Below are 72,089 nucleotides of genomic sequence, written 5' to 3'. Positions count from 1 at the left end.
TCCACTGAAGAAGGGTGTGGCCCTAGGACGGAGGTGGTTAGTAGATTGGTCGTTTCCTACTAATCTAGCTGAAAAGGTCTCACAGGAATCCTAAACAGGGTAATACTCATTAGATTCAGAGGTCTTTCGAACCACAGCTAGTCTGAGCTTTAACCCAAAATAAAGAAGAATGTAGGAGGGGGTTTCAGTTCTAAGCCAGAAGAAATGCTGGCAATACTTTTGGCAGTGCAATGGATAGAGGAAATCGGACCACTTGAAAAAGTTATTTGTTCAGATTGTAGTTCATCATTACAAAGTGTGCATATCAGTAATTCAGAGGGTAGACCACATATTCTTATGGAGATAGATTAAACATTATATAGAAAGAATGGGGCTGGTAGTGGTGTTTTTATGGATTCCAGCACATACTGGTATACACATGGAATGAAATGGCTGACAAAAAGGCAAAGGAAGCTACAAACCATGGCAAAATTGATATATAAATATATTTTAGTAGATTACAAATTAAAAGTATCATCAAACAGAAATTGAAGGAAGTTTGGCAGAAACAATGGGAAGAAGAACCAAATGGGCGATGGTTTCCCATAAACTCTCAAGTTCTCCAGCATTCCCATGCCCTGTCGAGTTTTCCAGTGTTCCCTAGTGTCCTGCGTTTCCTAGTGTCCTTCGTTCCCATACGCTGTCTAGTTCTCCAGCATTCCCAATTATCCTAGCCTCCCCTAGTTTCTGTGTTGTCCTAGTGCTCCTTAGTTTCTGTGTTGTCCAAGTTCCTCTGTTTCCCTGGCGTTTTAGATGTTCCCTGTTTCCCCTGCGTTGCTATACGTCCCGACGCTCATTAGGTCCCGGTGCTCATAAGGTTCCTACACTCCCTAGTTTTGAGCTGTTTCACGGTCTTTAGTTTTATCTGGTTCACGTGTTCCTTATTTTTGTCTGGTTTAGACCTTCAGAGTTTCTGTCTTGTTCTGGCTTCCCCTAAGTGCCCCTGTTCTAGTTCTCCTGAGTCCTCCTAGTTCCTCAATTTCCCTGGCGTTTTAGATTTACTGTTTCCCGGCGTGTTAGGACACCCTCTGTTCCCTGGTGTTTTAGATGTTCCCGTTTCCTTATGCCCCGTCGTTTCCCTCCCACCCCGCCGTTTCCCTTTGGCGTTCCCGTATAGCTGTTTCCCCCCTGGTGTTTCGGTACGCTAGTTGTGCGCCAGCGTTTCCGTACGTCTGTTGAGCCCTAGCGTTTCCGTACCCCTGTCCTTCCCCCTGGCGTTGTCGTATGCCTGTCCTTCCCCCTGGCGTTGTCGTACTCCTGTCCTTCCCCCTGGCGTTGTTGTACGCCTTTTGGTCCCGAGCGTTCCCATACGCTTTCCTAGCCCCCAGCGTTCTCTAGGTTCTTTGGTTTACCAGTACTATTTTCTAGGTTCCTTGGTTCACCTTGTTTTCTAGGTCCTGTCGTTCCCCTGAGTTTGCTAGGTTCTTTGGTTCCCCTTGTGTGTTCTGTTTCCGGGTTAACCTGATTTGGACTGGACCAGCTCAGTGTTGTGTGCTCTGTCCGGGTTCATGAAGACAAATCATGACAGATGCAAATTACAGAATGTTACAAGTCGGTTTGGGTTGTCAAAACCTCAAGTTAGATGACTTCAAAGTTTACTGTGACCAATGGTTAGCATAAACACCTGAGGGTTCTTAACTATTTAGTGCATAACATAAAGTAACTGTTCAGATTTATTTTTATGTAACGTTATGAAATATTTTTGTAAACTCTCAGTGCATCAATTGGGTTTTCACCAAGGGGAAAACATCTCTCTGTTACGTACATTATGTACATTTCTTGACTTCAGGTTCTCTATACCTCAGGTTGTATTTTCTTCATCATAACATAATTTATTAAATTTTTTAACCCATAAGAACCCACAGTGACACCACAAGCACATTGAATGATCCAGACTCTTCCGTCTGATAAATGTTATGGAAATGTAAATAAAAAGGCATTTTTTGTGTAAAAACTGTCATGTTTCCTTAATTTTGAATAAGCAAATGTTTACCAATAACACCTTTATGGGGCAACATAAGTTTAATTGTAGTTTTATGTATAAAATCCATCCATCCATTTTCTGACCCGCTTAATCCCTCATGGGGTCACGGGGGTTGATGTTGCCTATCTCCAGAGTTCACCGGGCGAGAGGCGGTGTACACCCTGGATAGGGTGTACCCTGTCCAGATTTGGCGTGATGACCTGTTAGCATTTCATACAACAGAGTAAAAAACTGGCACCATTAAAAGCCTGTTGAAATGATGTGTGGAGTGTGACTGCATGAATGATCTGTCCTGAATTGGAACCAGTGACACATGTCCACGAAAAGAGCCATATTGACAATTTTAATGACTATTATCTTTATTGAAACTGTCTTTTAGAAAACCTTCCCAGTCACTAAATCCTGGCAACTGGACAGAGAAAACTGGATTACAAATTCAGGTAAGAGTATAAAGTATGTGTAATGCATGTATTTATATCAATAGCTGAATACTTTAATACCTTAAAAGAATTACATAACGGATTTTTCATATATGTAGGATTTCCACCACAACCATACGGGATTGACTGTTGTTGGCTGTGAGGAGGCGGCTCCCACTCCATCATGCGGGTCTCAGGTCATAGGAAGCTCAGTAGTGGGGGCTGCAGCATGTGGATCTCTGCACAGCAGAAGTGTGGCTCGCTCCCCGGTCAGCTTTTGTTCTACTCATCTTAGAAAGATGGCCTGTTACTGCAATTTACTGTGATTTTTTTCAAGCTGTATGCAAACGAAATTTCATTCTGTACGCACTTTGTGCATACAAAATGAAAAAGTTGTCTACGTCTAAGTTATATGGTCTGTTATATGGCAGTGACGTGCAGTCAGGGGAGGCATCATGGGAAAAAATAAAATATATAATGATAATATAAATTGTGATTCACTCAGTCATTCGTAATAAGTTATTTTTTTATCTAATATCCTCATTTTGATCATATTGTTTTTAAAATCACAGACTTTTTGCTATTTTCCATGTAAATCCTTGGTGGCGCTTGATAGCGAAGCCGGTGAGGCCGCAGCGAGCTTGGCCTCCCCTGGGATTGCGCAATCTCATGTTAACTGCGCTGGCTTCCATTCTGTGATGCATCTTTCTGTCTCTAGATCATACATTCAATTGTTCAAACAGTTATGAACTGATATTCCACAATTTAATGTATGTGGATTATCAATTGTGTTTTGGTCATCAAACTGTGTGCAGGTAACATGTTTTCGTGCTGTTGGGCGATCATAAACAGCAAAGAACTGGTTGTAGGTGAGGCCGGCAGTTCCTTGGCCTCTAGGCAGGGGCACCGCTCCTGATCCCATAACTTCACAGCAAGTTATGGACACTAAGCTATATAATACACTGGAGTGCTGATTTTGCCGAAAAACTGAAGTCACTGGCCGCCATCTTGCTATTCTCTACTCTCACAGAATCCCACAGGATTTGGTTGCAACAACAAGCAGTTTTCTGGCTGTGTGAAAACGTTTCACAGGTAATTCTGCAGTCAGTGGATGTACTAACACTATCAACTGCTAGGAAATTAGGTGCTGAAATATTTTACATGTTATTCATATAAAATATATGTATATATAAGTATGTGTATATGAATATATGTGTATATATATGTATACATATATGTCAATATATGTTTTTGTATATTGTTATTTATATATTTATAAATATTATATATATATATATATATATATATATATATATATATATATATATATATATATATATATATATATATTTAAATAAATAAAATGCAAAATATTTCAGCACATGACTTTCTCATTACTTGATAGTTTTAGAACATAGCATAAAAGTATATGGCAGTTGACATTTTAAAAGTTTTAAGCCCCCCCCCCTGAACATGAGAAAATCCTCGTTATTCAATGCTGTAGCGCACATATTTCCTAGTTACTGGGAGGAAAAAGGGAGTACCAATATGGCGGCTGGTGGCTTCAAAGCGACTCGTTCTAACAGCGGGCGATTGGTACTCCAGTGTATAATATAGCTCAGTGGTTATGGATGTATTATTAGCGAGTTATGCTAAACAAGTAAACCACTAAAAAGACTCTAAACATACAGCTAGAACAGGACTGATCAAGGAAGGATTTGCTCCCTGGCAGTGTGCTCCATTGAGACTGAGAGACTTTTAAAACTGAAGAAGATAAAAAAATATTTTTTTACCGGAAAGTGACCGATATTTTTGTGCACAAAAAGCGCTGCGTTAACTTCATTTTTTAGAAGAGGTAAGACAGTGATAATTATTCATGTTTTGTTGTTGTAATGAAATGGGCGTAATGTGTGTTATAGTTTTTGAATGTGTTACAAAGGCAGAAATCCATCATAACTCATAAATAATACAAATAATTTAGTTTTTTTTTTCATCAAAGAATCAATATTTTTTCCATGTATATTGGTAATTTGATTTGGCTCAATCAGTCTCCTTCAGCATTTTGCAATGAGTCTACTTTGTAAAGTGTATATATTTGTAAATCTGACTCTGATGACGTCAGTGCCTCACCAGCTATGAACCCCACCGCACGTCACTGTTATATGGTAGTCGTCTGTTCAAGTTCCAATGTTGGAAAAGGGCAGGGACGTACTCAGCTTGGCCGACTCTGCATATTTGTAGGTCTTTCCAGTGCGGGTATTCCCTCCAGTGCTGCTATTGAGGAACAGCGTGTGAAAGAGGGCGTATTTCTGTGGGTAGCAAGTCTTTATACAGTCTTTCCCCTGCTGTGAGAGGCTGTCCCCTGGTGGTCTGTAAAAGTCTCACAATTCAGTAGCTTTAACCTTTAGTCTGATTTCGTTCCTCATGGCTTGATCGCCCAACGCCCGCGCTCAAATCTGATAACTGAGATCCACTTCTCTGTTTTCGCATTTACCAAAGGATCAACAGTCGTGATCTGGAACAGTAAAGAGTCACTGGGCATGTTTGGCAGAGAACTGACCTTAACTATAAAGAATGAATTATAGTTTGAAGGTTTCACTGGCAAGATTGAGGCAGGTCTGGCAGATGATTGACCCTAATCATAATTTAAACTGTTAAAATTTTAACTGTTAAAATAACAGTTAAAACTGTCATTTTTACTGTCATCATTTCCTATTTTCCAAAACAATAAGAGAGGGTTAAAACAGAATAAATCGTGTTAGAAATCATTCTTAACCTTATTGTACGCTGGGGCCTGATTTTGAATTAGATCAGTTTGCTGTTTAATTTTGTTAAATGCAATCAACTCTGTGAGGAAATCTTTGCAGATACTTTCAACGTTTTTGTTTGTGATCATTTCTTGGGAATGGCTCTAACTTTTACCATTGTTACCTTTTTGGTTTTGCATTGTGATAAGGTGGACTTTTATCTGGCTGCTTAGGCTTTCTGGCTGTTGTTTCTTAAACCAATAGGCAACAAATAAACCAAGGTTTATATAGCTTTATTTTGTTGTTTTACACATTTGACAGTCTGATAAAACCAGTGAATGCCGTTATTTCCTGTTTAACTTTGAAGCAGAGCTTGTGGAAGTATCAGTGCTCCCTCTAGTGGACGGGGTAGTTGTTGCAGAAAGTAACTTCAGTTTCTTCATGGATCAGATGACAGACAGGCTGTAGAGATGGGTTCTGGCCTCAGTTACCCAGAAATCCAGTACTGGTACTGGAGCCTGCCTTGCCCCGCCCTATAAAAGGAAGTGGAAACCTTCACTTCCTGTTTGACAGTCTGACCTGTGACCTGACCTGGTTTGAATGGAGGAAGCACATGGAGCAACAATTTGGGTAAGTGCACTTTGAGCTCAAGCGGTGACTTTAAACCTGTAACTGTATTAATGTGACTGAATGTGGAGTTCTGAAACTTCTGAAGAAGGTTTAGATGTGAGGAGACCTGAAGCTGCTGCTTTGGTTCTCCAGCTTCTGGATTGGCTCAGTCAGATTGGTTCAGATCTCAGTTTGTTGCATTGAAAACACTAAAAGAGGTCATTCAGATCCAAGGTTCTTCTAGCTCAGCTTTGGTGGTTGGTCTGTTTGCTGAGGAGCTTTCACAACATGTTGGTGCTAGTATGTGGAGCAGAACATGCTAACTGCTTTGACCTGCTTGGAGATGTTTGACTGTGTTCAGAGACTCTGGTTCAGTTGTGATGTTGAGTTTCGGAAGGTTTGTTGAACTTCTTTGAGCAGGTTAGCTAAATTTAGCATGTTGTCATCACATACTCTTAAAAAGTGTCAGATGGTCATTAATGAGTATCAGTTTTTTTGTACAGTTTAAAGTGTCATTTGTAAATGTATTTACACATGAAGTAGGAAGCTACCCTGTTGGATCCGATTGATGATAAAGGGGAATGCAATGAGTAGTCTATGAAAATAAATATTCATCAAATATATATATAGAGAGAGATGTGTGTATCATTTATGTGTGTTTATTATATTAATATCCATCCATCCATCTGACCCGCTTAATCCCTCATGGGGTCGTGGGGTTGCTGGTGCCTATCTCCAGCATTCACTGGGCGAGAAGCAGATTACACCCTGGACTGGTTGCCAGTCTGTCGCAGGGCAACACAGAGACAAACAGGACAAACAACCATTCACGCGCACACTCACACATAAGGACAATTTTGAGAAGCCAATTAACCTAACAGTCATGTTTTTGGACTGTGGGATGAAGCTGGAGTACCCGGAGAGAACCCACGCATGCACAGAGAGAACATGCAAACTCCATGCAGAAAGGCCCAGGGTTTCTGCAAATTATATAACTGTGAGTATTTATATCATCCAGTTTGACTTCAGTTTAAATTGCTTTGGTACTGAATAAATATGTGTAATCTGTCGGAATCGGCACGATCACTGTGAACATTTGATTAAAATTAAATCTGAGCTGCCTCCTATTCATTCTGATAGCAGCTGTCTGATCTGTGGTCTGACCCAAGATGGCCGCCCTGTAGGTACGGCCACAGACATATATATGTAGACGCGGCATAGGGCGCAGGTTCGCACGTCAACGTCACCGCCATATTGTATGTGGCAGAAAAAAGTTGAGTTCTGTTATTGTGAGCGTGAATCAGAAAAGATGCCTCATTCCTGTGCTGCATGGAAATGTATTCTGGCTGATTTCACTACTTGTATCTGCCTTCTATAATCTAAGGCTGCACCATGTTGCATAAAGCTGCAGAGTGGTAACGCAAGCTAAATATATATATATATATATATATATATATATATATATATATATATATATATGTGTGTGTGTATATGTGTGTGTGTGTGTCTGTGTATGTGTTATGAATATAAGGATCAATTTGTTAGATCTCATTACTTCATAAAACCGTGTCACATGTGAACCTTTAGGAACAGACTTTTTGGGGGAGTATTAAAGAGGTAAAATTAATAATAAGAGGGAAAAAAAGTCCTAGGTCAATAAAGTAAAAAAAATAATAAAACACAAAAGTGATAATGTTATGAGAAAAACGTCATATTATGAGAATTAAGAGGGAACATTTCCAGAATAGTCACAGTTTGCAGAATTATTTCACTCCTGGAGTAATAGGGCCAGGTTAGATTATGTTAAATATTTTTATTCTTTAGGAGAATAAATTCAGGAGAATGAAGCTAAAGCGATACGAAAATAAACTTGTAATATTACAAAAACAAAAATTCTACGAATACAAAGTATATTCAGAGATTAAAGTCCCTCTAATACTGTTTAAGTGACTGACTAACTGCAGATTTGCCACAATTAAGATGGCGGACGCTCTGACGCATAGCAGCATAGGCAGAACCCGCCCAATGACGTGTCTATGGGTACGGCAACCTAGCGGACGGCTAGCCGTTTTAACATAAATTCGGTTTCGTCTGACTATCTGTAATTACATTCCAGATATCTTAAATTGCATTTTGACTAGACAAAACTACATTTTGACTATCCGGAATGGTAATTTAAGATATCTTTATTTACATTCTGACTAGGAAGAATAATAATTCAAGATATCTTCAATTACATTTTGACTAGTCAAAATGCCTTTCAAGAAATCTCAAATTACGTCACCGGATTCGTCATTGAAAGCGTCACACATCCGTAATTGTAATTTAAGATATCTCGAACGTAATTATGACTAGTCAAAATTACAATTTAAGATATCTGAAATAAGACATTGCGTGTAAGCCCCTTATTGGCTGTAAACTGCCCAAAGCTGCCTGAACATTCAATGGCGCTGGCTGTTTTTGACATAATTGTAAGAAAATGCCACAATATAGAAAGAGCTTTTTCAGAATGGGATATGCAGAGAGGGCTAAAGTAGTATACTTGAAGAATGCTTAAGAAATTTGCAAAGAATTTCGGATTTACTTGCTGCCGACACACACAATGTACTGAAAAACGGCTAGCTGAAAGTGCTACTATCACTGTACCATGTACAATGCAGACGACTCTCCCTGTGGCTCTACAGTTCTCCAGGAGTGAATGCTGCTTGTCGGGACTTTGATGCAATCAACTGGTTTCCTTATATAGGACATTTTTGACCAATCTGTATAATCTGACCCAATCTGTATAATATGATTGAACTTGACTTTGTAAAGTGCCTTGAGATGACATGTTTCATGATTTGGCGCTATATAAATAAAATTGAATTGAATTGAATACTATCGACTCATGTCCAAGCTGGAAATAAGGAATATTCCTAAGCCCGGGCCAGTTCAGTTAATAACCATATGCAGTTTTTATACTGTGGTAAAGCTATCTGCCTCTTCGGAAATTATGGTAAAGCCAGCTAGCTCTTGATTTTGACATGCTAGACGGCACAAGGCACTACAGCACCCTCCTTTAGCTTCTCTGAAAACAAAAGCGCACGCCTCGGTTCCTGTGTGATGACATATGGCAAGCCGTTTCGTAATTCAAGATATCAGTAACGTCATTTTGACTAGTCAGAATGTCAATTTAAGATATCTTAAATGGAAAAGCTGAATAATTCAAGATATCTCTAATTCATTTAGAGATATCTTAAAAGGAATTTTGACTAGTCAAAATTACAATTCAAGATATCTTAAAAGCAATTTTGACTAGTCAAAATTACAATTCAAGATATCTTAAATATAGTTTTTACTAGTCAAAACTACATTTTGCCTATCCAAAAATACATTTAAGATATCTTGAATTATAATGGCATTTGAGATATCTTTAATTGGAATTATGACTAGTCAAAACTAAATTTAAGATATCTTGAATTGTAATTTTGACTAGTTATAATTTAATTGTAGATATCTGAAATGGGTATTTCAGATAGTCAGTAATTCATTCGAGATATCTTGAATTGACATTTCCATACAACTCAATGGAAAATCTGATGTCATTTCGACTAGTCAGAATGTAATTAGAGATATCTGGAATAGGTATTTTGACTAGTCAAAATACAATTAGAGATATCTTAAATTGCTAAAACGTCTAGTCATAAAACAATTTGAGATATCTCGAATGTAAGGGCGGTAAAACCGAATTTATGTTAAAACGGCTTGTCATAGTACGGCAGCGTCCACGTTATCTATGGTGACGTCGATTCTTCCTGGTTCTATGTTCCTGTTTTGCTGTGAGGCCAGAAGCGGGAGTGTTGGTGAATCTGAAAGAGAGCAGCAGCTGCTGTAGGTGATGAAGTCTGGAAAGAAGTCCAGCAGCTGGAGGCACAGCGGAGAAACTGGAGGGAAGCAGGAGCTCAAAGAGCGGCAGGACGCAGCAGAGGAGACACCAATGATGGGGGATGTTTTCCAGCCCAGAGTTCTGCTGCACCCATCAGGTTTGGAGATTTCCTTCTTCATGCTAACTATGTGGATAGAGCTAAAGTTTAGGAGCCGTTTTCAGCAGCTGATGGATTCCTCCTCTTCATCAGAACTCGTTGCAGGGTTTCCCCCAGAAAACTGGCTAAACCTGCAGCTCTGCTTAGAAGATGCTACGTGCTAAGCTAGCATGTAGCATTGGAGATGCTACATGCTAGCTTAGCACGTAGCATCGTCCAGCATCAAGTTTTCTTGTCTGTCTGCCCCACTGATCTATATTTATTCACCGGATTACTCCTACTCCGTACTCTCACAGAACCCCGTAGAAATTTGGTTGCAACAACAAGCATATATTTTGTCATTTTGCATGTTATATATATATATATAGTAATATACCCCGCATTGATTCATATAGCTGAGACAGAGAATTTACATTGTTTTAACTTCATTCTGAAGCTTTTTGGCCATGCCAGTGTGCCCCCATCAGGTACATTTAGCGCAAACTCTGAACTTGCTATAAATGATAAAGAAGCTTCTAATGTTTTTGAAATAAATAAAATACATGCAGAATTTAGCAATTATTTTTTTAACAAAATATTTGCATTAAATTTCTACATACAGAATGACACTAAAGATGCCAGTGATCATTTTTAGGTTGAAACCATCAGTTCCTGAGGTTCAGTTTTCTCTAACCCACTGATCAAATCTTTTTCTCTAAATGTAATCTTTACCATTGTTGTAACATTGTAAAGATCTAGTTGTTCATAATGCATGTAATGTGTTTCAGTGTTGGCTGCAGATGTTAAAGTAGAGGCTCCTGAAGAACAGAGTCCCAAGGAGGAGCAGCAGGAGTCAGAGCTCCTCCACATAAAGGAGGAACAGGAGGAACCCGGGGTCCATCAGGAAGGAGAGCAGCTCCTAGTGAAGGAGGAGACTGATAGCAGGTTTCCATTAACTGCTGCTCCTATCAACAGTAAGGATTTATTTGGTTTGTTTTTGTGTCTTGTTTTACAACTAAAGGCAAAAACTGACTGGATTCAGTTGCAGCCTGATCAGACAAAATCATCTCCACTTTGTTGGAACATAGTGGAGGGGGTGACTGAGCTTATCCTGAGGACATGAGATGCAGCAATATTTTATATACAGGCCATCAGATCATCCACATAGAAATGGATAGACACTGTGTCTTAAATATCCAAAAGCAATTTTCTGTTTTCAGATAAGCAGCAGAAAAGCAGAAAGACGCTTGAAGATGTACAGAAAGTTAAATGTCTCCTACATTTATAACCAGTGGCGGCTGGTGAAAAAAAAATCTTGGTGGGGCTGGCCAATAGATTTCCCTGCCTGACCCAGTACATGCATTTAAATTAAAAGTCGAATAATTACTACGATTCCACAATAAGCATTTAATTATTAAGAAAGCATTGTTCACAAAGGATTATTTTGGTGTTTTTGTCTTATTAATCCTTTTCACAGACTCATGCCAGAGGGTTTGCATACAATGTACGTATATTATTACGAAACGAACGTTTACGTCTTGACTTAAATATATATCCTAGTTTTTTATTTATATAATGATTTAAGTAGAACAATGACTAGTGCAAAATTAAGTTGTATTTACCGGAGATGAAGTGTAGACTGCAAATTCTGTCGTGGTATGATGGCTGCCACAGTCGATTGGGATTATCTGCCTGCATACTTTTCATTGAAAATATCCATTTCTTTCTTCTTTCTACGTGCTTCGGTAAATGAAAGAAACGTACATCCGACGATTTGGAATGCCTCTGTGTGCAACCGGGAGCACAACAAGTCGTAGACATTGTTTAGATTCCAAAAATAAACTAAAAGCACGCTCTAATTCACCCGTTTTGTCACGGTGGTAGGCGGATGTAGTTCGTGACGTCACGCGTGAAATGGTCTATACACCTATCACTGTGTAGCAAGGGCAAAGACTCCAGGAGCCCCAAAGCCATTCATTTTGGCGATGCTGATTGGCCAAATATTTATAAATTTTCCCTAGCAACAGTATAGGATTGGTTATTTGGCTACACCTGTAGGGCTCCTTGAGTGACAGCCCCAAAAGTGTAGAAGAAGAGAAATGACACGTTCTGTTGGTGGAAATGCACTGTTAAATGAGAGTCAATTGGTAGAGTCAATTAGAAGTGTTTTAATAATTCTTATTACATGTAGCCACATACTATTAAGTAAAAACTGACATTAATAATACTTTTAAAATCTATATATATTTTGACTATTCCCCTCCACATCTAGGGAGGCCAGCGCCCCGAGCGCCCCCTATGGGCCAGCCGCCACTGTTTATAACACATTAGAGATCGACCCATACAGGGTTTTTTAAGGCAGATACAGATTATTTTGACATCAGGCAAACCCATAAATGATAAACGGGGCTGAGTTATAAAGTCAATATTGATTTTTCTTCTTCCATTTACAAGGTAAAGATGACACAATGATAACAAATGTTATACACGTGTCAATGTATAAATGTAATAAAGAAACATTTAATAAAGGAGCATAGCACAAGTTCTACAGTCTTTGCACAAGTTTCCCCCTTGAAACTACACCAGCTCCAGGGCTGGGTTGGGGTGTAAAGCTGGAAGTCTAGACCAGTTTTAACATTCAGTCTGTGGTCCTTCTGATTACTGATTGGTCCTGGCTCAGACTGGGTACCGCCATAGGCAGCAGGTCACAGTTGTGTTGTACTGAACCACCTAGTGACTCTTGAGATGGGAACAAAATCAAAACTGTCCAAAGTCAAAATGGTCAGAGCACAGAGCAGATGCTTCTCATGAGTCCGTCTGACCTGCTTCATCTACTTTGACCATCGTTCAGAATCCTCAAGGAACTTTAAATACACTAACATTGTCCTTGTGAGTGTTTGGACAAAAACCTGCATTATAACGTGACGGCATAGCTGTAACATACAACCGACAAAACTCTGAAAACTTTAGCAACTCTCAGCCATGAAGCTGCTGTTCTTGTGGTCAACAACCCAGGAAGTCTTTTCAAAACACGGTGATTGTTCTCTAATTATTGGGGGTAACCTCAACTTTAGTCTAAATGAGGAAATAGACAGGCTGAATACAACAGGGACTCAGCGCAGTTGGCAGTCATTAAATATAGTCAAACAATTATTTCTTAATCAGCAGCTTGCTGCTGTCGGACGTTTCAGAGTCTGTAATTCATTCTATTGCTATTAGTGATCATGCTCCTGTTACTTTAACCCTAACAAATAGAAAAATAACCCCACAAAACAAGAGCTGGAGATTTAATACATCGCTGCTTAAAGATGAAGAATTTAATAAGTTTTTCAAAGAAGAGTGGGCTTCATACTTAGAACACAATGATCTGCCAGGCACTTCAGCATCTATACTTTGGGAAGCAGGGAAAGCAGTGATGAGAGGTAAAATAATTTCATTCTCATCTCATAAAAAGAAGATAGAAAACAAAAAGATTCAGGAATTAGAAGAAAAACTTAAGTTACTAGAAACTTCCCAGGAAGAGGGAAAGTTGGGTAAAATCCGTAAAATAAAACTAGAATTAAACCATTATATTGAAAAGCAAAATAAATTTCTAATACAAAAACTTTGATTAGAAAATTTTGAACATGGCAATAAGTCAGGAAGCTTCTTAGCTAATCAGCTAAAAATAAATAAAGAGAAAACGGCTATATTTGCAGTTACAGATTCCAATGGGAATACATTACATGATCCGGAATGTATAAATAACACCTTCTGAGATTTCTACAAATCTTTATATACATCACAGATAAATCCATCAGACAATGACATCAAGCAATTTCTGTATAAAATTACACTTCCTAAACTATCAGATAACCAAAGAACGACACTGGACTCACCGCTGACAACAGTTGAAGTTCAGGAAGCTTTAACAAGTAGGATTCCCTACTGAGTTTTATAAAGAGTTCTGGAGTATTCTGGCACCAACGTTTCACAGAATGTTGCAAGAAATTCAGGAAAATGGCTGATTTCCAGCTAATATGAACTCTGCCATCATCAGCCTTCTGGTTAAACCAGGCAAAGATCCTATGTTTCCCACCAGTTATCGTCCCATATCCTTAATCAACGTAGATATTAAAATACTCTGTAAAGCTTTTGCAAAACGATTAGATAAAGTGACTCCTTTCATAATCCACCCAGACCAAACTGGTTTTATCAGAGGAAGGCAGTCATCCACAAACACACGCAGATTTCTTAATTTAATAGATTATTCCTACAGTACAAGTAATAAAACTATTATAATGTCTTTAGATGCAGAAAAAGCATTTGATAGAATGAATTGGAATTTTTTATTCACTACTCTACATAAATTTGGTTTTGGCAATTTTTTTATAAATTGGTTAAAATTTTTATACAGCTCTCCTACAGCCTGTGTCAGGACAAATAATCAAACATCTTCCAGCTTTTGTCTCCAGAGGGGCACTAGGCAAGGATGCCCGTTTTCCCCCTCACTTTTTGCCATTTTTATTGAACCTCTAGCAGCAACAATTAGACAAAGGTTATTAAATGTATAAAATGCATAAATATAGAGCATAAGATTAGTCTTTATGCTGATGATGTATTACTCTATCTTCAGCTCCCAAACTCTTCCCTTTCTCAAGTAATTAGATTACTAGAATCCTTCTCAAAGGTTTCAGATTACTCCATAAAGTGGTCTAAATCTGCGGTACTGGCAAATAATTGCTCTTTCCATAACCCCCTAGATTTACATTTGCAATCAGGAAATATTACATATTTGGGTATTATTGTGTCGTCTAAACTTGCGGATTTAGTAAAATCTAACCACATCCCACTTTTAAAAAAGATAGAAGATCTGGATAAATGGAAATCACTTCCAATTTCACTCATGGGTAGGGTAGCTTCAATTAAAATTATGATATTACCTAGAATTAATTACTTATTTTCAATGATCCCCAATAAACCATCATCTGACTGGTTTAAATCTCTAGACTCTTCAATCTCTAAATTTCTTTGGAAAGATAAACCGCCCCGTATCAGTTTAAAGACGCTACAGAAAACTAAAGACAGAGGTGGACTAGATCTGCCTAACTTCCATAATTACTACTTAGCAAATAGACTACAATATATCACTAAATAGAACATAATCCTTTAGACGAGCCCTGGATAGATATAGAACAGAAAATATGCAATAATATCACAATTTCAGATTTGCCGTTTATTAGCTCAAATATAAAACGGCATACATGCTTTAAAAATATTATCATCAGCTCTACTCTGACAGCATGGTGGGAGTTTCTTAAAATGACAGTCATCACTTATCCCATGCAGTCGTACACCCATCTGGAATAACCCTGACATCCTACAAAATAAAAATATGATACAGGGGCGAATCCAGGATTTTTCAAAGGGGGGTGCGCACCTAAGGGTCATGGGGTCAAGGGTCATGGGGTCGAGACAATGTGTGGCTAAATGACCAAAGAATTCCATCTTTACTCTTTCACACTACCCTAATTATTCATCTAAGGGTTTTTAAATTGATAATAATTTTAATGGATGAACATAAGTGGAATTAGCATTATTACCTTATTGTAATTGAAAATGGGTTTTTAAGTCAAAATCTCCTGGTTTTTACAGCATGCACAAGGTTAAAAAGTAGTTTGAAGAAAAAATTATCCTTATCAACAATTAATCAAACAAAGATTTCATTATTTCCAGGAATGATATTTATACAGAAAATGTTCTTTAGTCCTTGGGACTTTTTATTTCAGTTTGGTATGGTTCAAGTGACAAAATAGTTTTAAAAAATATACATGTATTTTATCAATATATTTTAACCATATAAACTATATTAAGAAAAAAAATACTTAGAAAGACCCAAGGATTTAAGAATAGTTTGGTATAGTTCAAGTGATAAAGGATTTTTGACATATTTTAACAAGATAAACCATGTTGAGAATTTTTTTTTTAAAGTAAGTTAAACCAATGAATATGTACGGTGAAGTTAAGCCATAAGCCTATAATAGAACTGTGAGACTTGACAAAGAATATTGTTCTCTTCTACAACACCTTCAACTTTATGATGACAATGATAATGGGTTTATGAATGTCAACCCTCTGGGATGCTTCTGGGCAAATATGTCTATGATTTTGTTGATATCTAAATGAATGTATTTGTGGACATACATAAGTAGCAAAGCCACAAACCTTTCCTGTCCCATTGTTAACCTCAGCAAAGTTTTCAATGCTTTAAGGCCCGAGTTAGCACATTCCACAGAAGCACTCGTAAAAGGTATAACTGACAGAAGGTGACGAATCATAGAAATGTTTGGGTAGCACTTCATATTTGTTATCCTTAGAATTTCAGGGAGAGAGCTGGGTTTTTCCACTGATGACAACCACTTTGTGTGCCACAACCTCACTTCCTGCCTGAATGTTGATCCTAATTGTAGATCATCTATATATGATGTAAAGATCTCTTTCGCACTCTCATCGTTCATCATATGCAAGTTGCTTGGCAATAGTTTTAAGCCTAGTATGTTTTCATAAAGGAGACCATTCTTAGTTTTAACAATAAAACTCATGTGGCACTAAAAGGTTTAGATCAGACACTACACAATAACTATTGTATGCGTGTCAATGTCCACTATGTTTTTTTACTTTACACTCTTTTTTTCATTACTTTTCAAAAACTGCAACAAAAATTTAACTTTCATAACTTTCCCGTTACTTGAAAAAGTTTGTCTGAAATAGCATTACTTTACAACTTTACACAACTTGTGAGAATGTTTTCTCATTATCAACATTTTCTAACAATCATCATACTTTTTTTCTGTGGGTAGAATATAAGATTAAGGTTGATCCCTACTCCAATCTGGAAGGTGGCGGTAATGCACCTAAAAGTTGTTGGCCAACCACTATTAAAAAAAGAGAAGAAGAAGTAGTCGTAGCGCGCTATTATCTAAGATGGCCACGACCGGTGCGGCAGAGAGTGATGGATTAATTAGCGATATTGATGGAGTTTCATGGATTCAGCATCATCATCTGAGAGCGATTTGGAATATATAGAAGACTTTCTTGACAGCAACCTGATTTTTGACAAAATCCAGCCATACCAGTTTGAGGCAAGGAGACCAAAAAGGAATGATGTGAGTTGAATCTGTCTGCTGTGGCAGTGGTCTCCTTATTTTTGTGATGTTTTTCCACTTTTACCCGATGTATTGCAACATCAAACTGCCATGCACGTGGGCATTGTTGCTTCAACAATAGCTCTAGAAATTTTCAATGATGAAGTCCTCTGGGAATCCGAAATAATTGTTGTTTATCGCAGCTGTGTGAGCGCAGTGCCTCTCTGCTAAGAAACAACACAGGATGTCACGTCAGGCCGTCATTACTGCCCATATTTGGGCACTAAATGCTGCCCCCAGTATCGGTGATTGTGACGACAATTTATGCCGCGCCGGCGTCACAGTGCGTTCTAAATGACAGGTACTGGCTATTAATCTTAATTCTATGAAGGATGTTTAAAATTTCGGGCTCTTTAAAAAATACTTTTGGTCTCCAAAAGGGGGGTGCGCACGCCCCCTGCGCCCCCGCCTGAATCCGCGCCTGTGATAAACTTTACACACTGGAAGAATAAAGGTATTGAATATCTGGAACATTTACTTGACGGAACCGAGTTCATCAATTTTGCCAAACTAAATATGCAATATGGCATTAGTAAAAATAAATTCTTGTAATATGAACAATTTAAATCTATAATTAGAAATAAATTTAAGCATATTAAAGGTGGTTTACAAATCCCAACTAATATATTAGAGTTCCTAGATTTAACCCACCACCCCCCCCCCACCCCCAAACTACTGTCTAAATCATACAGGACACTGACTAATATAGATGATTCAATATCTCTTCCTATTATAAAATGGGAAGAGGTTTTATCAGTTAGCTTTGAACAAAACTTCTGGGCTCAGATATGTCTAAGAACTTTGAAATTGGCTAGAAACACCAACTTACAACTAATACAATACAAAATCCTTCACAGAGTAGACTATACAGGACAAGGAATATTCAAGATGGGTTTGGCACAATCTAATATCTGTCCACACTGCATAGGCAATCATCCTGATAATTATATTAATGCGTTATGGTTATGCACACCAGTCCAGAGGTTCTGGACACAGATATGTAAGGACTTATCAAAGTGCTTGAGTTGTAAAATTTCACCTTCCCCATCAGTTTGCTTGCTCTGTAATTTTGAGGAAAGCCCTCTGGGGGAATAAATAGTTTACATGGTTTTCACTGCAATATGTATCGCAAAGAAAACTATCCTCATGAATTGGAAAAGTTAGGAAAATCTCAGTATCAATCAGTATAGAGATCTTTTGTTGGATCATATTAATCTTGAGACAGCATCTGCATCCACATCTGATCGATCTCTTTGGGCTCCTTTGATCAGCACCATCACTTAGTGGAATGGGGGGCGGTGGGTTGCTTCCTGCAGAGCGCAGTGGCTGGGTGGAGGGGTTCCTGGGGCTCTGGGGGCACTCGGAGTGGGGCGCTTGGTGGGTCTGACTCCAGGGTCTGTTGGCCCCATCTAGGAGGGGCTTTGGAGGCCTACGGGCGGCCTACAGCGCCGCTTGCGGCGCTCTTGGGGAGCTACGCGGTGACGGACGTGGGTTACTGACCTGGTAGCTGTGCTGCCGCTGGGTGGGTCTGGGCGCCTGGGGTCCCTGGGGCGCGCCGCCATCGGGCGGGGGCCCAGCGGGGCCTCTGGGGTTCCGGTTCCGGGGGTTGTGCCGCTTGGGGTCTGGGCTGGTGTGCACCCGGGTGTCTGCCCCTGCACGGTGCCTCTGGTGTGCTGGGGGGCCTCGGGGCCTGTTGAGCTGGTAGGGGGGCATGGACATTAACATCTCAGGGCAGATGCTCTTCCCCTTCATTGGATTGGCACTCTGCTAGTGGGGGGAGGGGGGGGAAGGGGAGTAGGGACTAACCCAGCCTGGATGTCTACTGTCGAATGTATGGTGAGTTGTTTGAATGTTAGTGTTGGGGAGGGGTTAAATCTACGGATGGGGGTGGGTGGGGTTTGGGATGGCTTGTGCAAGCTGGCTGGCCAGGGTCCCCCCTCTTATTTATTTGTTTATTTTTTATTTTTTTTTTTTTGGTTTTTTTTTGGGGGGGGGGGTAAAGCCAGTAGGCTTGGTGGGTAGGCTGTGGGGGGTTGAGGTATTTGTCCTGGTGGGTGGTTGACTGGCGGGCCCTGCGGCCTCTCCCTGGCCCCCGGGCTACGGTGGTGCCGCCGCCGGGGCGCCTTTCTCCGGGTGGGGCTTTCGGGGAGCGGGGGTGCCTATTGGAGTCAATAGGGGAGCTGGCTCCCTGGGATGGCTCCACAGTCCTTTGCTCCCCATCCCCGGTCTCCTCCCTCTGCCTGCTCCATCACGCTGCCACACATGTAGGTCCTTGGGGAGGGGGGCGTTACTGGAGGTTGCCACTTTCTGATGACATCCCTCTCCCCAATTTTATCATGCATTTTAGACATTTTAGATCGGAGGATCGGGGTCTTTTGCACACCCCTGATCTCCGATTGCGGCACGGAGTCTGGGGCCTGGAGGAGGAGCGGGTCACTGGGTCCGGGGTTTTGGCGGGGGGCTGCTGTGGGTAGCCGGCGGCTTGCCGGGTCTGGGGCTGACGCCTCTGCTCTCCCCAGAAAGGGGTGGGGGCAGGGGTGGCTAGGGTAAGGTGGAGGAGGGAGGGGGTTTATTAGGTATTTAGGGGATTAGGGGTGTTTTGGTTGGGTGGCCCCTACGGGTCGTGTTGGCCCCCCTCTTTGGGGGTCCTGGTCCGGGGGGCATCTGTTCCGGAGGCGGGGCCAGAGGGTTGGGCACAGGCAGTCATATAGTTGAATTGTGGTGACCCCCCCTCCCCCACTTGGGATTTTTAGATGTGAGTGTTATGTGAGAATGTGTGTACAGCATCCTTTTTTTTTGTGTAAGTCTGTGTGTGGTGAGTGGGGCACTAGGGAGGGATGGTGTGAATGAGTTGTTTTTTTTTTTTTTTCAGGTACGGGTTCGGTCCGCTCCCTCTCCCAAGAACATATCAAGGACCATCAAGCCCTCTGGCGCATTGACGGTCCTTGGGTTTGGGGCGGGTTCCTGGGTGGGTGCCGGCCCATTCCCGGTGGCGGCTTCGCGGGGCCTGGCCCCCCGGGGGCCGGGCGCCCCTGGGGCCTCTGGCCCTCAGGGCCCATGGCCGGGACCACTTCAACGCGGCTGGCTGCCGGCGCAGCCCACGGGCTCGTCCCCGAGGCTTCTAGGGGCGTCGGCATTGCGGTGGCTGGGGGATTTCCTCGGGGTCTCCTCTTTCCTCGGGGGGGAGGGGGGGGTGCAGATTTCCTGTGTTGGCCCTTCTTGGGCGCCCTGCTTTGGGGGCCCCTTTGGGAGTCCAGGGTTATGGGTCCCCTGACCCCTGCCTCTGTGCTCGGGGAAGGCGGGTCTTTGGTTCTTCACAATCACTATCAAGCTATTTCCTTCTGGATAACTTTCACCTAAACTAGTGCACTCTCACAATCTCCCACAGGTGCAGGGTTCCAGGTATTAAGTGTTCAGTTATATACAGAAAGCTTGTAATTTATTTGTTTTCTTTCACTTTCTTTTTTCAGGTATCACTTTACACATGTCAGATTAAATAATAATATATATAATTTAGCAATGGCATCAAGGTGTTACTCAATTGTATCTGTTGCTTTATGTCTGTTGGTTGTGCTGTTCTTTTTGCATGTCTCTTTCCAGGTGATGGAGCAGATGGAGGACGTTTTATCATTCTCTCCCTTTTATCTCTTCTTTCTTTCACCTCTTCTCTTTCTTTTTTTTTTCTCTTCTTGTTCTTCCTTTACTCTCCTACTTTCCCATTGTAGTGTCTATATAATTTGAAATTCTCCCTGCAGGAATCACAATAAAGCTATTTACATGCATAAATCAAGCGGAGCACTATGGCGAAAGCTGTTTGCTCCACTTGTGAAAGCAAAATCTGTCGAGCTCTATCTGGCATTATGACATCAATTCTTATTGCCACATTGCTAGACAGGAGACTTCTCTAATTTGCATGAATGACCGTGTTTTTTTTTGTTTTTGTTAGGATATTATAAGGGCACACTTATAAATATAAAATATATCATATTGGATAAACTTTTGGTTTACACAACATGGCAGAAATGGTCAATATCGTGTCATCTGCACTTTCAGTTAAAAAAGGCAGCTCTACCAAGAACTGACATTTTGGGGGAAGTTGTAATAGTCATGTATGCTGAGGTTTCTGTTGTATTCTGTGTTTTACTGTTCTGTATGTTCTATGAATGAAATGGTGCAAACTCAGTTATTCAGAAATGTATTTTACTTGAAAGTTTGTCAGGCAACAAAAATGAAAAATGCTAAGGGCCTGATTACTTTTGCAAGGAACTGTAAACAAACAAGGCATAAGAAAAACAATGCTAAATAAACAATAAGTAAAAGTAGTAGTTAAATCAAATAATTAAATCTAACTATATTACCTAAACATGGCTTTATTGAAATTTGTCAGTTCAAGTTCAGATCGAAATACTTTCTAATATGCATAATGTGTTTCAATGTTTTCTGCAGATGTTCAGCAGAAGCTGATTGTTAAAGAAGAAGCTTCTTTAGACCACAGACCTCCTGGCGACCTGCTTGACCCAAAGCTCCCCCACATAAAGGACGAACAGGAGAGAATCTACATCAGTCTGACCAGAGAGCAGCTCAATGGGGAGGAACTGATTAATGGCATCAGGTTTCCAGTGTCTGCTCCTCCCATAAAGAGTCTGGATGATGAACAGTCTCTGCTGCTCTCACAGCTTTATCCAGACCAGGTTAAAGGCAGAGAGCTTCCAGAAGAGAATGATGGAGAAGAATCCACCAGGATGCATCGAGATGCTTCCATTTCTTTAAAGACTGAAGGCGCTGAGAAGAATCAAGAGGACAATGATGTAGAGAACCCTCTTTCTGAGCTGAAACACATGTCAGACTCTGGATATAAGAAATGTTCTACAGAGCAGAAAACAGTGGAGTCACAAAGGAAATTCCAGACAGGAATGAAGCTTAGCTGTGAAGATTGTGGAAAAACATTTAGTAGGAAATACACTTTAAGCACACACATGAGAATCCATACAGGACAGAAGCATTTCTGTTGTGATCTATGTGGACAAGAATTTAGCGATAAAGCAAATTTAAACAGACACATGAGAATCCACACAGGACAGAAGCATTTCTGTTGTGATGTATGCGGAAAGGTATTTAACCGAAAATCTCATTTAAACACACACATGACAATCCACACAGGACAGAAGCCTTTCTGTTGTGATCTGTGTGGACAAGGATTTAGCGATAAAGCAAATTTAAACAGACACATGAGAATCCACACAGGACAGAAGCATTTCTGTTGTGATCTATGTGGAAAAGGATTTAGCCAAAAATCTAATTTAAACAGACACATGACAATCCACACAGGACAGAAGCATTTCTGTTGTGATCTATGTGGAAAAGGATTTAGCCATAAATCTAGTTTAAACAAACACATGAGAATCCATACAGGACAGAAGCCTTTCTGTTGTGATCTATGTGGAAAAGAATTTAGCCAAACATCAATTTTAAACAGACACATGAGTATCCATACAGGACAGAAGCCTTTCTGTTGTGATTTATGTGGACAGAGATTTAGCCTAAAATCTAGTTTAAACACACACATGAGAATCCACACAGGACAGAAGCATTTCTGTTGTGATCTATGTGGAAAAGGGTTTAGCCATAAATCTAATTTAAACACACACATGAGAATCCATACAGGACAGAAGCCTTTCTGTTGTGATCTATGTGGACAAGGATTTAGCGATAAAGCAAATTTAAACAGACACATGAGAATCCACACAGGACAGAAGCCTTTCTGTTGTGATCTATGTGGACAAGGATTTAGCGATAAAGCAAATTTAAACAGACATATGAGAATCCATACAGGAAAGAAGCCTTTCTGGTGTGATTTATGTGGACAGAGATTTAGCCGAAAATCACATGTGAACAGACACATGAGAATCCATACAGAACAGAAGCCTTTCTGTTGTGATCTATGTGGACAAAGCTTTCGCCACAAACCTGCTTTAAACACGCACATGAGAATCCATACAGGACAGAAGCCTTTCTGTTGTGATCTATGTGGAAAAGAATTTAGCCAAACATCAATTTTAAACACACACATGACCATCCATACAGGAGAGAAGCCTTTCTGTTGTGAGCTATGTGGACAAAGATTTCGCCACAAACCTGCTTTAAAAACACATGTGAGAACCCATAAAGGATGAAAAATGCTCTGCTATGAATAGTAACTCAAACTGCTCAGCTGTAGTTAACTATGAGATGATTTATGTGGACAAACTTTTGCTACACATGTTCATTAAACAAACACACAAGAATCCATACTGAAGTTAAAATGGCTCTTCTATGAATATTAACTCAAAGTGAACCATCTTCACTTGAGAGTTTCAGCATTTCTGTACTAGCTTATTTTCAGATTTTTCTTACAACACTTTTCCCACTATTTTTAATTGCTTCAAACTAAGCTTGTTAAAGCATTTTTTTTTTGTTCTATCTAAAATAAAGAAAATGTGCGTATTGCTCCTTTTAATCATACAATTTTCCTGATGTAACCGGGATGACTTTACTATGGAATCTGACCAAAGACTTCTATATATGGTCTCCAAATTTCCTCAGTTGTAAGGAGCCAGTATTGGAAAGTTCAGACCTAATACCAGCGACTGCAGCGTCTTTTGTGAGTCGGCTGTGTGATTTCTTGGGGCTATTTCTGAACGTGAAGTCCTCTTTTGGGTGTCGTTTTTTTAAACAGAACGCCATTTTCTGGTTAACGGGCCGCGCAGCAAGAGAGCGGGGCTCAACCCCCCCATGACAACTGTTTCATCAGCAGTAAAGGTCTTTTTGTATAAATACCAGCTAAAAACGTTCATTTGTGATGATTAGAAGCGGCATGTGGTGGTTTTCTTGCTTGTCTTCGGCTTATTTTCATGGATCAAGTCGATGTTTCTCTTGCAGTGTGTATGTGTGTGAAGGTGTGACAGGATCTGAATGTATGATTACTATGGGGTAAGAAAACATTTAATTATTAACATCTTATACAAATAGACAACACCTACAAACATACAATTAAAAATAGTTGGAATGGAAATTAATTCACTGATTATTTTATGTATTGTTACAGGTGATGAAAAAAATGAAATGAAGCAGCATGTGGACATGACTAGAACTGATCTACATTAGGTCAGGTGTAGTCATGTTCACTTAAACATGCAGCCAGCTGGAGCAGCTTCCTGTCTTCAGCCGCCGGATGGTCGTCCTCCTCTGGGTCAACCTCCTCATGTAGCTGGTTACCTGCCTCTATACAAATATATATGCAGCAGGCTGCTGTACCTGCTTTGTTTTGGAAGAACTTCCAGAAGATGACGCGGAGCTAAAACAGCTCGCGCTGCTGCGGTAGTGAGCGGCTTACGTGATGAAACAAGTTGGTTGCGTTACCAGACTTTGTTTTTACAGGTTCCTTGCAAGTTTTACAAATCACTGGTTTATTTCTTTCAGACTGGCGAACTAGTAAAACCCCGTTTTGGGACAATTTCCTCCGCTGCTCCTTGCTGCGACATATTCCCGTGCTCTGTGTTGTGGTTTGAGAGGGCGGCGCTTTGTGACGGCGTGCCTGGGTCCGCGATTACGATTGGTTGAGAGGAAGCAGTGACTGTAGCATCAACTAGGTTAAAAGGAAGAAAGGAAAACTGTCTGTATAACCAACTTTTATCGATCCTTTTTCCCTTATTGTGCCACACGTCTTTCGACTGATATATATTGTTATTAAATTATCGTCCAGCCCTATTTTATATGCTGCTGTCATCCATTTACAATTTATTCCAGCAATTATTGAGTTAATAAAGCAACACGCGTCAGTCTGATAAACACAAAACAAATAAATCAGACTCTTTTTTTAAATTACGCACCAACTCTGTAAATTGGGAAGCTTAAAAGTATATTATTCTCGCCTCAAACAATCTGAAAACGTACTTTTGAAGAACAACAGCAGCAGAAAATGGAGTGTTCAACTTACCACTGTGATCTCTGCGCTGTCTTCTTCTTCTTCTTCTCTTGTTTTTAATGGCGGTTGGAAAACAACTTATAGGTGCATTGCCGCCACCTTCCAGAATGGAGCATGGATCAGACACTCTGTGCTGTCTGGAATGAAGCTGCAGCCGCGGTGCATTCTGAGACGGTCAGTCTGAAGAACGCATGCGCGGCTCCTATCTTCGCACTCTGTGCTCCATTAACCAGCCTTGGAAACCGTGACGTCAGACCACTGTTGTGAATTTGTATTCTCAAAGAAAAAATACGTATTCTCAAGCAGCCGCTGCTGTTTGTGTTCATAAAGAGTAAAGCACAAATTTAAACTTGAAATTTGTATTTATTAGTTATTGAAGTTGTAACTATTTAAACCGTATGTTGTATCTTTTGAATGTGATTTAAATTATTATGAGTTTACAAATGTTTGTTATGCACAACTTCTGACTGATATGGACACAACTATCCTTTTATGTACAAATCTATTTAGAAAGCTATCTTTCCCCATAGATTACAGCGGGATGATCTACTTTGCAACTTTATAAAATAAGCTGTTTTAAAGTATTTTCTGTAATAAGCCTATAATCATTTAAAACATAAGCCAATAATAATACATGTTCTTAGTATTAGCTGTAATTCTACGTGGATTCAGCGGGTTTCTCTCTCAGTTGATCAGTTATGAGAGAGGACAGCTTATCCAACCTTTCTACTAATACTCCTTTGTTTTGCTCCTTTTGAGCCCTCTACATTTCAATGAGTCAGTGGTTTAATAATTGCGACAGACTGGTGACCTGCATCAATAATTCTTGACTCTTGTCATTGCAATCTGTGGAGCTTTTATTTTTACATTTGTTAACAACAGCTATGATCTCTCACTCGCACACACTATGCACACATCTTCAATGTGCTGCTAATAAAGTATTTTGAATAATTTTTTTTGGATCATTTTGTAAAAATAATATTATATTTCATATGTTTATATGTAAAGTCAGTCTTAGGGAAACATGTTTTATCTGTGCACAAGGAAGTTGAAAGGGCTCTGTGTGATTATTAATGGTAAAATTTTAGTCTAATTATAAAACTGTGGCAAAAAGTTTATAATAATGAAGAATCCAGGATAGAATTTAAAATTCTTCTAACGTATAAAGCCCTTAACGATCAAGCTCCATCATATATCAGAGCTCTGATTACCCCGCATGTTCCTAACAGAGTACTACACTCTCTCAGACTGCAGGTCTGCTGGTGGTTCCTAGAGTCTCTAAAAGTAGAATGGGAGGCAGATCCTTTAGCTATCAGGCTCCTCTCCTGTGGAACCAACTCCCAGTTTTGGTCCGTGAGGCAGACACCCCGTCTACTTTTAGGAATAGGTTTAAAACGTTCCTTTTTGACAAAGCTTATAGTTAGAGTGGCTTCTGTTACCCTGAGCTACCTCTATAGTTATGCTGCTATATGCTTAGGCTACTGGAGGACAACAGGACCTATTTTTCTTACTCTACTGATTTCTACTGTTCTCCAGTTTTGCATTGCTTGTCATTTCAGCTTTTTGTTCTCTCTTTTTTTCTTTTTTTTTCTTCATTGTAGGTACACCTGGTCTGGCGTTCTGTTAACTGTGACATCATCCAGAGAAGACGGCTCACCCGCTATCACCATCTAATGTAGAACAGATTACTGGATCAATATGTGCTTCTGTGCTTTTTTGTCTCTCTTGTTGTGTCTCTGCTCTGTCTTCTCTAACCCCCAGTTGGTCGAGGCAGATGACTGTTCATACTGAGCCTCGTTCTGCTGGAGGTTTTCCTTCCTGTTAATGGGTGGTTTTTCTTTCCACTGTCGCTTCATGCTTGTTTAGCATGAGGGATTGCTGCAAAGCCATGGACAAAGCAGATGACTCTCCCTGTAGCTCTACGGTTCCCCAGGAGTGAATGTTGCTTGTCAAGACTTTGATGCAATCACCTGGTTCCCTTTATATGGACAAAGAAGACAGATGGTTTGAAAGGGGTGTGAAGGAAGCCATCTACGCTAAGAGAAAAAAAACAACCTTAAACAGAGGAGGAGGCATTAGGTTCCAACTCTCAAAAACTTATAATTTATCACCTTAATCCTCACCCTCATATGGGTGATCAAAACATTGTTCCTGTAAACCAGGCCAATAACGACCCCAACGATTCCCCATTACAGAGGAGTGGACCAGTTTTGGTTTAATTTGCTTGTCATAAGCCATTACAAGGCCTTTGTTGGGCAGAGGTATAAAGCCTGATACTCTACATTACTCGAGACATTTTGAATTGAGAAAGGTTCCCGGATAGGAAGTGAAACATCGTCAAACTTCGGAAAAAAGTAGTAATGTTTTTTTTTTACTTTTTTTTTTAACGTTTTTTTTCAAGTATGCAATATAAAAACAGTGTTTTTTTCTCACAGTTGCCTGATTAGTAACTGTAATGGGCAGCAGTACATTTTCTAATATGAACGTGTTGCTTATAGATCTAAAAGCATGGTGTTATTTCACTGCTCCCATAATGCATTGCACAAGACAGAACTAATAAAAAACAAGGTCCAGCTGGACTCCAGGGGTCTCATTTATAAAACATTGAATGGAATCCATACTAAAAGTCTACCTCCGTCCGTCTTCTTCCGCTTATCCGGGGTCGGGTCGCGGGGGTAGCAGCTTCAGTAGGGAGGCCCAGACGTCCCTCTCCCCAGCCACTTGGGCCAGCTCCTCAGGAGGAATCCCAAGGCGTTCCCAGGCCAGCCGGGAGACATAGTCCCTCCAGCGTGTCCTGGGTCTTCCCCTGGGTCTCCTCCCGGTGGGACGTGCCCGGAACACCTCTCCAGGGAGGCGTCCAGGAGGCATCCTGACCAGATGCCCGAGCCACCTCAACTGGCTCCTCTCGACGTGGAGGAGCAGCGGCTCTACTCCGAGTCCTCCCCAGATGACTGAGCTCCTCACCCTATCTCTAAGGGAGAGCCCAGACACACCACGAAGAAAACTCATTTCAGCCGCTTGTATCCGGGATCTCGTTCTTTCGGTCACGACCCAAAGCTCGTGACCATAGATGAGGGTAGGAACGTAGATCGACCGGTAAATCGAGAGCTTCGCCTTTTGGCTCAGCTCTCTCTTCACCACAACGGATCGGTACAGCGCCCGCTTCACAGCAGACGCTGCACCAATCCGCCTGTCGATCTCCCGCTCCATCTACCCCTCATTCGTGAACAAGACCCCAAGATACTTGAACTCCTCCACTAGGGGCAGCACATCCTCCCCAACCCGGAGAAGGCACTCTACCCTTTTCCGGTTCAAGACCATGGTCTCGGATTTGGAGGCACTGATTTTCATCCTGGCCGCTTCGCACTCGGCTGCGAACCACTCCAGTGAGAGCTGTAGATCACGCCCTGATGAAGCCAATAGGACCACGTCATCCGCGAATAGCAGAGACGCAATCCTAAGGCCACCAAAACGGATCCCCTCAACACCTTGGCTGCGCCTAGAAATTCTGTCCATAAAAGTTATGAACAGAATCGGTGACAAAGGGCAACCTTGGCGGAGTCCAACTCTCACCGGAAACGAGTCCGACTTACTGCCGGCAATGCGGACCAGACTCTGACACCGGTCGTACAGAGACCTGACAGCCCTTATTAAAGGGTCCGGTACTCCATACTCCCGGAGTACCCCCCACAGGATCCCCCGGGGGACACGGTCGAATGCCTTCTCCAGATCCACAAAGCACATGTAGACTGGTTGGGCAAACTCCCATGCCCCCTCAAGAATCCTGCTGAGGGTTTTCTTGTTGCAGGTAAAAGTCTACCTGCAACAAGAAAAATAAATTGACATGTGCCAAAAAATATTCAAATGTACAAAACCTTGTGCATGTACACCAGCATATATTTTCACTTTATAAATTACAGCTGTACCTGAATCTTTGCCTACCAGGTTCTGCCTCATATTCAGCCCTCTACATGCTCAGATTCAACCATACATGGTCAACGCAAAGCAACTCATGAATGTTAATGTGTCTTAAAAATAGGTCAAACAAAGGAAACTCCATAAAATGTTCAGAGAGGCAAATGACAAATGAAAAAATGAGAAAATTCAATTCAATTCAATTCAATTTTATTTATATAGCGCCAAATCATGAAACATGTCATCTCAAGGCACTTTACAAAGTCAAGTTCAATCATATTATACAGATTGGGTCAGATTATACAGATTGGTCAAAAATGTCCTATATAAGGAAACCAGTTGATTGCATCAAAGTCCCGACAAGCAGCATTCATTCCTGGGGAACCGTAGAGCCACAGGAAGAGTCATCTGCATTGTACATGGCTTTGCTGCAATCCCTCATACTGAGCAAGCATGAAGCGACAGTGGGAAGAAAAACCACCCATTAACGGGAAAAAAAAACCTCCGGCAGAACCGGGCTCAGTATGAACGGTCATCTGCCTCGACCGACTGGGGTTACAGAAGACAGAACAGAGACACAACAAGAGAAACAAAAAAGCACAGAAGCACACATTGATCTAGTAATCTGTTCTACATTAGATGGTAGTAGCGGGTGAGCCGTCTTCTCTGGATGATGTCACAGTTAACAGAACGCCAGACCAGGTGTACCTACTATGAAGAGAAAAGAGAGAGAACAGAAAGTTAAAGCAGAAATGACAACACATAATGCATAATTGAAGAACAGTAGAACTCAATATAGTGAGAAAATTAGATCCTGATATACTCCAGTAACCTAAGCCTATAGCAGTAAAACTATAAAGGTAGCTGAGAGTAACATGAGTCACTAGTTATAATTTTTGTCAAAAAGAAAAGTTTTAAGCCTAGTCTTAAAAGTAGACAGGGTGTCTGCCTCACGGACCAAAACTGGGAGTTGGTTCCACAAAAGAGGAGCCTGATAGCTAAAGGATCTGCCTCCCATTCTACTTTTAGAGACTCTAGGAACCACCAGCAGACCTGCGGTCTGAGAGCGAAGTGCTCTGTTAGGAACATACGGGGTAATCAGAGCTCTGATATATGATGGAGCTTGATTATTAAGGGCTTTATACGTTAGAAGAAGAATTTTAAATTCTATTCTTGATTTAACAGGAAGCCAATGAAGGGAAGCTAAAATTGGAGAAATATGATCCCTCTTGTTGATTTTCATCAGAACTCTTGCTGCAGCATTTTGGATCAGCTGAAGGCTTTGAACTGCATTTTGTGGACTTCCTGATAGTAAAGAATTACAATAGTCCAGCCTTGAAGTAACAAATGCATGGACCAGTTTTTCAGCATCACTCCTGGACAGAATGTTTCTAATTTTGGCGATATTCCGGAGGTGAAAAAAGGAAACTCTGGAAACCTGTTTAATATGGGATTTAAATGACATGTCTTGGTCAAAAATAACACCAAGATTTTTTACTTTATTACCAGAGGCCAGATTAATGCCACCCAGATTAAGTGATTGGTTAAGAAGTTTATTTTTTGAGGACTCTGGCCCAAAAATTAAAACTTCGGTCTTGTCAGAATTTAGATGCAGGAAATTTAAAGTCATCCAGCTTTTGATGTCATCAAGACATGACTGCAGTCGAAGTAATTGATTGGATTCATCAGGATTTATGGATAAATATAGCTGAGTATCATCAGCATAACAGTGGAAATTAATCCCATGCTGTCTGATAATTTTGCCTATCGGAAGCATATATAGTAAAGAGAATTGGTCCAAGGACTGAACCCTGTGGTACTCCACAGGTGACCCTAGAGTTTGAGGAAGATTTATTATTAACATGAACAAATTGGAATCTGTCTGACAGATAAGATTTAAACCAGCCTAATGCTTTCCCCTTAATCCCTACAGTATGTTCAAGTCTTTGTAGGAGAATATTGTGATCAACTGTATCAAACGCAGCACTGAGATCTAACAGGACAAGTATAGACACAAGTCCATTATCTGAGGCCATGAGAATATCATTAGTGACCTTCACCAGAGCTGTTTCAGTGCTATGATGAGCTCTGAAGCCTGACTGAAACTCCTCAAGTAGGTCATTACTTTGTAAATGTTCACAAAGTTGATTAGCAACTACTTTCTCAAGAATTTTAGATAAGAAAAGAAGATTAGATATAGGTCTGTAATTTACTAACTCATCTTGATCAAGAGAAGGTTTCTTAAGTAAAGGTTTAATAACAGCTACTTTCAAAACCTGTGGTACATATCCATTTACTAAGGATAGATTAATCATGTCTAAAATAGTGCCACTGATCAAAGGGAATATGTCCTTAAACAACTTGGTTGGGATTGGGTCTAACATACAGGTAGAAGGTTTAGATGAAGCTAAAATTTTAGATAGCTCAGAAAGCTCTACTGCTTCTAAACAGTTCAAACACTGCACAGATTCTAAAGATTCCTCCAATGCTGCCTCACTTACTGAGGACGAGGTAATCATGTTTGGGAGGATGCCAATTATTTTATTTTTAATGGCATCAATTTTATTTATGAAGAATCCCATAAAATCATTACTACTAAGAGCTAAGGGAATGGATGGATCAACAGAGCTGTGGCTCTGGGTAAGTTTGGCAACTGTACTAAAGAGAAATCTAGGATTATTTTTATTCTCTTCAATTAATGATGAAAAATATGCTGCTCTAACTCTGCGGAGGGTCTTGTTATACAACAATAGTCTGTCCCTCCAGATTAAGTAGGATTCCTCTTGGTGTGTAGAGCGCCATTTTCTCTCCAATTTCCTAACATTGTGCTTCAAGGAACGCAGCTCTGAATTAAACCAAGGAGCCAGCTTCCTGTGAATAATCACCTTCTTTTTCAAGGGAGCTACATTGTCTAATGCAGAACGCAATGAGGAAGTCACATTGTTAGCAAAGGTATCGATTTGTGAATGGGAAGAAACAGCAATGCTGCCATCTACAGGGCATTTCTGCAATACTGAGGATATTAAAAAGGGGACAGACTCTTTAAGTTTTGATACAGCATTATCCGATAAAAATCTACTATAATGGAACCCTCTTTTGGGGGTGGAGAATTCAGTTAGATTAAACTCAAATGTTATTAAAAAATGATCAGACAGGACAGGGTTGTGAGAGAATACTGTTAATTCTTCACAATCAATGCCATATGTCAGAACAAGGTCTAAAGTATGGAGCCGAGAGTGCGTCGGTTCATGCACATTTTGAGCAAAACCAATTGAATCTAGGATAGTTTTAAAGGCTACACTAAGGTTATCACATTCAGTGTCAACATGGATGTTAAAATCACCCACTATAATAACCTTATCAGTATTTAACACCAAATCAGATAAGAAATCTGACAACTCATCCAAAAACTGAGTGTAAGGGCCTGGTGGACGATACAAAACAACAAACAGAAGAGGTTTTATTGCTTTGCAGTTTGGATGAGGGAAACTGAGGGTTAAATGTTCAAAAGAACTGTAATTATTAGTTGGCCTGGGACTAATTAATAAATCAGACTGAAAGATAGTTGCCACTCCTCCTCCTCTTCCCACAGATCTGGGAATGTGGAAATTTGAATAACTGGAGGGGGTTGACTCATTTATACTAACGTAGTCCTCTTGTAGCCAGGTTTCTGTGAGACAAAACAAATCAATCTGATTATCAGAAATCAATTCATTAACTAACAAAGTCTTTGGAGGGAGAGACCTTATATTTAATAGACCACATTTTATTATTTTATTTTTAGGTTCAAGGTGAACCATATTGATTTTTATTAGGTTTTTATGATTTGTTCCTTTTAGATCAGTTTTTGATCTGTTAAGTTTTGGCCGTGGGAAAGACACCGTCTCAATAGGGTAATGGGTGGGTAACAGTACAGAAGCTGCAGAGAGGTGTATTAAACTACGGCTCTGCTTCCTGGTCTGGACCCTGGGTTGTCAGCATTTAGGAGAACTAATAAATCCGGCCAGATTCCTAGAAAGAAGAGCAGCACCCTCCAAAGTAGGATGGATGCCGTCTCTCCGGATCAGACCAGGTTTTCCCCAGAAAGTTCTCCAGTTATCAATGTAGCCCACGTCGTTTTCTGGACACCACCTAGACAACCAGCGGTTGAATGATGACATGCGGCTAAACATGTCATCACTGGTCAGATCAGGCAGGGGACCAGAGAAAATTACAGAGTCCGACATTGTTTTAGCAAACTCACAAACCGAAGCAACACCAACTTTGGTGACCTCTGATCGGCGTGACCGGGTGTCATTGCCGCCAGCGTGAATAACAATTTTGCGGTATTTACGCTTATCCTTAGCCAGTAGTTTTAGGTAGGATTCTATGTCGCCTGTTCTGGCCCCTGGTAGGCATTTAACTATGGTCCCTGGTTTCTTTAGTGCCACATTTCTCATTATGGAGCTGCCAATAATTAAGGTCGGCTCCTCGGCGAGATTGTCGCTCAGAGGGGAAAATTTATTAGAAACGCAGATGGGTTGGTGGTGATCTGGGGTCTGTAATCTAGAGCTATGCTTCCTACGAACTGTCACCCAGCCAGCCTGGTTACCAGGCTGTTCGGGTGCTACTGCTTTAGGTTCGCTACGTGAAGTTACTCTATGCGGCTCCGCGCTAGCAAAAGAGCGGCTATCAGCTGGTTTTTCAACAGCACGGAGCCGGGTCTCCAATTCTGACACCCTCGCCTCCAAAGCTACAAAAACACTACATTTATTACATGTACCATCATCATTAAAGGAGGCAGAGGAATAACTGAACATCTGACACAGGGAGCAGCAGATAGGAGACTTAGTCAGAGCCGGAGAAGCCATTATGAGGCTAAGGCTTGGCTAGCGCTAGGCTAACGCTAGGCTAAAGCTAGGCTAGCGCCCTATTATCACGCCAAAGAACAAACCGTGTGAAACACGAGGAGTTCCCAAACGTGATGAGCAGCCACAGACAATGTTTTAAAGGTGCTTATGTTTGGAAACAGATGTTTTCCATACAAAATCAAAGGTTAAAGCACAGACATGTCCCACATTAAAAGATGGAGAGGAGATGAGCGGCTGAGATTTCACGAGAGCTGTGCGAAGGTAAAAATGGTGTTATAAACATAAAATCAATCTGATCCACCCAGGTGAGAACAGGATAATACTTTGAAGTTAAAATTTGTAACATTTTAATATTAACAATTGTTTCATATTTTCCAATAAAACCCACCGGACAAGGAGAGCTTGACCAGCTTGGAGAGCTACCTGGATGAGAGTTTTGACAGTATAACTGGGGAGGTGAAAACTTCCACAACCACAAACACAGCATCAAAAAAACGCTCTCGTTTGAGCTCGACAACTAGCTTCCGTCACAGCCTAGAATGAATCGCTGAGGGAAGAAGTCAGGAAGCTCACCAAAGGGATGATTCAGCTGTGGGTGAAAATAGGAAGTTGAAAGAGTCTAAGATGGGGAGGCAGAGAGTCTGTTTACAGGCAGTAAAACCAGTAAACCAGACCAAAAAGGAACATGGAGAACACATGTAGTAAAAGTAGAAACATAATGTAAGAAAATCATAAATCTCATCAGTAGCAGGAAAGGATTGGGGAGCAAGTACACAATCACTGATGCATATCTATAAGGCCCTAATGAGATCAACATAAACTATGAGTGTTATGTAGGCCTATATGGAGCAGCAGCTAAAATAAATGTAATGAAAATAGAAAGAAATAAAGCGCTAGGGATTTGTACTGGTGCAATAAGATAACAACTAAAGCAATGCAGGTAAGAAGTAGGAGAAATGCCTTTAGAGATAAACTTAAGCTCACGTATTGGTGCCGTTTAAGTGATTGAGGGAATTAATACCCAGCAAAGACTGGGATATATAACACTCTGAAAAGGTAATGGTTTTGGATGGACAACAAAAGCTAAATAAAAGGAATAGAAAATATATGGTTTATCTCACCTAGACCTATTAGTAATATCTCTATTTGGTCGTTTTCAAAAACCAAAATGGATTTTAATATAATGGAAATAAAAAAGAGCGCAGGAAAGGTCAATATGCAAATCAATATATAAGAACCAAATATTATACTATTTAGATATATATACAGATGAATCTAAAGATGAAAAAGATAAGGTAGCACATTGGATATTACTCATCTTACATACTCCGATATGGTAGGTGGCGGTATGCAACCAAAAGTCATGGTTGCAACCTGCCGTTGAAGAAAAGGAAGAAGACGAAGAAGACACTTCCCGTTCGAAGAGGCTGTCACTAGCGGTGTCGCTGACGAGATTTAGGGGCGCCATCTTGGAGCGGTCGACAACTCCGCTCAGTGTAATGTGTTAACCAGGTGCAGAATCAATTTTAGTCAACTATACTCACTGATTATTGAATTAATTTTCACTTTGTTTTTTTCTGAAAACTTTAAAGCTATAGCTATTATAATAAATGGTTCAGTGCATTTAAATGTTCTTAGTGTGGTTAAAAGTAGTTGAATATTCTGATAGAATTTATGTATGTTGCAAAACATACATATACCAGATACATAGCCACTCATACATATACACACACACAAACACACACACACACATATATATATATATATATATATATATATATATATATATATATATATATATATATATATATATATATATATATATATATATATATATAATACGGACCAAGGCCTTTCCTCTGAGTCCCTGTCTTTTATAACTGGTCAGTTTCCAAATTGTCAGTTTAATAAATAACAACTAGCGAAATCGTAGGTGTTTCCAATTATCTTGAGTAAGAAATTGAATGGTCTCTAAGAGTTCCCAAATTATCTCCTTTTGAGTTAATAACTGACTAAACTGAGATATTTTCATTGGCTTGTGATGAAAGAGTAAGGATTAAAACTCCAATTGCAATTATCATTTAAGTTATCAACGTTTGCTGGACAAGTCCTACCAGCCAACAACTGGTTAGATAACCATTTTCCAGTATAAATAAGTTAATCACTGCTAATAAATAAATATTTGTTAGTGCTAATCATTACAGGCTCATGTTTTTTTTTAGAATTGTTGTTATAGCTATCCTTTGATATTTAATTATATATTATTAAATTATAATTGCCAATTATAATTAATAATAATCTTCACAATCAAACAGATGTATAACATAGTGTGTTGGAATACTGGAGAACTGAATGTGTGTCTTTTCTTAGGCCATTTTCCTGTTTGGTGGTTTAAAACTTTAACTTTGCCTTGTCTTCTGTCGAATTGCAAATGGGTGTTCCAAACAAACTGAGCAAATCTGCATGTCTCCTGCATGGAATAGTTATTTTCCTTGCAATGTATGGTCACGTCATATCGTACACTTTCATGTAGATTATGGACGAACAAAAACTTAAAGATTTTTTTATTTGACTTGAAGTTTTTACAAGAAATATTTATTTATTTATATTATTTAATCATTTGTTTGAGCCATAGAAAGCGGTTCGCCCTCTGGACAGATGCATCAAAAGCTGAAAAGTGTTTAGGGTGACATTAAGAAAGGCGGATGATTACTGAGATTTTTATTTTTGTTTGAGTTCTGTCTGAGTTTTTCATATGTTTCAGGTCAGAAACAATATGTCAATTGCAAATTTATAAATTGTGGGGTTACTCATTATGGCATTCACAAGATAAAGTTAAGTTCTAAAAATGTCTAGTACATGATTTGATTTGAAAATTAACTTTTGTTGGTAGACCTATTAGAGGAGGGCAATGATAGGATCTTTTCTTTTTGGAGCTTGTGCTTTAAATATTACAACTGATCATTTTGCTTATGTATATTTTCAGGAAGAAGTGCAGCAGGCAGAGGTCTCAGTCAGACTTGCTGATGTTGACCCAGCAGTGGAAGTCGTAAGCTTTTTCACGGTACCTTTTGATCAGGAAGAGGCACAGGCAAAGACTGCTTCTCAGTATGGAAGGCAGAACTGGAATAGAACAAAAGGGAATTGTTTCAGAACCCTGACGACATGAGGAGATTTTGTGAGGAAATAATGGACTAAAAATGATGTGCCATATTGTGAATATCATGCTGCGTGAGATTGTTTTTGTGTGAGAGTAAAGCTCTACAGAACATTGATCATGTTGTGACTTGGTGCGTTTGCTTTCTCATTGATCACTTAATAATTTGACTTATACTGTAGATATCAAGTGTTAGGGTAGTATTTAGTAATACTTAGATATTCCAGCAGCATAAGAACATAGTTAGCATAGACATAGAACCAAACATGAAGTTTATGGTGGTTAAAAATAAAAATATAGAATATAACAGAAAAACTAACTTAAACAAATATATAGAGAAAGATAAAGTCAAAATTAAATGATAATGAAAAGGCAGGGAAGTACTATGTATAGTACACAATAAAATGTATTGCTCTATGGCATCTTATGAGATGTTGGTTAATGAATATGAGTTATGGCTTAAGAGAAAATGTGTGCACTGACCAAACAAGTTTACTGTACAAATAAAACCAATATATGCTATAGACTGGGAATTGGTAGAATTTATGTCATACTGTTTACTAATTAATTAATTTGTGAGGAAAATTATTAAACCGGAAGTGCATTTGTGATTTTATTTTGAAATGTATCCCTTGCATTTCCGGGCCTGACTATGAAGCCTGCAGTGAAAGATATTTCATCTTTATCAAGATATAGAGAGGCTGAATCATTTAGTGTATGAAGCCACGTTACAGAGTGAATTAAATAGAAAGAAGGAACACATGAACATATAATTGTACCACAGCAGACAGAACATACAGTCCTTATGCTGTACACTACTTCCTTTTGTCCAACACAAGCCTTTCAAAGTAAAACAATATGTGACAATGCTTTCTTTTGTAACAAAATTTTAACCACACATTAGTAGATTCTTAAGCTTTTTTAGTCTTTATAAACATTGTTTTAGCTTTAATATGTTTGACATTGAGTAGCACTTCAAATACTTAAACCTATATGAACTGAGAACAACACACACCAAGACCATCCAGCACTGGGTTACATAAGCAATAGAAAAATGCTTAAAGCTGGTAAACTATCTCTACATAATTTAAGCTAAAGGTTCATTTCTACCAGTTAAGAAACGGAGCCAGAACACTAAATGTTCTCAGTACTTCAGTCAATAATACTGAGCTGGGAAGTAAGCCGTCTGTTTTTTCTTGACTTTTTAGTCAAGTTGGATTCTTAATGTCTTCTCAGACTTTTATCCCAAGCTGTCTGAGCTTTATTTTCTCATAATTGTGTTTCCAGCTCTCACTTTTATGGTTCTGTTTAACTTTGAAGCAGAGCTTGTGGAAGTATCAGTGCTCCCTCTAGTGGATGGTGTAGTTGTTGCAGACAGTAACTTCAGTTTCTTCATGGATCAGATGGACAGACAGGCTGTAGAGATGCGTTCTGGCCTCAGTTACCCAGAAATCCAGCGCTGGTACTGGAGCCTGCCTTGCCCCGCCCTATAAAAGGAAGTGGAAACCTTCACTTCCTGTTTGACAGTCTGACCTTTGACCTGACCTGGTTTGGATGGAGGAAGCACACGGAGCAACCCTTTGGGTAAGACCACTTTGAGCTCAAGCTGTGACTTTAAACCTGTAACTGTGTTCATGTGACTGAATGTGGAGTTCAGATGGTGAGAGAAGAAGGTTTAGATGTGAGGAGACCTGAAGCTGCTGCTTTGGTTCTCCAGCTTCTGGATCGGCTCAGTCAGATTGGTTCAGATGTTGGATTCAGATCTCAGTTTGTTCCATTGAAACACTAAAAGAGGTCATTCAGATCCAAGGTTCTTCTAGCTCAGCTTTGCTGGTTGGTCTGTTTGCTGAAGAGCTTTTACAACATGTTGGTGCTAGCATGTGGAGTAGAACATGCTAACTGCTTTGACCTTCTTGGAGATGTTTGACTGTGTTCAGAGACTCTGGTTCAGTTGTGATGTTGAGTTTTTGAAGGTTTGTTGAACTTCTTTGAGCAGGTTAGCTAAATTTAGCATGTTGATCTCAGATGTATTGTAAGTTGTTGCTGAAGCTCAGATCAGATGCTGCTGTTGAACCAATGTGGATGATCTGTTTTAGAGTTTCTATGTAAGAAAATGAGATTTGAATCAAGCTTTGAAAGTATTTTGATTGCGAAGATCCAGAAGCTGAAGAAGTAAAGCAGCAGGTCCTCCTCAGATCCAAAGTTTCTCCTCTTGTTCTCCTGATTTAATTCCACATTCCCAGTCACATTGATCCAGTTTCAGGTTTAAAGTTACTGGTGCCAAAGTTGAGCAGCAAGTGAGGACGCACAAGCAGTGGAGTTGTGTCAATAATTACAAGTCAGCTCTGCAAAGAGCATAACCCCCTCCATTAACCTCCTGAGAAGCCGGGGAGGGGACACGGCCCCCTCACCCACTCCCTACAGTGGGACATACTTACCTCTCCAGGTCACAGCACAGGCAGGAGTTGAACCCAGGACCTCCAGCTCTGGTATCTTCTGGTCACAGACACTTCCTCCACACCATCTGGTCCGCTCCCCTCTCAGTGTTCTTCTCATGGTGCTTTTCAATGTTTCAGTCAGAATCCTGGACTCCTCAAAATAAAGACTGTAAGGTTCTTCTCAACAAATCAGTAGCTAAATGCTGCCTGATACTGAGTTGAACCCAGACCTTCTGGATTTCTGTTCTATGGGTTATCATGTTGAGCTATATTGACTCACCTATTTCCTAAGTTGTTCAAATGTCTCTATAATTGTTCAGTTTTGGGTTTATTTAAAACAAGGAATTTGTCTGTCTTGATCTCATGACCTCCATAGTTCTGATCTCTGAACAAACACCTTGAGCTATCCAAACAGACATCTTGGATAGCAAGACGTCTGTCCATCATACCAAAGTCTTGCTGCTGTATCCTAAAGCCTCTCAGTCATGATCTCCGATCCATTGGCTCAGTCTGAAAGATGGAGCTGACATGTGAACATTAGCAGCTATTGGGGATTTTCTTTAAACTTTACCAACTAAAGCCAATTTGAACTTGATTAAAGAACTAAAGTAAATAATAATAGTAATATCATCTTTATTGTCATTGCAACATACATTACAATGAAATTTGTTCACTGCTGTCAACCCATCACCCTTGGGGAGCAGTGGGTTGCCATGTGCGGCACCCGGGGAGCAATCTGGGGTTAAGGGTCTTGCTCAGGGACCCAGAGTGCAGGCGCTGGGGATCGAACTGGGTACTTGCATCCTTCTCTGAGTGCAAGTGTGCTGCTCTAACCACTCGGCCAACACTTGCCCCCCCAATGCCTAATGTTGTTAAGCTATCTCAACATAACTTATGCTAAAGGCTCATTATTATTAGTTGTTTGGTCAGTTGAGGAATTGAACCAGAACACTAGAGGTTCTCAATCCTTGATTCCATCATACTGAGCTGTTAGGTCAGCTGTCTTTTTTTCTGAACCTTTTCACACTTGGGCTCTCAATGTCTTCTCAGGCTTTGCTCCCAAGCTTTATCTAGTTTAACTCAATTAAAATGTCTTTGTCATTGTTTATTATTTAAATCTTCTAATTCTTAATAACAAAAACAGAGACAAAAAGCAGAGTTTTGTTTCTTATACCAATAGGTAAAAAATAAACCAAGTTGAAGAATAGCTTTATTTTGTTGTTTTATAGATAAAACCAGTGAATGCCGTTATTTCCTGTTTAACTTTGAAGCAGAGCTGGTGGAAGTATCAGTGCTCCCTCTAGTGGACGGGGTAGTTGTTGCAGACACTAACTGAGTTGGGACCCTGCACAGACTTTAAGCACCTTCTTTATTTTCCTCCACAGGCTGCAGAGTCTGTTTACATTATTATTAGATTAACATGTATTATTCATTCATGTTTCTCCTGATAAAATGTGTAAAATAATGTGCACTAAATGTGAGACCTACTACAACTTTACAGTTTAGCTCAGATTACTTAAACTCTAACGCTGTGAAGTGACTTAGTGAAAACAAAGACTGCTCATAGAGGGAAAGTGTTTCAGCTGTGTGATCAAACAGCTCAGTCTGTAGAAAGTATTCTGTGTCATCTGTAGGGTAATTTCTCTGAAGGCTCCTGAAGATTAACAAGCTAACAAGTAACAATAAAAAGCATTTTACAAACATCCGCTGGTAATGTTGCCTGATTCCACCAGCAGTCCCATTACACTTTTGTAAGATGTATGCAACGAAATTTCGTTCTGTTGCACTCTGTACATACAAAATGACAATAAAGTTGTCTAAGTCTAATGAAACCAAGACAAGTTGTGGTTAAAATCAAGTAGGACCAGAATGACAGGAGAATAGCACCAGAATACCTCGGCGTCCCTAGACTAGAGGTGTCCCATCTTTTGGGTACATGGACTAAAATTTTCAAGTCAATGAATTGGAGAGGCACAAAAATGAACACAATAGAATCACGAGTAAGAATTTGAAGCGGGGCTTTTATTCTGGAAACCGGAAGCAGCAGGAAGTCAGTCCGTCGTTTTAAACGTTCCTGACTGTTGGTGGCTGTTAGAGTTCCGGTCCTGGTGGATCCGGAGCCCATTCATGTTCTGGGTGTAAATGTGTTCAGCCTTAGCTCTGTTGTTAGTCTCCAGTGATTTTACAGAAACTTTCTAAACGTCGTTGTTCATCTTTAAGCTCCAAGCTGTCTGTTGATTTTTACTCCTTCCTGTCGGGTTTATTCAGCTCCTCTCTACCAAACACGGAGGTAAAGGAAGCGGTTTGTACACATGGGAGGTGACACAGCCAGACTGCATGGAGCCCATTCCCTCAGAACCAGAACCAGAACCAGCTGGGTTTGATCCAGCCTGTCATCAGTTCACTAGAATCATCTGATTATCTGATTGTGAACGCTGCCCTCAGTCCTGAGTTAAAGCTGCTGGTTCTGACTGGGTTTAAAGGTCCAGGTGAAAACAGTAAAGTAGGCAGCATTAAGTCAGACTGGGCCTATTTTTAAACACATGGTGCGGTTCTTTGCTGAAATCAGAACCATCAGGATCGTGTGACGTTCTGTTTGTGTTGCTGCAGCTTTCTGAATGTACCGTGTTTGTGTTCTGGTTCTTCTTCTTCATGTGTATTTATGACGCCATGGCTCAGTGAGATGTATTTATGTACACTGGGGAAAAAAATCTAATAAAATAATGAAAAACTAACTGCATGCCTTTCATTTCATCATTAATTATTATTACTACTACTACTACTATTATTATTTTAGCTTGAGATAAACACTTTTAAAACTTTTCTGGCTTCCACGACTTTATATTTGCATTACATTGATGCATGTATTTCAATGCATAGTTTTCCAAAGTGGTGTGATGTGCTAAAAAGATTAAATATTTCCCAATTTGTGAAACCGAAAGCAAAGTAAAACTATCAAGATGCGCAACATTCCTCATTATAGCACAGGGGGAAGACTGCACTTTGTAATTTTACGACTTTAATCTCTTACGACTTTAATCTCTTACTATTATAACTTGATTCTCATTTCTGTCTATCCATCTATCTATCTATCTATCTATCTATCTATCTATCTATCTATCAATCACCTGTTAAAAGTGGGTCATCAGTCTCTGACACTGTTATTCTGAGGCCCGTGTTGGACCTTCCCAGGCTTCAAACTCAATGTACTGGATGGAAAGATTTTAAAACATGGACCATTTCCAGCATGTGAGGACGGACTGGTAGAAATGAATCCTTCCCAACTGAAAAACTCAGTTCTTCATGTTCTGAGGAGAAACTGGCTTCAGAAGTGAAGCCAGAGCAGAAGCTGTGGAGCAGAACCCAGCTGCATGGAGTTCTGGTTGGACCTGCTGGGCTGTTTTCCAGGAGGAGATGAAGGTTTGAGATGTCGACGCCTCTTTTTGCAGAAACACCCTGAAATTTAGGTTAAATACGAGAAACGTGGATGTCTTTGTAGATGAGCGAGTAGCTCAGGGAGTAAGAAGACATGGTGGTTGGCTTACTGTTATCTAAAGGTCACAGGTTCAATTCCAGAGGGCATCTTGCTACTTTTTGCTTTCAATAGAGCGAAAATGGAGGTTAAAGTAGTCTAGTCCAGGAGGCGAACCTGCAACCTGTGACTCTGTAGCTCACTTCTTATTCCTCTGAGCCACTGCTCATCACAACAGAAAGGTTTCTCGGGCACCATTTGTCTCATAAAGAATGACAGATTTTTGTCAGAAAAAAAACTCCAGGAATGAGCCGGAAGCTGACGCTCCAGCTGAGGAAGAGGGTTGATCAGGAGGTGCTTGGTTCACCTTCAGAGTCTCCTCACACAGCTCTGCCTCATGAACCCACTGAAGCTCTTCAAACCACCAGGAGCCCGGTTCTTACAGAAAAAGACTTTATTTTTTCCTCATATTACTTCATGTTTACATAAATAGAAATAGGTTTTCTTTCTGGACTAGTCCAGAACCTCAGAATTAAACATTCAAAGGCCAGCACGGCATGCAGAGTCACATTTCATCATGGAAAATAAAACAGGTAAAAACTGAGTTTTGTTAGTCCTCAGCAGAGTGAATGAGGTTAGATGACCCAACTAGAGGAACCTGAACATGATAAGGGAACACAGAGAGTACGGGCAGAACCACCAGCAGGGAAGTGGGCTTGGAGCCTTAAAGACGGATGCAGAAACAGCAGCAGAGGGAGACGTCTTCAGCTTTCATCCTGAAAGTCTGAACTCATCTGTGGAGACGACAAAAACCCGTTAGTTTTCCTTTTCTTCACAGAGTAGATAACATACAGTACCTTCACTCAGCCTTTGCCAGCAAATTCAAACTTAATCCTTAATCAACAAATTATAACCATTAGAATGAAATTGAGAGGGCTGTTTTATGATCCACAGTCCAATCAGCATCCATCTAAACTCATGAACTTACAGCATCTGTATGAGGAGGATGGGGCCGCAGCGCTGCAGCACAGAACATTTTGGGACCTCTCAACAGCAACAGCAGGAATTCTCTACCATCTCAGAACCACTTGCAGGTCCATTCTGTGCGGTCAGAACAGTCAGAACCAACGCACCCCCCACCTTTATTGTTGTTTTTGTCCCGACATGAAGAAGTATAAAACTTCTGCGGTTGTTTTATGGAAATTCAACCACTGCTAATGTCAGAGAGTTTCTACTTTGAATAAATCTGCATAAAATGCACGTCACAATCAAATTATATGATTTTGGGCCCATATAAAAGGTGCTTTTGGAATACTTTCTTTCCTTTTAATCCGAACACATTTCAATCCCATCAGGGAAAGTTGCGCATGTAAACAAGCTCCTGTCATTAACCAGCAAACAAGCTAAGAGACGCAATACGAGCTACCAGACTGATGTTCACGCGGCACCCCAAAGCACGACTTCGGCCACGCATCGCCTTCATCAATGACTCCACGTTGTTTCACCTCCTGCATCATCACGGTGGGGTTCCCATGCCTCGTCAAATCTTGCGTTGCTTTTTTTGAAGCGCAATAGACTTCCTATCTTTTGAGGACTTAGTTCGAGCCGTGTTCTCCGTGTCTTTATTAGTACAATGTACTACAAAAAAATCCGTATTTAAAAAATAATCAACTCGCTCTGCAGCCACAGCGTTGAATAGGCTCTGCAGGTGAGGTAAACTGCTCTGCGACATGGCGAGTGACGAAATACTCACGCAAAACAACAAATCGGTGATGAAATTCGGTGCCGACGCTTTTAATTGTCTATTATCAATTTTATCGAGTCGTTGTTGCAGCCCTAGCCCAGACTGCCTCCGTGTCTGGATGTTCTAAACGCCGTCGGTTCTACACCAGGTGTAACGGGTCACACACCGTCCATAAAGGTCAGCAGGACATTTACCCAGAAATCTTGAGAGATCAAGACATTTCTGGTAAATGTGAGATGGGTGTTTGTGTTCTTTCTGGGTCAGAACAGGTTCTGGAAACGGAGGCCACTTTCAGCTATTCAAGCCATGACCTCTGACCTTAATGGAGGCCTGCAGAGCTTTAAATGTTGTTCTGGGGCCTCCTGGATGAGGTGTTGATGAGCTCTTGGAGTAGTTTTGGTGGGTCAGCCAATCCTGGGATGGTTCTCCACTGTTCCATGTTCAATCCATGTGTGGTTCTCTGTGAGTCTTGAGGGGGTTATTAACATTGTTCTAAGGCTTTGTAGCCCAGATGTCAATAACATTCCTTCATCTGATTCTTTAGACTGATGTGTCGCTTCTGGGGATCCTTCTGTCTACTCTGTACCGCCAGACAGGTCCTATCAAACGGGTTTTCTTGGTTCTACAGGCCGCAATCAGACCCGGTTACCTTTGTGTTACATTCAAACGCTTTTCATTTCTTACATCACTGCACATGAGTAAAGCGAAGTAAAACATGCAGACAGTTCTGAAGTTCTAAGAGCAGCTCGGATAAAAACCCAACGTTGAGCCAGAGAACGTCACATCAGTAGAAGACAACACAGTTGGTTCTGCTGTACTTACATCTACAACAAGAAGTTAGAAGTCACACAAAGTGTCAAGGCTGCAGCTCATATCTTGCTCCTGCAAGCAAAGGTCTGTTTAGAGACACTGATAATGGGTCCAACCAGAACCAAGCATGCAGGAACGGTTCCTGCAGGCTCAGTCCAAACATTTAGGGCTTTTCTATATCAGGTCAAGCTGAGGGAGGGAGTGGCCTGTTGGAGGTAGTCTGTTATCTTCTTTTTGTAAGTGCTGGTTGGATCTCTTTTCAAAGTCTCACATTTCCTGGTAATCAAACGTGTTGAGGACCACTGAGCATCTTCTTTTGTCAGCTGGTAAGATCGTCATCATACTTACTTTGGTTCTGCAGAAGAAGATCACAACCAGAGTGTTCTTATGGCCACTTGGTCTACTGTTATGAATTTGCATGGTGCTTGACCTGTTGGTGTTGTGGCCGAGTATTGCTAGAATGACACCATTTCGTACTTTGCATGATGTTGGTTTCTTGGGTTGCTTGTTCAGTTGGAGGTTTCTTAACAGAATGACAGCAGTTCTCATGTTGCATGATATCAGCCTAATTTTAATTACAGGAGCTTCACAAACTAATAAAATGTTACCATAGATATTTGGTCATTTTCAGACCACAAGGAGCATTGCTATCATGTTCTTTTTAACTAATAAACTTTCGTCTCTGTTGGCCCACAGTCATTAAGCTCTGGGTTGCCAGCGATGATCGGTGGGTGGAAGCAGTCGTGGGGCCCTACAAGCTGTACGACATGTTTTTCAGAACGCTGTAGATAACTAACTGTCTCACTGGTGAGGTAATGAGGAGGAAATACATTTTTAATTATTAATCTCGTTTGTTTCCTACAATTTCTCTGATCCATATTTTTTAAAACAGCTTATAGATACATATCTGTTCCACATCATCAGTCCAGTCCAGTTCTGCTCTTTAGCAGAATATATATTGTTGCCTGCGATAGACTGGCGACCTGTCCAGGTTGTACCCCGCCTCTCACCCATTGACAGCTGGAGATAGACACCAGCAACCCCCGCGACCCCACAAGGGGTGTTAGAAAATGGATGAATTGTTGAATTGCATATTTCCAACATATAGTCACCACTTTCAAATAAGGTTTGTTGCTTTCATTTACTTGTTTCTTTTTCTGTTTTTGTAAGATAAAAATTCTGATTAGGATCTCACTATTGGCCAATTAAGTTGCATATTAAGCCATAACAGTCTGCCTCTTTTCTTTTTGTATTCCTCTTGGCAGTTATCCTACTAACCTGCGGATAACACATTTATAAAGTAGGTCAGGCTGTTGATCAATACTGTGAACTTGTCAGCATTAATTACACCAGCAAACAGACTAGTAGTAGCTAGCAATGTCATCAGTAAAATATGGAACAAACTAATAAATTGAAATGTATTTATGAAAATATAAATTTTAGCTGTTGATCATGCGTTGTTGTAAACAAAGCTGAGTACAAAAAAAGGCCAGACATCTATTTTCCAGGTAGAGACAACATGAGCCGATATTTACTGCCTTTAAAAAGACTCCCTGTCTCCATATTTTAGCAGATTTTTTCCTGCCAAATATTTCAATGCAGATCATGACATAGCATGAATTCTTTGAATAACATATAGCATTTTTTAACTCCTGGTCAATTTGTTATATTGATATTAATTGGTTTTACATGCTTAGGTTAAAACCTTTATTTATAATTGGTGCTAGCTGTATGTCAGGTCTAAACACCTAGAACATCATACTACACAGGGAAAGAAAGACACAAAGACAATTAGTTTGGTTTAATTCTCGAGGAGAGTAGGAAGAGACCATTGCAGTTACAATCTCCAACCCACTCTGCTGGTCTCAGCGTTCTCCTCAATTTTATTAAGTTTGGGGCGTTTCCCTAGTTACATGACTGAGGCTGTACTGAAGGGCGGGGAAACAGATAGTTTACAGCCTCAGTTGTCAACAAAGGTACACAGCTGAGCAATCACATTCAGTCACCACATAATCTTGTAGCTGAGTCTTCTTGTTTCAGGAAGGGAAGAAACAAGAATCGTGTCTCCTGTTTCTTTACAGGGACACGATTAAGCTATCATGTGAGTAATATGATTATATCAGAAGCTTACATTACTACATCATAACAAGATAAATCGATTAATGAAGTATAAACATCAATCCCAACACTGTATATCATAATAACAGAATTATGCTAACTAAAGTAACACTTTGGAAAAGGACAATAAAAGGTCGGCACCAAAAAAAAGGTCAAATATTTCATTTGATTCCAGCATGCATTCGATATGACATTGTTTCGATATGCTTCTGCAATGTTGCAATATTTATTTCCAATCAGTGTTGTAGATCTTGCATTGATGATGGTAGAGTCTGTACACTGCAGAAAGTCTCCTCCAGCACATTCCAAAGTTTCTCAATGCTGTTAGGGTCTGGACTCTGTGGTGGCTAATCCAGGTGTGAAAAAGATGGCTTATGCTCCCTGACCCAGTCTTTCAAAATTAGAGCCCAATAAATTCTGGCACTGTCAACTTGGAATATGCCCTTGCCATGAGGGAATAAAAAACCCATTGATGGAATAACCTGTTCATTTAGTAAATTCAGGTAGTCAGCTGACCTTATTCTTTGAATACATACTGTTGCTGAACCTAGACCTAACCAACTGCAGCAGCTGCACTGCCCCCACAGACTTGTAGAGAATCAGAAACACTTCAATATTCCCAGAGGGAAGTTACAGTAGGCACTTGGCATGATATGTACATCACTTCACTTGCCTCTCTTCTTACCCTGATGCGCCCATCGCTTTGTAACAGGGTGGATCTCGACTTGTTAGACCACATGACCTTCTTCCATTGCTCCAGAGTCAAAACTATGCTCCCTAGCAAATTGAAGCCTTTTTTCCGGTCACCCTTATTGATTAGTGGTTCAACCCTACTGACCACCAGAGGTGGTGCTTCAGGCACTGAATTATCATTCTTGTGCTTGTGCAGGTTGAGAATTATTGACATCAGTCACCTGTGACTTACTGCTGATCGACGTAAGTCTATATAGTCACACCTCACCGGAAATTCAGTCCCTTTGTTCTTATCATGCGCAGGCTTGGTTGTACAAAGTTGGTTGCTTCTCTGTCACAACTGCTTTCTCCTCGATTGCTGCTGGTACCCCTGTGCAAGAGGATGGCATCTGCCCCGAGCAAAGGTGCATACTTGGTTGAATTAGAGATGCACCGATCCAGTTTTTTCCAAATCCAACCCGATACCTGGGTTAAGTATATCGGCCCATACCCAATACTGATCCTATACAACTGTGAAGTTATCAGGCTTGAAATAAATATTAAAGAAAGGTCTGCATGTTTTTTGGCATACCAACCTTATTGTCCCTTAACAGGGAAAGTTAAATAGTTTATTTACTTAATGCGTGTTCTCTGTGTTTTTGAAACAGGATAGCTCCCGGTAGCTTCTTCAAACCATGCCATTGCTGATGTAATTCGAGTGTGTTTTAATGGTTAGAACAAATATTATTTCCACAAGGGTTTTATACATTAATGAGATACTGATGCTTGAGTTTTCTGGTCTGCTCATTATGAAAAATTACAAAGTTTACTGATTTTTACTGAGAAAATCATTCTTTAAAATGCCATTTCATCAAATAATGTTAATTTAAAGATAAAATAAAGCTAATTTAACCTCAATTTATATTCTTTAAGATCAACTTTGGTTGTTTAACTTAGCTCTGCAGTGAACCAGGATTCACTGAATTATTCTGATGATGATGATGATGATTATGATTAACGATTTTATTATTGTCTTTTGTTACTTTTGAGTTTACATAGTTCCTTAGCTTCTTTTAATCATAATTTCGCTTAGGAGTTTTAGCTAAGTCTTAAAAGCCTCGTAGAGAGAATTTGTTGATTTAAAATATAGTGTTAATTCAGATAAACAACATTATATAGTGGTGTTTTGGTGGTGTTCATTTTATTTCTGTTAATAAATTCTTAAACTTAAAGAGAAGTTGTCTCATTTATTCTATATGTGCGCAGATTTTGCTGTTAAAAGATCGCCAGTGCTCAAATCATTCCTTTCATCCACTTTCCTGATATCAGCTCTTGGGCTGATATTCACCAGACAATACCTAACAGACAGAGAGTTATTTATTAAACATTAAACAACTTTAAACAGTGCGTAATAGCAAAACAACTGTTACAATTTAAAGTGTTGATGACACGGGATGGACTTTTTCTGCCATGTTTTCTAAACCAAAAAGTTATCCTCGATGATCTATTCAATCCTTACAAGCATGCGTGCATAACATTGTTTTAATTAAAAGAAACATGGTCACAAGTGCAAATATGAGAGGTTTCTAGCACTGGTCAGCCATAAGGAGGAAGTTACGTAAGCGTGATAATGACATCAAGGACCGTTAACCCCAAGGACAACAGGAAGCGAATACGTTTCACTTCCTATCTCGCTATCCCGGAAGCTTTAAACTTCAAACTTTGCAACAAAGTCCAGTTGTTTTGTTTTTTTACTTTTTTGGAATCTAGGTCATATTCTAAGAAGGGATTTTTGTGATGATGATATTAAGCAACAGTGTTATAAATGCAAGCTAAAAGTTTGGCACATAAATTTAGCATAAGCACAGAATAGGTTAAAGTGTCCCTTTTTCAAACTTATTGTATCTCTTTTTATATGTCTCACCTGTAGTCTAACCTTATATGTCTCACCTGTAGTCTCGGTCTCTCTCTCTCTCTTACATATGTACACGCATACTGCCTGTCTCATCCCCATTATACCCATTATACCCATTATACCGTTCCCTCTTGACAGAAAGGGAAAGGTTACACGGTCATTTGGAAATGTTTGTGTACTGCGTTTACACAGTGTTTGGAACAAAGAGCTAACGGAGGTAGCTCATTGTTAGCATTCATTGCCAATGTGATTCGAGTGGGTTTTTATGATTATACCAAACTGTATCTCCACAAGGGTTTCATACATTCATGGGACATTAATGTTTATGTTATCCGGCCATCACATTATGACTAAAATTAAAATAAAAGTTAGTACGATAGCCAAAATGCTATTTAGCTTTTAGTAATTTCCGGTTCCGGACATTTACAAAGGGCTTGTTTTAAAGCATAAGGCTTGTTCCTTTCCCTCCGCCATCGTTCGATAGTGCTGTGAGCGTTATTACCCTATTAATGCAGAATATTAATGTCGATTTACAGGCATTTTGTATAACTTTACAAGTAACTGATTTTAGCGACCCTTAGCCTACAGGAGGTATAATCGCATTAATAAAATCAAGCGTCCCTGAAGTTAACGATTTTACTGAGAAAATCTTTCTTTAAAATGTTATTTCAACAAATGTTTTGTTTAACTCGAGATTTGCATTGTTGATGGGTTGAAACACATACCAAATGTGGTTCTGAATTAGTTAAGCTAATTTAACCTCAATACACATTCTTCAACTTGAACTTTAGTTCTTTAACTCAGATCTGCAGTGAATCAGAATTCGCTGAATTATTCTGATAATGGTCAACCACTTTATTTTGTCTATTGTGTCTATTAGTGTGTACATAGTTCCTTAGCTTAGCTTCTTTTTATCTTAATTTTGCTTAGTAGTTTTAGTAAAGTTTCACTAGCCTTGTAGAGAGGATTTGTCTAATTAATTTGTGAGGAAAATGATTGAAGCGGAAGTGCAGTTGTGATTTTATTTTGAAATGTATCCCTTGCATTTCCAAGCCTGACTATGAAGCCTGCAGTGGTAGGGGCCTGACAGTGGAGGTCTGCAGCCAGGTTCCTCTCGATTTGGTTTGGTTCAGTTTTGTTCTGTCCGTTTGTGATGTACATCACTTGTATGGAATACAAGAGATGTACATATCATGCATAGTGCATTGTCTATTTTTTTTAAAGTAGGTCTAAACACTGAACTTCAGATTTATAGAATTCTATTGTTCTAAAAGGATAAATAAAATAAAAAGATTAAAACTTTTAAAACTGTATAAGCTGTGCAATCTTTTGTGGCTTCAGACTACTTTTCTTTGGCGGAAGAGTGAGAAAAAGGGCTCTTTTAGTAATAAAGGTTGCCGACACCTGAAGTAAACATTCAACACTCTTTGGCTTGAGTCTGACGGACCGGAACAGAAAATTAGGGATGTCCCGATCTAATTTTATTATCGGAAATAAGTCCGATATCAGCCATAAAACGAGTTTCGGATTATATAGGCCTGTATCTAAAATCTCCGATATACAGTGGCGGATCCAGGCGGGGGCGCACGCACCCCCTTTTGGAGACCAAAAGAATTTTTTTAACAGCCTGAAATGTTAAAAATCCTTCATAGAATTAAGAATAATAGCCAGTACCTGTCATCTAGAACGCACTGTGACGCCGGCGCGGTGGTCGAGCATGAATTTGAATTGCTCACAGCTCAGGTCTCAGATTAGTCAGCGATACCACAATATGCCATCGAAGCGAACACGAGGAGACGCTGAAACAGTAAAATGATTTAAAGGGAAAGTCCGGTCAACAAGGAAAAATCAGTGGATCATTAGCTATACCTAAAACTAATACATTTGTGCCGATTTAATGAATTTACCGGAGATGAAGTGTAGACTGCACATTCTGTCGGGGTATGATGGCTCCCACAGTCCACTGGGATTGTCTGCCTGCGCCCTTTTCATTGAAATTATCCATTTCTTTCTTCTTTCTTCGGTAAACGAAAGAAACGTACATCCGACTATTTGGAATGCCTCTGTGCGCAACCGGCAACACAACAAGTCGTAGGCATTGTTTAGATTCCAAAAATAAACTAACTAAAAGCATGCTTTAATTCACCCGTTTTGTCACGTGTTTGGCGAGAACAGTCCTGTTTTTGCCTACCGGCATAACCCGGAAGTAGCGCGGACGTCACGCGTGAACTACTCTATAGAGCAGTATGCACTGAGTAGCCCCGACCAGCAGAGGGCATGTTCGCTACACTGTGTGTTCTCGGTCATTCAGAGAATGAGGACACAAATGAATGTGAAGCTGATATATGTGTGAGCCAAGAGACAGAAATAGGACAGGATGCAATATAGCACTATATATAAAGGTTATTAATTTGCATAAAATTATCTGTGAACATGTACAGACTTTGACAATTTACTACATGCTGTGACTATCTTGGGGGCCCGGGGCTCCACCATTGTTAAATGGTAGGGGAAACACTGGTGCCTTTCTTGTGTGGATTCTCATGTGTCTGTTTAAAGTTGCTTTATGGCCAAATGTTTGTCCACATAGATCACAACAGAAAGGCTTCTCTCCTGTGTGGATTCGCATGTGTCTGTTCAAAGTTCCATTATCGCAAAATCTTTGTCCACATAGATCACAACAGAAAGGTTTCGGTCCTGTATGGATTCTCATGTGTGTGTTTAAATTAGATTTTCGGCTAAATCCTCGTCCACATAGATCACAACAGAAAGTCTGCTCTACTGTATGGATTCTCATGTGTCTATATAAATTTGATTTCCAGTTGAATCTTTTTCCGCATGTATCACAACAGAAAGGCGTCTGTCCTGTGTGGATTATCATATGTTTGTTTAAAGTTCCTCTATCGCTATATCTATGTCCACATAGATCACAACAGAAAGGCTTCTGTCCTGTGTGGATTATCATATGTTTGTTTAAAGTTCCTCTATCGCTATATCTATGTCCACATAGATCACAACAGAAAGGCTTCTGTCCTGTATGGATTCTCATGTGTCTATTTAAAGTTCCCTTTTCGCTAAATCTTTGATCACATAGATCACAACAGAAAGGCTTCTGTCCTGTATGGATTCTCATGTGTGTCTTCAAATAAGGTTTTTGGCTAAAGCTTTTTCCACATTGATCACAACAAAAAGGCTTCTGTCCTGTATGGATTCTCATGTGTGTCTTCAAATAAGGTTTTTGGCTAAAGCTTTTTCCACATTGATCACAACAAAAAGGCTTTTGTCCTGTATGGATTCTCATGTGTGTCTTCAAATAAGGTTTTTGGCTAAAGCTTTTTCCACATTGATCACAACAAACAGACTTCTCTCCTGTATGGATTCTCATGTGTGTGTTTAAAGCGTATTTCCCATTATATGTTTTGCCACAATCTTCACAGCCAAGCTTCACTCCTCTCTGGCCTTTCCTTCGTGACTTCACAGTTTTCTTCTGTGAAGCATATGCATGATCTTGTATCCTGATGGATTGTTCTCCACCTCTCTCTTCTATAGGCTCTCTGTCTTTAATTTGGTCTGGATAAACCTGCGAGAGCACCTGCTCTCCTGGAAGACTGACGTAGACTCCCTTCTGTTCCTCCTTTATGTGGGGGGGCTGTGGGTCAAGCAGGTCAGCTTGAGGTCTGGGGTCTAAAGAAGCTTCTTCTTTAATAAACAGTTTAATATCTGCAGGAAACAATGAAACATTATGCACATTAGAAAGTATGTTGATCTCAGTCTGAACTGAGGCACATTTTAATAAAGATAAATGTAGGTAATTTAGTTAAATAATTATTTGATTTAACAACTATGACTTCTTATGTCTTGCATGTTTACAGTTCCTTACAAAAGCATTCACCTCTCTTGCCATTTTTCCTTTTCTGTTGTCTCACAACCTACCAAGTAATATGGATGTTTGGAGGATTGAGTTTGAACTATTTCATTTAAAGCTACGGTCTGGACTGGAAGTTTCCCCAAGTCCCTTGTTGAATAACTGCATGCGCATTACCTTACTCTTTCGCTTTTCAAGGTGGTCGTGTGAAAAAGAATCTCCCAAATCCACTCTGGTCTTACTACTTTCTTCCAAGTCCTTCCTCTTCTTTTCATAAACTTGTATGTGATTTACTTTTGTGACTGTCAGTCATGTTCAAAGTATACAGTGAGAGCAGCGAAGCTATAATGAACATCCCACACCAAAGCTAACCGCTAGCCTAGCCGCTAGGCTAACTGGATACAGAAACACTAGAAGAGCGCATGCGCAGCCAGCAAGCAGAAACTCAGAAGGAACGAGCATGGACACTGGCATTATCTGAGCGCGTCAGAATGATTAGCATGTGGAACAACCAATAGATGAGGCGATACCCCCGGAATTTGAGGGACAGAGTGGGATTACCGCAAGAACAAAGCTGATAAATCCCTGCTCTTTGGTTTGAATAACAGTGATTGGTTAGAGTTTTTTCCAGGCCCGCAGCTCCTACAGAGATACATTTTTTAAACCTCCTTTTTCTGAATACATAATGTATTTACTACTTTCAGGATGGAAGGACCAATTTAACCAGTATTAAAAAATGTGTTTCTAAATAGGATTACCAACTATAGATTTAATTGGTTTCAACTGTATATATATAGTCAGGCTTATTAAAGGTTCTAAAGTGTTTCTATGGTTTAGAAATATTTGCAAGACTGCAAATGTAACCCAGAAACAATAAATTCACAGCATCCAAAGTCAACATCATAGAGCAATATAATTTTTTTTTGTTAAATATTACATTTTAGCAAAATATCTAACCTCTAGAAATGATAGTATGAACACCAAGATACAAATGAATGTCAAAAACTAGACACTTGAACACTAAATCTTATTTAATGTCAGACATCAATCTTGACATCAAAGACTTGACAAAAAGGCTCAAAACCTTGCATGCTGGAGAAAAAAAGTGTTGTTTAAAACTGGTCAAAAATAAAACTGAATTAAAAAAAAAACATAAATCCTAAATATGCAACAAAAAAATCTTTTTTGGGTAAAAACCCTCTGGTCATTTAAAATATAACACTTAAATTTGAAAAAAGAATTTGATTTAAATGTATCACACATACATACTTGCTTTTTCGCGGCTTTTTCGCGCTTGGTAGGCAAAATTGGTAAGCAAAAGGCGAACGCAATGGCGGACGCAAACAAAGAAACTGACGAGAACTCGACATATTGTTGTTCTTTAGATAACGTATCACAAGATCGTTATAAGAGTAAGTTAATGGTTGATGGCATCAGATTGCCAGATTTATACAGCAAAAGCCTGAAGGGACGGAGCGAGTCTGTGAAATGCTGGCCAAGTGTTCCGTACCGCGACATACAGCTGCCTTATAAACACGGCAGGCCAGTACAGACGAGAGAGCACGAAAGCCATGAAAACCACTGGACGGCTACAATTATTTTATATCAGGAAAAAGGCTCCAGCAACACCCGCGACTCCATGAGGGATTAAGCGGGTCAGAAAATGGATGGATGGATGTTCAGACATGTTTGTGTAACAGCAGAAAGCGGAGTCTGACACAGACCGCGCCTCAGTAGAGAGGAAGACCCGCCCGGTAGGCTAAAAAAGCATTGTTCACTAAGGATTATTTTGGTGTTTTTGTCTTATTATTCCTTTTCACGGACTCATGCCAGAGGGTTTGCATACATTGTACATGTACGTATATTATTACGAAACGAACGTTTACATCTTGACTTAAGTATATATCCGTCCGTCCGTCCGTCCGTCGTCTTCCGCTTATCCGGGGTCGGGTCGCGGGGGTAGCAGCTTAAGTAGGGAGGCCCAGACGTCCCTCTCCCCGGCCACTTGGGCCAGCTCCTCAGGAGGAACCCCAAGGCGTTCCCAGGCCAGCGGGGAGACATAGTCCCTCCAGCGTGTCCTGGGTCTTCCCCTGGGCCTCCTCCCGGTGGGACGTGCCCGGAACACCTCACCAGGGAGGCGTCCAGGAGGCATCCTGACCAGATGCCCGAGCCACCTCAACTGGCTCCTCTCGACGTGGAGGAGCAGCGGCTCTACTCTGAGTCCTCCCCGGATGACTGAGCTCCTCACCCTATCTCTAAGGGAGAGCCCAGACACACTACGGAGAAAACTCATTTCAGCCGCTTGTATCCGGGATCTCGTTCTTTCGGTCACGACCCAAAGCTCGTGACCATAGATGAGGGTAGGAACGTAGATCGACCGGTAAATCGAGAGCTTTGCCTTTTGGCTCAGCTCTCTCTTCACCACAACGGATCGGTAAGTATAAGTATATATCCTAATTTTTTATTTATATAATTATTTAAGTAGAACAATGACCAGTGCAAAATTAAGTTGTATTTGCCGGAGATGAAGTGTAGACTGCAAATTCTGTCGTGGTATGATGGCTCCCACAGTCGATTGGGATAGTCTGCCTGCCTCCTTTTCATTGAAATTATCCATTTCTTTCGTCTTTCGGTAAACGACAGAAACGTACATCCGACGACTTGGAATGCCTCTGTGTGCAACCGGGAGCACAACAAGTTGTAGGCATTGTTTAGATTCCAAAAATAAACGAACTAAAAGTACGCTCTAAATCACCCGTTTTGTCAAGGTAGTAGACGAGAACAGTACTGTTTTTGCCTACTCATGGGACCCGGATGTAGCGCGGACGTCACTCGTGACATCGCTCGTGAACTGGTCTAACGGTCCGCCTAATTGACTTTTTTTTTTATTGCAAATACAGAAGGCTATGGAGGACCAAGTCTTCCATATCTAAAAATAAATACAGAAATAAATAAATGCTCAATAAATAAATAAGCATACAATTAATTGCCACCAAAAATACAATTAACAAATAAATGCAGGTAGAAATTAAATTATACAGTGAGACAAAAATTTATATATCTCTTTTAATTAGCTCCTTTATTTATTCGCCTTTGTAATAATTACCTTATTTATTTGTCCCTTATAATCTTCAACTTTATTTATTACTTATTTTTTTAAGCATTTATTTATGTGCATGTTATAATATTTTTGTCTGTTTTATTCTTCCTTTGTATTTTTTTACCCTATAGATTTCTGTGATGCTATTTATTTCTGCCTGTCCTTTTTACATTTCTGTATGCATTTCTGCCTCATTATGCAAATGAGGAGGGGCTGTGTTTTAAGGGCTCAACTTCTTCCAATTGGTTGGTTAGCATTTTACTGCATCGGTCAAATCTACATGGCTTTCCCCGCACTAAAGCAGCCTTCACCCTCCCTGCTTCAACTGCTTCCAACCGGATGCCCAAAGTGAACCGAACTGACACTGAGGCACAAACAGGTTTGGAAGAGTTGAACAGGGAAAGTTAAATGGTTTATTTAGAAAGGTTTACTTTCTGGGTTTCATTGTGATTTTAAAGCGTGACTGAGCTAACAGGCATGGCTCCCGCTAGCTTCTTCAAAACCATGCCATGCTGATGTAATTCCAGTGTGTTCTTATGATTATAGCAAACTTTATTTCCATAAGGGTTTTGTGCATTGATGGGATATTGATGATTGTGTTTTCCGGTCCGCTCATTGCAACCACAAGAGATCTGAAAAGTATTTTAAAATTAGCGGCGAATGTCTGCTAGCCTAATGCTATTAGCTTCACGGACAACATAGTGTAACTATGGTTGTTTTAAACATAAGGTTTGTTTCGTTTCGCCTCTCCATCGTTCGATAGTGCTATGAGCGTTACTACAGTATTAATATGGAAAATAAATCAGAATTCAGAATCAGAATCAAGTTTATTGCCAAGTAGGTTTGCACTTACAGAGAATTTGACTTGGTGTTGATGGTGCAGACAAAAAATGAAATAAAATGAAATAAAATAGATATACAGAAGCTATATACATTCAGTAAACTGTGCTTTAATGTAACACAGAAGCTTGTTAATCCTGAACAGGGGAGAGAGGCAGTGTCCAGTGTCACAGGCTGCTCTTGGCCTTGTTCATAAGACCGTAGCAGATGGGAAAAAACTGTTCTTGTGGCGTGAGGTTGTGGTCCTGATGGACCGCAGCCTCCTGCCAGAGGGAAGTGACTGAAATAGTCTGTGACTGGGGTGAAGGGATCAGCCACAATCTTCCCTGCACGAGTCCTGGAAGCGTACAGGTCCTGGAGAGACAGAAGATTGCAGCCAATCACCTTCTCTGCAGACCTGATGACACGCTGCAGTCTGCCCTCGTCATTAGCGGTGGCACCAGCGTACCAGATGGTGATGGAGGAGGTGAGAATGGACTCAATGATAGAGTAGTAGAACTGCACCATCATTGTCCTTGGCAGGTTGAATTTCTTCAGCTGCCTTCTTCAGGAAGTCCATCCTCTGCTGGACTTTCTTGGTGAGGGAGTTGATGTTCAGCTCCCACTTTAGGTCCTGGGAGATGATAGTTCCCAGGAAGCGGAAATACTCCACAGTCTCAATGGTGGAGTCACAGAGGGTGATGGGGGTAGCTGGGGCTGAGTTCTTCCTGAAGTCCACAACCATCTCCACTGTTTTTACAGCGTTGAGCTCCAGGTTGTTCTCCCTGCACCAGGTCGCCAGATGGTCAGCCTCCCACCTGTAGGCGGACTCGTCACCATCAGAGATAAGTCCCATGAGAGTGGTGTCGTCCGCGAACTTCAGGAGCTTCACAGACTGGTTACTGGAGGTGCAGCTGTTGGTGTACAGGGAGAAGAGCAGAGGAGAAAGAACACAGCCCTGGGGGGAACCAGTGCTGATGAGCTGTGAGTCAGAGTCATGTTTTCCCAGCTTCAAGTGCTGCTTCCTGTCAGACAGGAAGTCTGTGATCCATCTCCAGGTGGAGTTGGGCACATTCAGCTGGGAGAGCTTCTCCTGAAGCAGAGCTGGGATAATTTTGTTGAAGGCAGAGCTGGAATCCACAAACAGGATCCTGCCGTAGGTTCCTGCAGAGTCCAGGTGCTGGAGGATGTGGTGAAGGGCCACCACATCCTCCAGCAGTCCTCTAGTGGAGGATTTGAAGCAGGCTGGCCTCCACCATTATCCCTGTTCCCAAGAAGCCAATGACCACAGGACTTAATGACTTTAGACCCGTCGCTCTGACCTCTGTGGTTATGAAGTCCTTTGAGCGCCTTGTGCTTTCACACCTTAAAGAAATCACTGATCCCCTCCTGGACCCCCTACAGTTTACAGAGCCAACAGGTCTGCAGACGATGCTGTCAACCTGGCCCTTCACCACATCCTCCAGCACCTGGAATGTTGATTTAATCATGTTTTGTATAACTTTAGGATTAACACATTCAGCGACCAATCGCTACAGCAACCCCTAGCTTCCCAGGGGAATAACCTGATTAATAAAATGTATGGATTTTACCGAGCAAATCTTTCTTTAAATCGTCATTTTCCCATATAACGTTTTGTTTAACTCAGGGTTTGCATTGTTATTGGGTTAAAACACATACCAAAGTTTAACCTCATTCCATGTTCTGTAAGATGAACTTTGGCTCTTTAACTTAGATCTGCAGTGAACCAGGATTCACTGAATCATTCAAATGATGATGATCAACCATTTTATTTTGTCTTTAGTTTCTTTTGTTGGTACATAACTCCTTAGCTTCTTTTTATCTTCGTTTTGCTTAGAAGTTTTAGTTAAGTTAAACTAGCCTAGTAGAGAGGATTTGTAGATTGAAATAATTATTTCAGATAAACAAAATTCTATAGTAATGTTCTCTGGATGTTCATTTTATTTCTGTTAGTAAATTCTTGAACTTGTAGAGAAGTTGTCACTCATTTATTCTATGTATGTGCAGAGTTTGCTGTTAAAAGATCGTCAGTGCTCGAATCATTCCTTTCAACAATTGTCCTGATATTCACCGGACAATACCTAACAGACAGAGAGTTATTTATCAAACATTAAATAACTTAAACAGTGTGTAATAGCACAACAGAGGTTAATAAAACTGTTACATTTTAGCCCTGTGACTGGAGACCTGTGCAGGACGTACCCTGTCCTCGCCTATCGCCCAGTGACTGCTGGAGAAAGTCACCATCCCACCCCCCCAAATGACCCTGTGTTACTTTGAGCCACGTTTCCCCATCAGATCCGGCTTGACGTAACGCCTGCACGGATGTTACACTTTAAAAAATGTGTACTAAAATTGTTCGAAGTTTACCAGAAAAAAAATCTTAACTAACTTTTAAATATGAGCACTTTTTAATTAGAAAAATGTTATTAAACTTTTGCGTAAAGTTAAATATTGTTGAAGTTAATCTTGGGTGCTGTAGCTTGTCTGTCTGGCAGGTGTTTTTGTGTTGGAGTAAAATGAGTCCAGACATGAGGGTTTTTTTAGCTGTGTTTCTTGTGCGACTTGCTTCTGCTGTGTCACGTCACTCCGTGTAAAAATAAAAAATAACTTTGACAAACTACATAAAAAGCTGTCTGAGAATTACCTCTGTGGCCTCACCCAGTTAGAAACCGTTCTCTGCAGTTTCTTCTTATTATTATTGTTATTATTATTATTATTATTATTATTATTATTACGTAGTTTCCCAGGTGCGCAGCTGCTCATGACATGGAATGCTGCTGCATAATGATTGACAGCCGGTGCAGCTCTCGCTGACGATGACTGCAGCTCTGTGTTCTTTGTTTCAGAGAAGCACGAGTGGATTTTTTTTTTCCCCGATTCTGATCACGTCAAATGCATCTGAAAGTCTGAAACTTTTGCTCTAGAATAATTACCTGATTAACACACAGCTGGAATCACTTATCCACCTCGTTCAATGCCTGTGCCTCTGATTATTATCTTTTTGGTAAAATTAGATGCATGCAGTGTGGATCAGGGGACGTATATCAAAAATCCTACATTATTTCATAGAGTAATGTAAATGTATGTTGCATTTCAATTATATTTACAGTGAGACCCCCCGCCCCATTAGACCACCACCACGGCAAACAAACATTTCTAAAGGAAGCCCTGTGAGCAGTGCATACATATTATATTATATATACATACATACATACATACATACATATATATATATATACACACACACACACACACACACACACAAAAAACAATCCAAACAAATCCTTACTGTTGATAGTAGCAGCAGTTAATGGAAACTTGGTATCAGTCTCCTCTTTCACAAGAAGCTGCTCTCCTTCCTGATGGACCCCGGGTTCCTCCTGTTCCTCCTTTATGTGGAGGAGCTCTGACTCCTGCTGCTCCCCCTCAGGACTCTGTTCTTCAGGAGCCTCTTCTTTAACATCTGCAGCCAACACTGAAACACATTACATGCAGCTTCAGTCTCTGCTTTGCCTATTATTGCACAACAATTAATTATCACTACTCACAAGTTTCAACCTAAAAATTATCACTGGTATCTTTAGTGTCATTCTGTTGTGGAAATTCAATGCCATGATTCTGTTAAAATATTTAGTAACTGCTAAATTTTGCATCTGTTATATCTATTTAAAAACATTAGTATTTTTTTTTATCATTAGTAGCCAGTTAAGTTATTAGAGCAATCATGGAAGGTCCAACGAGTCACTTGGACAAGTTTTCTGGTGCATGTCCAAAACTGGGAATTTTATGGGCAAGTGATGAGAAGAAACCCAGAAGAAATCCTGCTGTAGTTTGTTACAACCATGTAGGAGATACCTCCAAAATGTCAACAGAGAAGACCAAAACTGATCAAACTGCAAAAAGCTTCATGTTTGGCACCAACACTGCTCTTCAGCTTGACCACTCCATCCTCATATTATTGTAGCCGTGGCAACAGTGGCCAGGTACAAGCATTAAAAATACTATGTTTTTTTTACGACTTTCAGACAAGAGGTTATTAGGGGTGGAAATATATCAGAATTTAAAGGACAATAAAAGAATGTGAAAAAATAAAACATGTTTTAATATATTTGGGTGTAATATGGAACAAAAATCACAAAAATTAAAAATGTCCTTGTAATACATACACAAGATAAAATAAAGAGTTCAAGAAAACGGAGGATTGAAAATAAGTGGTTTAAATAAAAAACACGCATTAAAGGAAATAAATACAATATGACAGATGAATACTGAAATAGAACTAGAAACGTTCAACTTCTGAAGAAGTTGAAGAAGGCGCCCGCCTGGTGGTGCACGTAACCGTCAAAGGCAAAGCTTCCGAGTTCCTTGGTCGTAGGCTTTTATCACTTGGGGATGTTAAATCAAATCTTATGAGTGTGAAAAGGATTTGTCTTCGTCAAAACCAGCCGACAGGGGAAGGTCTGCATCCAAGCAGCATGGAAAATTGGTGTTATTAAAACATGATTAAATACTTCAGTGTAGCATGAAAAAATTAAATATGTGAATAAAAATGTTAAAGGCATTACAAACTACTAAAGGAAGTACAACCACTGTGAAGCAGAAGTTAGTGAGACCTTCCTAGAGCTACTTCCGGTTAGCAACATGCTAAGCGTTAGCCGCTAACATGGTTGTGTCCAGTATCACCGGGTGATTGTACTCTGTTAGTTTGGTCCAAATCCTGTACTGGGAAGTTCCTCAAAAAGGGTGCCAATACTTAATGTCACCAAAGCTCACCAAAGGCCATGTGTCAGATCGGCCTCCTTTAGCAACTAAGCCTCACCAAATCTGGGCCCAGAACTCAACATTTGACAAAAATGGTGTGTAGTGCCATTTCCCACAGGTGAGTGGTGCTGTATTGGCCGGGGGGTAGTTCTTGCTGTTGCAATTTTTTCATCATTCATTCATTTATATCAGTTGTTCACATTGTTTATTTGTTACTTGTAAAAAAAAAAAAAATATTGGGTACCCCCAGCGGGTTGCGAACCTGCGACCTTTGGTGCACCAGCCCAACACCTAAACCACTGTACCAAAAAAAAGTGCCATGCAGAGGTCTGCATTTTTTTCGAGGTCAACTGTGTCCAGGAAGTGGTTTTGAGAAGTGGTTTTTGGTTAATTTTGTCACCACGGTAACTTTAAATGGCGTCAAGTACAAAAAGCCCACTTCACGGCGTCGAGACGAACGTTTTGATGTATAGTATGTGGGGGTAGACCCTACGGTTCGGCCTGTATTAACGGTGATGGACCCTTATTAGGTGCATAACATAAGGCCTCCGCCATGCATTTGCATTTTCAATGCATAGGCGGGCGCCTAAATATATTGTCTGTAGCTGTTCAGTTGGTCAATTATTGAAACCATTTTTATTATGTTGCATTTAGTGGAACACACACACACATATATATATATATATATTTATTTTTTATTTTTATTTATTTTTTTTTATTTTTTTACTCGTGCATTTATTCTGTGTGTATTTTGAATTATGGCAGGATTGTTCCTCCATAGGAACAGACAGAAGAAAACACACGACCCTCTTTCTAGACAAGATAAACCAAAAAGCGTTCTGTGGAGGAACTTTCCCAGGTAGATAGACAAGTAGAACTTGATGCTGAATGTTGCTATATGCTAAGCTAGCATTAGTACCTCCTATGCAACATGCAAAGCTAACATTAGCACCTCTATGCTACATGCTAAGCTAGCATTAGCATCTTCTATGCAGAGCTGCAGTCTTAGCCAGTTTTCTGGGGGAAACCCTGCAACGAGTTCTGATGAAGAGGAGGAATCCATCAGCTGCTGAAAACGGCTCCTAAACTTTAGCTCCATCCACATAGTTAGCATGAAGAAGGAAATCTCCAAACCTGATGGGTCCTGCAGAACTCTGGGCTGGAAAACATCCCCCATCATTGGTGTCTCCTCTGCTGCGTCCTGCCGCTCTTTGAGCTCCTGCTTCCCTCCAGTTTCTCCGCTGTGCCTCCAGCTGCTGGACTTCTTTCCAGACTTCATCACCTGCAGCAGCGGCTGCTCTCTTTCAGATTCACTCCCGCTTTTGGCCTCACAAAAAAACAACAAAGACCCCACAGGGATCTCTTCTACTTCTTGTTGTTTATTGAATTTTTCTACTTAAATGCTGCATTACCGCCACCAACTGGTATGGAGTGTGAATGAAAATGACTACTTCTAATTTCATACTAAAACAACCCAAATGAACAAAATAAAACAAATCAACACAATCAACACAGCAAACATAAGACTCAGATCCTCTCAGTCGTATTGATTATTCTAAGATGATGAAAAATGATTACATAGCCCTTATATTTTGAGGTCTAAGCTTTATGCAGAAAATTACCAACCCATTAATACATGTATTAAAGCTGATATAGAGAGATCGTCTCCTTCATAGTTGGATTTAGGTAACAGGATCATGGCGATAAATCAGGCGTTTTTGACTCGTGGGGCACAATGGGTTCTTAAATCTGACAGAGGGGCCGGGCCAGGAGCAGACATATGAAGTATTTGTGTTAACTACTAAAATTGACATGTAAAAGCCATTGCATAAAAGCTAATGGCTTTAACAGGTAGTAAATCACGAATATGCAAGGCTTATTCTGCAAAATATTTTCTAAATGTGTGTTTTTCCCACAACATAATGAAATCACTTTCAGTTGGAACAGCGTTGCTGGTCTCCCTTTTTTTGCCAGTGCAAGTCTGTCGTGGCAAATCTCAGGATAGAGCTCAGGTGTTGGTCTGTTCACTTGGATCTGTGATGGGCTTTGTTCAAGTTCATGATGCCGAACCTCTGCTCACAGACGTCGTTTGAGCCAAACAGTGACAGCATCTTCTGCGTCGCCCTCTGCAGGATTGGAAATGTGGCTTTGTTAAGTGAAGCATAAATGTCATTCAGTTTAAGAGAGTTAAACTTGACATTTAAAATGGAGTCAGAATGAAGATCAGTCAGTACCAACTGCAGCTCCTGTGGCGCTGTTTCAGGATCTTGTGACAATGGACAGAACACCGGCTGAAGTGACTTGTCAAGTTCTTTCAAAATCAGAAAGCCGATGACAGAATTATCTGTAGGTCGTTCAGTAATTTGCTGTATTTTGTCACATTTTGGGCAGCCTTTATGTTACATGAATCTGAACCAGCACCCATCCAGTCCGGTTCTGCTTCTTGGCACAATAAACACGTTTTTGGTCGGATTGGAAATGTCCAACATATTTTTATCAATTTCAAATAAACGATGACGCTTTCATTTGGTTGTTTCTTTCTCTGCTTTTACAAGCTAACAATTCTAGTTAAGATCTCACTATCAGCCAATTAAGTCGCATATTAAGCCATAACTTTCTGCCTCTTTTCTTTTTTTATTCCTCTTGGCAGTTATCCTATTAACCCACAAGTAACATATTTAATAAAAGATGACCAGTCAGTATTACCCTGACGAGAGACAAATACATCTGGGAATATTCTCATATAATGTTTTTAAACTTGACTTAAAGAAGTTCAGACTTAATACAGTGAACTTGTCAGCCTTGATTACACCAACACAGAGACTAATAATACACCTAGTAATTTAGCAAAAATATGAAAGTAATAAACTGAATCTTTTAATTGAAAATAGAAATCTTAGCTGTTGATCATGAGTTGTAAACAAAGCTGAGTATAAAAACAGGCTCAGAATAGATGTTTCCAGGTAGAAACATGATCACATATTTGAACAGATTCTCTGCCTCCACATTTGAGATAATTACAGATTTTTTTCCTGACAAATGTTTCATTACACATCCTGAAATAGCATGGATTCTTTGAAGAATATGTAGCATTCTTTAACATTTTTTTTTATTGATGTATTGAAACTACTTCGGTTTGACATCACTTGGTTAAAGCCTTTATTCGGAATAGGTGTTAGCTATATGTTATAACAGAACTATGTTGACCATAGTAAGACTTTTTTAAACAAAGAATGATAGAAATAGTCATTTATAAGCTGAGAGGAGCATTAACATTTAAACATTTGGGTTCAGATAGAACTACAACATTTCACGCACTACGAACGCATTAATTTCTATTATAACCATCGCTACTTTTTTTAGGATTTGCTAATTCATTATGCAGTGGGGTGACCTCACAGTCTAATTTTAATATGATGAACAACGACAAGCAATCAGCTGTTTGGCTAACTATACATTAAAGTTAATCTTGAGCTCGTGTAACTCTGCTATAAAAGCTAAAGGACAGAAACGTTTTTCTTTCACAGTTTCAGTGCTTTTGGTCGCCATTATAACATTCAGCCTTTTCTTGCTCCAAAATACCATATATTTATATTTCATGTTTTAAAAGTTTTATTTGCTTGTATCATGTAACCTAAATAGGGGTAGTATACAACCACAACTCATTTGATCATGTTACAACCAGAAACTGTATACTTTTAGACTTTTGTGTAGGAGGTACAAACTAGACCTTTGTGAACTAAATCCTCTAATCCAATTTAAATTTACATTTCACTGATTAAAGGTTTTATTTGGTTGTTTCATCTAATATAAGTAGGGGTAGTATACAACTATAGCTCCTTTATCTACAAAATGTGTCTCGTAGAGGCTTGTTTAGAAACTTAAATATAATACAGGCCCTTGCAAAAGTACTAACATTGAACTTTTTCTCACTTGACCATGTTACAACCACAAACTGTTGTATTGGGATTTTATGTGACAGATGAACACACAAACCAGCACATCATCGTGAAGCAAGTTTTCTTTGGTTGGTTTGTTAGTTTCTGAAAGCTGCATGTCAGCAAGTTGACAGGGAAAAGCGCCTTCTCTCCCCCTCTCTTAGACACGAAGCAGAGCACAGATTTAAATTTAAAGGAAGCAATAAAACTGCCAGCTGTGATGTGATGAAATATAATTTATATATGTGTTTATATTTTATATTTATATAAATATATATGTTTATATTCATATATATGTCAACCTTGAAATTTAATCTGATTTGTATATGTTTCACACATGTTTATTTTGTATATAATGGTTCTAGAGGATGTTTGTTTAAAAACAAAACCTATTCATAAAATTAAAATAAATACATTCAAACAAAATTGTGAGGGATAATGAGATTACAGAGACTGGACTGCAAAATTGGTTACCATGGAAATTACAGATAAACGGACTTTGGGGGCAAAGAGTCTGACATACTTGGATTGGTCATAACGACCAGCGAGGACATGTCTGCATTGTGGTGTGATCTTCTCCACCAATGTGACGAACAGAACGCTGATATACTGTGAACGCCCCTGAATGGGTGGACACATATTTTCCTACTTAACATCTGGGGGGAGAGAATGGACAGGACCTTCTTGTGGGCACCTGTTGGATTGTTGCGTATGAGAGTCCAGTACTGAATCTGTAAACATCCCTCTGCCTTTTAGATTAAATGTGGTAAAATATAGGTATGGTTTGAATAGTCTTTTTATTACCACAGAAGTCAATTCAATTCAATTCAATTTTATTTGAATAGCGCCAATTCATGAAACATGTCATCTTGAGGCACTTTACAAAGTCAAATTCAATCATATTATACAGATTGGTCAGAAATTTCCTATATAAGGAAACCAGTTGATTGCTTCAAAGTCCCAAGCAGCATTCATTCCTGGAGAAGCGTAGAGCCACAGGGAGAGTCGTCTGCATTGTCCATGGCTTTGCAGCAATCCCTCATACTGAGCAAGCATGAAGCGACAGTGGAAAGAAAAACCACCAGCAGAACCAGGCTCAGTGTGAACGGTCATCTGCCTCGACCGACTGGGGTTACAGAAGACAGAACAGAGACACAACAAGAGAAACAAAAAAGCACAGAAGCACACATTGATCCAGGAATCTGTTCTACATTAGATGGTAGTAGCGGGTGAGCCGTCTTCTCTGGATGATGTCACAGTTAACAGAACGCCAGACCAGGTGTACCTACTATGAAGATAAAAGAGAGAGAACAGAAAGTTAAAAGCTGAAATGACAACAGTCATTTCAATATAATACAATGCAAAACTGGAGAACAGTAGGAGAACTCAGTAGAGTGAGAAAAATAGGCCCTGATGTCCTCCGGTAGCCTAAGCCTATAGCAGCATAACTATAGAGATAGCTCAGGGTAACATGACCCACTCTAACTATGAGCTTTGTCACAAAGGAAAGTTTTAACATTAGTCTTAAAAATAGACGAGGTGTCTGCCTCACGGACCAAAACTGGGAGTTGGTTCCACAGGAGAGGAGCCTGATAGCTAAAGGATCTGCCTCCCATTCTACTTTTAGAGACTCTAGGAACCACCAGCAGACCTGCAGTCTGAGAGCGAAGTGCTCTGTTAGGAATATACGGGGTAATCAGAGCTCTGATATATGATGGAGCTTGATTATTAAGGGCTTTATACGTGAGGAGAATTTACGAAGAAGTCTACAATAGAAACACCACATTATCAGATAAAAGAACCTGAGGAGACCCAAAACAGGTCTATTATTTAAAAACGGTGTTTCCACCTGGTTCTGAGTGGTTTGTTTTTTAAATTTTGAGTCCGCAGAAGAGATGACATCACAACAGCAGCTGCGCAGAAACAAAATTAGGTCAGATTTCCTCTTTTTATCAAATCTCTTGGAGCTGTGATGTCAGATCCTTTGTGAATTTTTGTAACCTAAGGGCACAGGAATGTTTCAGGATAATTGTTTGCAAACGGGTCGGGGTTTGCGCGTGACTACTTGAGATTTAACAGTCCCGGGGTCCGGCGCCAACCTCTGAAAAAGACAAGTGATCTAGGAGAGCAGGTTTTTGAGTCCCACAACTATATGAAGACGAAAAGATAATTTTGTCATCTTCATACAGTAAAAAGTTACCCTTTGAGGAACGAGTGCACTGTTGGCTTTGATTTCAAGTTCCTGGGGCGTCTCTAAGACGTTCAGAAAGCTCCCAGCCAGATCGGATATTGGGTTTAGATGGTTCCCTAGCATTCGCTTAACAATGCTTTAAAGCCACCTATTCGGTTAAAGGATCCTATATATAAACGAAGTTAAGGAAACTGGCCAAAGGAAAATAATGAAAAGAGAAAAAGAGGCAGAAGCAGAAATAAAAGAGGCGCAGCGCTGCTCAGGGGACACATTTTAGAGAGAGACCGGTAATCTCGTGTTAAACAGCTGTAGAATCTACGGTGTAAGTCGACGTAAAAGCGTTAAAAGGGAACAAGGGTCCAAGTGTCTGCGTGACAAAGAGATAGATCCTTACGGAGCCGAAGTGTAAAGGCGTGTAAGTCACTGTCGGTCTGTTAAACCCACCCACACTCCCATGTCGAATAAGAAACTATGTACAAAACTATGTATTTCGGCATTAGCTCCTAGTCGAAATGTTTAAAAAATGAAAGACCACAGATCTGTGTAAAAATAGCGTGAAAAAAAACAACAGACCTGCGTGTGTGTGTGTGTGTTTGTCTGAATGTCTCGTTTGTATGTGACTAAATCTGTTCGTCTGTGTGATGTAATTCAGTTTAAATTATAAATATCATGGTTTCAAAAATGTTTATTTGTGTTACGGTGACTGCAGCCCTTAAATGCATTTTGGAGACCTCAAATAAAAATGAAATATTTAACTCAAAGTCTGAAAAAAGGAAAAGAGAGAGAGAAAAGACATGCAGTTTGGCGTTTCACATTAAATGTCCAGCCCAAACTAAATTGATGCACGGCGAGATTAACATGGCTTGAACGAAAAATATTTCAGGTTTGTTACAAATAATTTAAATTGAAGATAAGCTGCACATACAGGCTCGTTTTGTTTACTGTACTCCAAAATTAAGCTGATGCGTTGGGGCTTTATTCATGGGGGTTACACTAAAAATGTACTGAGCTTGGGTTTGACAATAGATTCATGATCTTTAGCTGCAGAAATATCAGATTAGAAGCTCTAATATTATGATTATAGAATATAGTAGAGATTATGAAATTAGCTTTTTAACAATAATGATTCATCACAAACCAGTCAATTTGAAAGAAGGCTTAAGATATACTTTGCGTAGCAATATTTGAGAAAAATATGAGAGGAATATGAGAAGTTAAATGCAAGGCTCATAGTCTTTCATTTAATACATGTTTAAATTCAGATGTTAATGAAATTGAAGTCAAGTATCCTAATTAGTCTCCCTTTAGAGAAATTCGCCTTGGATCCAAGAGTCAGCTGCATTGCACTACATATTCAATCACTAACAAAAGGAGTCTTGGTAAAATAATAAATATAACATAAAATAACTCAACTGAAGTTTAATTGCTTTTTTAAGGACAGCTTCAAAAAGGAAATTTGAGGGTCTTCGGGTTTTCAACAGGCCATGTTATGCACATCATCTATTATATAAACATTTGACGTTATCTATCTCTGCTGAGCTGAGGCAAATCTTGAAAATTTTCCAGACAGGATTGCTTAGCCTGAAAAGAGACAAAAACAAATGTTATGACTAATCTTACTCAAGGTAAACATCTGAATGTGATGTTGTGTCAGTATGTTTTGGCCTAAGAAAATACTGGAGCAAGAAAATTATCAGATGATGTCTACAGGAGGGGTAAAAGGGAATTCTTAATAAAATACTGAAGGACACAAAGTTTCTGCGATCAGATCAATTAAATACAGCCTGCTCCTATAATAAGTGCACACTTGGCTTGTAAATACACTGCTTAGGAGGTTTTATGTTTCATTTTTAGAGGTGTTGTCTCTTACGCATGAAGGTCAAACGATGTTCTAAGGCCGAGGTTCGGGCTTTAGCAAAATGATGGGAGCTTCAGATCTAAAGGATTACAATTTTTATTTATTTATTTTTTTCTGTATGGCTCAATTATTGTTCTTGGCTTTGTTTTAAACAGTGTTCTCGATGCTGAATTATGGGGTGGAAACTATTATTGCAAAAAACACTAGAAGCTCATAAAGTTAAAGAGAAAATCATTACTTGTGCTGATGAATAATTATGTTGAACAAGTGTTAATCAGTTCACTTTAACATTCTGCCTTAGACCAACTGAGATTTAGAAAGTTGTATAAATTTAAAGAATTCACTTGGTCAAAAAGGACCAGAATGAAATCAAGTCTGAAATGAGTTAATGAGACAAACATAACTGTGCTCCTTGGGAGACATTTTCCTTTGTTTATTTTCTTGTATATTTCTTTGTTAAATTTTTATTTGCTTTAATTTTTAGCATCTCCAGTAAAAAGGTGACTTTTTTCAACTATCAGCCAGAACTTAGAAACATCACGTTAAACTGACAGAGGACCAGGTTTTGACTGCATGCCTTATCTAAATACTAACATAAATGTTTTTTTCGGAGTCGTTTGCTTTCCAGAAGCTGAACGATGCTGAAACGGCACCTTTTTACAGGCGTACGGTAAGAAGTCATGATCTAAAATGGACATGCAGGGATAAGTGGATATGACTAAATTATGCTAAGTTTTAATCAACTTAAACAAGGTAATACTGAGATCTTCCAGTGGAGAAAGGTGGTGGCTTTATAATTTTTGTTTGTTTGCCTTTCTGCTGACCATTATTATCGCTTCTATCCTGCTTTCTGCTCTTTTCTTTGCAAAGAAACCTGGTCAATATAATTGGAATGTGCTAACAGGGAGATTTTAGTCTCTTTTTAGACATTCTTAGATGCGATGTTGCAGTGACATGAGGGGCTGATCCTGGGGACAAAGAGAAAGGTGATGTCACTGACTTCTGTCTAATCTAGTTTTGATTGAAATTTTAAACTATTAAGAATGCTTGCAGAGGCTGCGTAAAAGGTTTAACGTGGAAATGTGATACTACTACGTTTAAGAGAAAAAAATCTGTTATTTTTGATTGTATTTATATAAAGAAGACAAATTCACTGTAAAATATTTTGGTTATTTAAATTTTGAAGGGATTCACACCTGGGGGAAAGGTGAAGACATTCACTGAAGCACACCCAGGTATAGACATTCTTATGACTATTTTTTTAGAGGGAACACTGTGGTTGAAATGTGTGTGACTGTTTTACTGTAATTTTTTTCCAACTTATGGACACTACACTACGGATGAAGAAGATGGTCAATGTTTATATTAGACAATGATTTTTTTCAAGAAATTCTTTTGCATAGTTGCTGGCAGGATTCATTCTGCTTTCAGACACGAGAAGGCTGGATGACAGGGGTTAGTGGATGAGTGCTCTTGCTGGAAAGATGGTGTGCTGC

The 72,089-nt window shown here is 39.9% G+C and overlaps 2 protein-coding genes across 2 annotated transcripts; one reads left to right on the top strand and one right to left on the bottom strand.

The window, feature by feature from the left end:
- Positions 1-22,001: 22,001 nt before the first annotated feature.
- On the top strand, positions 22,002-23,940 carry LOC110368278 (gastrula zinc finger protein XlCGF8.2DB; the record flags this gene model as incomplete). Its single annotated transcript, XM_021315383.2, has 1 exon — positions 22,002-23,940. A coding segment is annotated over one exon (1,155 nt), but the record flags the coding sequence as incomplete, so codon positions are not given.
- Positions 23,941-52,196: 28,256 nt separating this feature from the next.
- Positions 52,197-61,293, bottom strand: LOC118557741 (gastrula zinc finger protein XlCGF8.2DB-like). Its single transcript, XM_036128021.1, has 2 exons — positions 61,135-61,293; positions 52,197-53,757 (listed from the first exon to the last, which is right to left on the bottom strand). The coding sequence occupies exon 2, from the start codon at positions 53,420-53,422 to the stop codon at positions 52,493-52,495; it is 930 nt and encodes a 309-aa protein (XP_035983914.1). The 5' UTR covers positions 53,423-53,757; positions 61,135-61,293; the 3' UTR covers positions 52,197-52,492.
- Positions 61,294-72,089: the final 10,796 nt, after the last annotated feature.

This window comes from Fundulus heteroclitus, chromosome 24 (genome assembly GCF_011125445.2).
Source record: "Fundulus heteroclitus isolate FHET01 chromosome 24, MU-UCD_Fhet_4.1, whole genome shotgun sequence".
Taxonomy (NCBI): Eukaryota; Metazoa; Chordata; class Actinopteri; order Cyprinodontiformes; family Fundulidae; genus Fundulus; species Fundulus heteroclitus.
This window is presented reverse-complemented; position numbering and strand designations above follow the sequence as displayed.

Bases quoted from the DNA above. Each gene is read 5' to 3' on its own strand.
- LOC118557741 (XM_036128021.1), bottom strand. From the start codon at position 53,422: ATGAGAATCCATACAGGAGAGAAGTCTGTTTGTTGTGATCAATGTGGA.